The sequence below is a fragment of the Manis pentadactyla genome, chromosome 17 (genome assembly GCF_030020395.1).
Source record: "Manis pentadactyla isolate mManPen7 chromosome 17, mManPen7.hap1, whole genome shotgun sequence".
Classification (NCBI taxonomy): Eukaryota; Metazoa; Chordata; class Mammalia; order Pholidota; family Manidae; genus Manis; species Manis pentadactyla.
In genome coordinates this window covers 24,739,818-24,811,906 of record NC_080035.1, presented here as the reverse complement: position 1 = coordinate 24,811,906, position 72,089 = coordinate 24,739,818, and the positions used below count along the sequence as shown (strand labels likewise).

At 37.6% G+C, this 72,089-nt stretch overlaps 1 pseudogene; it reads right to left on the bottom strand.

Annotated features, from left to right (window-relative positions):
- Window positions 1-21,544: 21,544 nt before the first annotated feature.
- Window positions 21,545-52,249, bottom strand: LOC118916559 (Y-box-binding protein 1-like; annotated as a pseudogene).
- Between the last annotated feature and the right edge of the window lie 19,840 nt (window positions 52,250-72,089).

Sequence of the window (72,089 nt, the reverse complement as noted above, 5' to 3'; positions counted from 1 at the left end):
TCAACTCCTCTTGGATCTGGAGCCTACTAGCTTTCAGACTAGAACTACATTGTCAGTTCTTCCTGTTCCTCAGGCCTTTGGACTCTGATTGGAACTACACTATCAGCTTTGCTGGAGTTCAAGCTTGCTAACTGCAGAGATCTTGGGCTTCTCTGCCTCCATAATCACATGAACCAGTATCTTATTGTTTCTCTTACTCTGGAGAATCCTGACTAATACAGCAGTCTAAGGGAAAAATCTCATTAAAAACAAGAGGCTGAAATCCACCTTTTGAAAGTAAAAAACTTCTCTCCCCACCTTTTCCTTACACCATTTACTTTAGAGCCCTTGTAAGTTCTTTGTCTCTTTAAAATGTATGTAAATCTTTTTAAAAAGTAAATAAGCCTCTTGCTAGCTCAGTCAGTGCCCAGGACAGTCTTTCTCAAGGACCTGGGGACTCTCTCTTTGAAATGTAATCAAGGAAAATAGCTCTCTCATCTCAAAGTTTGTTGAATGGGAGGAACCTAACTTCCATGGGTATATCCCTTCAAGTTGTTATCTCCTGTCATAAAGATATGGGAAGTTTATTTTTCCCTTGGATAAAGCCAATTAACAAACACAGATGGCTCAAGTTACCAAATTAATCAATAATAAAGTACATGACAAATGATGTTGTCAAGTCCTGTTACTTGAGGACTAGTTATTGTTTATACTGAGAACATGAAGGTAATGGGGTATATCTGCCTGGGTATATAAAAGGGTGAGTCTCCAAATGGATTGCCTGTAATGTGCCTCACATTCTGGTTGAATGTTTATTCTATAATACATCATTTTCTTTATATTATACCTTTATGAAGGATTTGCCCAAGTTGCCAAGATGTTTTGCTTTTAATTATATTTCCCTAAGAGTAACACAGTTTCAGGACTAATGGAAAGGCACATCCAAATGGAATGAAATGACTTTGTTTGATCTGGATACATTTGATTATACTGCAGGTGACAGAAAAGGAAACAAGACTGAAATATTAGGAGAATGAGCATTTGAAGTATGATAAAACAAGAGACTGGGATATAGTTCAAAAGGATTATCAATCAGAAAGGAAGAATGAAACTGTTCTTGTTGAAAGATTGCTTTAATGGTACAGTTTTCTGAATCTTGCCTCTCTTGAAATGGGATACAGATTTTATAGCCTGCTGGGTCATTTAAAGACTGCTTTCTTTTGTATAATGACATTTCAAACAACAAAATCTATTAGGGAACATGTTTTAAGAAAAAGTCTGCAGAAAAACTGAAAACAGATTAGGTGAAGACGTTTAATAATAGATTAGTTCAATAACAAAACATTTTTGGGGAAAAATCTGGTGGCTAACACAGTGCTGTGAACATATTTCATGTTAAAATCTTTCACCTACAATCAAAATAAGCCTTGGCATCTCCATTCCAAGATAAAATGGTAAAGTATGAGTGCAGAAATGTATGTAGGAAATTTCAAATAACTGTGACATTAAGGCAACATATTTTCACAGTCGAAGTAAAAAAGACATCTAACAGAATAAGAGTAGATGAGGAGTAGTAAATAAAAGTTATACATATACTGAAGTTCCTCAAAATGACAACATGTCCAACTAAATTTTAGGGAATAAAAATATTGGTTAATCTGGTTAATTCCATTAAATCTCCCAACAACCTCAAAGAGTAAAATTTCTTATTTTTAAAAACTAGTAAACTGTATTTTCTTTCTATCTGCATAGGGAAGCAATACATATTTTCATATTTGAACTTGATCTTTATTAAGACATTATACCATTTTTGTGAAAGCAAAATATTTTAAGAGCTCAAGTTATTAGTCATCAATTAAGTAAATATGCATATGACCTAAATGATATATGTGAAAATTACCTATTTCTCAGTTAAACAATGAAAAGGAAAAGTAATGTTTCCTAGAACCATGAAAATGAAATTAAGTTCCCAGCGATGTCATATGTAAATCTAAGGGAATCAGCAATCTAGGCTTCAAATATTCACAAGCTAGACAACTGATATTTACATATTTTGCACAACTAAAGGAAGTACCGAACAGTTTGCAAATAATTGTGAGAATATAGCCTAGAGATGACGTAAAAACACAGAAAAAAAAGAGGATATCAGTATATTCAGTCTTCGAAAAAAGAAGAAAGACATTTGTTATCTTCAGTTTTGATTGGGATCTATATTTAGATCACCAGGAGGACCCCACTCACTCCGCACTGTGAAACATGCTAGATTTTTTCCAAGATACTTCCACCAAAATAGACCTTGAATTTACACACAATCAGAACAGCTTTAGCTGTGGGCTTGCCTAAGAGGAGAAAATGGTGATTCTTTTAACTGGTAATTTTAAGTTAGAATATAGAACGTGACAAGAAATTAGTGGTGATCTGAGTAGGAAAGAAGAGATTTTAGAGATTCTATAAAGTGTTCAGGTGCATAAAAAGCATTAAATATTTCCAAATCAGAGTGGGTGAATGAGTAGACCCAAATCATTACATATCATATATACATAGTGTAATATGGCATTCTCATAAAGAAAATGAAAAAAAATGTTGAATTTCCTTTGTTTTTTTCAGACCTGCTCTTTTTATTTCTAATTTATTACACTGTCAATTCTATGTTTTTCTCATAGCTTAATCCAAAATTTCCAAAACGGAATATTTATGTTGGTAGTGGTAGATTTTGTATTGCCTGTGTGCTAGTTGTTATTTTTGCCCTTTAATCAAGGCCTGAAAATCACACTTTTCTGAGTTAAACCCAAATTATTTTGTTACTTGGAGAGGTGCACTCTCTCTGAATACTCTTTAAACCACCTATTCAAAAAAGAAATATAACAAGATAGGATATTGTCCTCTTACCTTGCTTTGAGGACTGCTTTAGAGTCCAAGATTGAAGATAACATGAATTTATACTACTTAAATTAATGCTGAATTTAAATTACATATTATAGTATGCTGATTGGTAGCGAACACCTAAAATTGTGTTTCCTTGGTTGTGCTTTTCTCATGGACTTCAACATTTCTAACCAAACTTACTATTACAGAATGGAAGAAAACTGTGGATCTACTTATGCTGTGGACTGACCTGAGGTTTTTGTCAGCCTCCCAACAGCTGCCACCGTGCTTTCTTCAGACTGGGAGGTTCCCACTCCTTTCTCTCCTTGAAATAATCCTAATTCACACAGGTGTACAACGTCTGGCTGCCTGTGCACAGTTCCTGCCATATGCCAAGACCTCCCTGAAGACACTTACCTTTAGATGGGGTCAGCCACAAACCCAAATGTCTTACTGTGAAATGTCTCACACCCCGTTTTCCACCCAGAAGGACCAAACTCGAAGAGGCCAGAACGCGAGGTAAAGAGAGCCCCACCCCAGAAAGCGTACCTGAGAGCCCAGCGCGCTGAGGCGGCGAAACAGCTCTGTGGATTTTGCCCGCCTCCAGCAGCCGGCAGAGAATCTTTCAGCAGCTGTCTTCACATCCCACCTTGTTGCCCAAACTGGCCAATATCAAAGCCGAAACTCTACAGTAACGAGTTTTAAGTTCCTCAATCAGGGTGAAACAATCTGACAGGAGGAGCACAGCGCCCAGCCAGCAGTGGGGACGGCGCGAAGCATTCTGGGCGAGTTTTACGGAGCGCGGGAGCGGCCGGGGGGCCCGGACCGCCCTGTAGGCTCTCAGGTGCTATTTTCTAGGGTAAGGTAAACTAGCTAGAGCTGCCTTGGGTGATGGTGATTGCAGTAAATTAGGTTTCCTTGACAGGTTTCGCCTAATGCAGACTGACTTAGATTTAGATTCGAGAGGTCAGTCAGGCCACTAGGATGCGGCCTGTGTTCTGTCAGTCCTGACCAACAAATTAATTTCATCAAACCAGATACTGATTCTATTTTAAATTCCGCATAAATTAAAGTGAAGAGGAAACTATAAATTCATCAATGTACATCAAAATAATGGTTTTTAATCAGATTTTTTATTATCAGATTTTATCAGATTTTTTACAAGTATTTAATTTTGTATTCAGATATTTATTTGAGGTAGGGTTACAAAATATATATTTTTAACAGTCAAAAATATTACTAAGTAACAAATAAATTCTTTGTATTATTCTGTAACCCTTTCTCAAACTTTCAATTTACAATTTTTAGTACATTACTGAAGATTAAATGTTGGGGACTAAAAGAAACATATTTTTCTATCTCTGAACTAAAATCAATGCTGAAACCACACAGAAATAACATAGCAACTTGCTACTGAAAGATAAACCTATGAACTAATTTGAATAGTAGCATATAAAAGCTAAGACCTTATTCATGAATCCTCATTTTAAAACCCTAGCTTTACTCTGCCTACCAAACTAAAACTTATCATGATAAACTCTATATATTCCCAGCCAGTTTTCCACTTGCAAGATCCTTTTAAAGTCACTTTGTCTAGGTCCAAAGATTGCATAAGTGTTCTTTCCAGATTTCTCTTTCATGACAATGCTAAGGTTCTGTTGATGTGACATTCTCCCTTACTGCAGTAAGTCTATTGAACTTAAATTTGCTTAATCAATATGTATGTTTGTGATTTTAGGGAAGTAGACATTTGATAAGAACTTTTTGAAGTAAATTAAATGGCTTTATTTAAACTTAATCTCCCACAAAGTATAAATTCTCAAATATATATACATATATTTTAATATACACATATGTGTATGTGTGTGCATATATATAAACATATATTTTTAAAAAAACCCACCTGAAACCTCCTCAGTTTCTGAAGAAGTTCAACACTCAGAGAGAATGATAATGGGTGTTTTCCATTTCTATGAGTCCTAGAATGAAGTCCACACCATGTAGAGCTATAAAACTGATATAGATGCTGCCCTGCCACTGGATTTCAGCCCTGGGCAAGTTCACTATGAATTCAATGAGACCAAAAATGACAATAGAACGTTCTTGGGGTGAAAGGGTTATATCCAACTTTATTCCGTCAGGTCAATCACTAGAATCCTGTCCACTCAGAGCGAGTCTGCATGCAGCAAGCCCATCTCTGCCTCTGGGCCTCCCTACCCCTACAATCATCTCAGTGTCTCTGTCTTCAGCGCTGCCATACTCCACTCTCTTCTTTTCTGCAGCCTTGCAGCCCTGCAGCCATACCACCTTGTCATCCAGAGCACCGGGTGGAGCTCTTTATATAGAATCAATAGCAAGGTATTGCCCACACGTGTGTAGTCAGCTAGCCCACCAGGGCCAGGTGAGAATACTGGAAATAGGAATCTTCACTTTATCCACAAATGCTCTTATCTTACGGACTTGATGAACCAAAAGGAAATTTACAGCACATTAAAAATGTGGAAAGGAATCTCAAAAAGGACACTTAAGTAGGAGGAAGCACCAAATTCTGTGTATAATATCTTCCTAACTATCTGGCTAATCTTTGTATTATGAATATTCAGGATAGATAACAAATATCTCTAAGTCTCTAAACTGAACTGAAAATTCAGTTGCTTCCTACAACAGGGGACACAGAGTTTGCAGTTTGGGCAAGTAACCTGCCTGGTAAAACAATATCAAAAATGAATGTTTCTTTAGAGAAACAACACAATTCAGATTCTCTTCTATGTAGTTCATAATTCCAGATACAAAACAAAATTATTCTCCATAAGAAGAAGAAAAACATTACTCATAGTAAAAAGAAGTGACAATTAATGGAAATTGATCTTGAAATAACCCAAATTTTGGAATCAGCAAAGATTTTAAACCTATCATAACAATACTCAAGGACAGAACATATTGTTATAATAAATGAAACTGTAGGAATTTCCATGAATAGCAAGTACAAAAAAAGAAACAAAGAAAATACAGTGAGGAAACAAAGGGAAAAAATTAGAACAAAAGATCACTGGGAAAAATGATTTAAAATATGACTGAAATTTCATGACATATGGAACAATATCAAGTTCCATCATGCATGTAATTGGAGTTGCAGAAAGCAAGAGGGGGAATGTGGTAGAAAAAAAATTTTTAATAAATGAATAATGGCTGGAAATTACCCACAGTTGGTGAAAGATGCATTTATAGATTCAAGAATCCCAGTGAACTCTGAGCAGTATAAAGAAAATAACCTAGGCACATAGTCAAATAGCTGCAACTTTAAACTGAAGGCATAAAAATTTTTATTTCAAGAAGGACAATACTGTTTCAAATGACTTTGATTTCTCATTAGGAAAGATAGAAACCAGAGGACATTGAACGAATGTTTTAATGTGCTTGGCAGCAAAAAAAGGGGCCAACTCAGGAGTTCATTCTTAAATTTTCCCTCTGTAGTTCTCTCAGATATCTAGTGTTCCTTAAATCTCTGTCTTTCAAATAATTCCCCTGCCTCATAGGAAATGTAAAGTATATCTGGCATTTAATCTTGAACCAGCCATTTGTGATTTAAACACTTGAGTGAGATAAAACAGGTAGGCTTGGCATTATCTTTTAGTCATGAAGGTTGCAACTCACCACACATCAACAATCTTATCCACCTACAGTTATGCATTGGTTCCAGAAATCAAACAAAAAATGTATATGGCTTTTAAAAGCAAATCTTCAAAGATCTATTTTTGTTAAAGACTGACATAGAAAGGCATTCTGATAGTAATTAGGGATTTTCTTATCACTTTCTAGAACATTGTGAATATCAAGATAAAACAATGAAGTAGAAATAAATTACATTTTCTATTCAAAGTCACAAAAAGTTAACTAACACTAATAATGAAACCAAGCTCTCCAAAACATAATTTTCAAACTTGTTTACTAACAGTAATGTTCAGACAGTAAAAAAAGTGACTAATAAATATTTGCCATGAAAAATGCCTTAGTCTTTTGGTCTGATATGTGAGATGATTGATAAGTCAAAATATATGATTTTTTTCAAATTGAATTTAATTATGTCAAGAAATACAATATTAGGCAAAAAATACAGTTAAGCTGTTAGGACACATCTAATTTTATAAACAATGTTTATATGTTTCAATTCATATGAAGTGATATAAAAATTACTTATGTGACACCATTTATGCTTTATCAAAAAGAAGCCATTTATTTTCTTTAATGGTAAGAACACTTAATATGAGACCTACCCATTTAATTTTGAAGTGCATTATACCATATCTTTAACTATAGACACTATGTTGTCAGTAGATTTCTAGAACTTACCTAACTGAAACAATCCATTGAATAACAACTCCCCATATACCCTACTTCTCAGTCCAAGACAACCATTATTGTTCTCTGCTTCTATGAGATTGACTATTTTAGATAACCTAATGTAAATGGAATCATGTGGTATCTATCCTGTGAGTTACATTTCATTTAACATAATGTCCTTCAGGTCATCCCTGTTGTTGCAAATGGCAGAATTTCCTTTTTTTTTTAATTTAAGGCTGAATAATACTCTATTGTGTATACATACTATATATTCTTTATCCTTTTATCTGCTGATGGACTCTTGGGTTGTTTCCCTATCTTGGCTATTGCAAATAGTGCTGCAATGGGAGTGCAGATACCTCTTCAAGATCTTTATTTCAATTATTTTGGGTACCCAGAATTATGACTGCTGGATCATACAGTAATTCTATTGGTAATTTTTTTAGGAATCCCCATACTTTTTTCCTTAGTGCCTTTGCCATTTTGCAATCCCAGGAGCAGTCTACAAGGGTTCCAGTTCATCCACAACTTTTCCAACATTTACGTTTGCTTTAATAGCCATCCTAACAGATGTGGGTGAGCTCTTATTGTAGTTTTTTTTTTTCCCCACGCAAGAGACTTTATTATCTGAAGGAGAGAGTGGCTGCCCCAGAGGGGGGGTGGGGAGAGAAAGAGAGAGAGAGCAGCAGAGAGAGCAGTGGGACAGAAAGACAGAGACAAAGAGAGGGCAGCGAGAGAGAGACAGAGACACACAGAGAGAGAGAACAGCAGAGTGAGAGAGACAGAGAGAGAGAGAGCAGTGAGTGAGAGAGAGGCAGAGAGAGGCAGAGGGACAGACTCTCTTATTGTAGTTTTGATTTGAAGTTCCCTGATGATTGATGATGTTGAGCATCTTTTAATATATCTATTGTCCTTTTTAATGTCTTCTTTGAAGAAATGTCTATTCAAGACCTTTGCCCATTTTTAATCAAGTTATTTTATTTATTTTTGCTTTTGAGTTGTAGGAGTGTGAATAAAGTGAAGGTTTCTGTGGCCAGGATTCTCATCTGGCCCTGGTTGGCTAGCTCAGTACACACGTGTGGGCAATACATCATTATTAACTCTGTATAGAGAGCTTTGCCCAGTGCTCTGGGTGACACAATGGCACAGCTGCAAGGCTACAGGAGAGCAGAGGCAAGACTGTAGTGGTGGCAGCACTGAGGACAGAGACTGGGACAGCCATGCAGGTAGAGAGGCCCAGAGGCAGACACTAGCTTGCTACATGCAGACTCGCTCTGAGTGGACAGGATTCTAGTGATTGACCTGTCAACGTGGAAATAAAGTTGGGTATAACCCTTTCACCCCAAAAATGTTCTACTGTCATTTCTTTGGTCACACCAAATCCATAGTGAATTTGCCCGGGGCAGAAACCCATTGGAAGACAAGGAGTTTCTTCTATACTTTGGAAATTAATCACTTCTCAGATACATGATTTGTAAATATTCTCCTTCACCCCAGATTGTCTTTTTATTCTGCTGAGTGCTTCCTTTCTGTGCAAAAGTTTCTTAGTTTGAGATGGTCTCACTTTCCTTTGTGCTTTTGTTGACTGTGCTTTCAGTGTCATATACAAGAAATCACTGCCAAGACCAATGTCAAGAAGATTTTACCCTGTGTCTTCAAGTTTTATAGTTTCAGGTCTTACATTTAAGTGTTTAATCCATTTTAAGTTGATTTCTGTGTACCATGTGAGGTAAGGGTACAATTTTATTTTTTGCTCGTGGATATCATGTTTTATGCAACACTTTTTGTTAAAGAGATTATCCTTTCCCCATCATGTTTTATTACCCTGACTGTAGTGATGGTGTCACAGGTGTCTGTATATGTCCAAACTCATCAAATACATTAAACATGTATAATTCCTTGCATATCAATTCTGCCTCAATTGAGCTGTTAAAAAAGAAAAAAAAAGCCATTTTCTATTTTTTTAAATACACACATATTCTAAACACAATTATATATTTTTTAGTAGAGAAAACAAAAGTCAGTGTCAGAGTAGGGACTGGATACACATCACAGAAAATAAAAACCATAGGAAATTAGAGAAAGGATACTATCTTTGCAAAACTTTCTGCAAGTTTACTGTCAAATTTTACTTTCTGCTCTATAAATAGCAGCCATCTCCAAGTGCTACAGCCCTGTCACATCTCATAAACCTTGCTGAGTGAATTGAGTAGATGGGAAACCTCCAAGGAAACATCAGTTACTTCAGTAAGTGGGATCAGTGATTCTGGAGAGTTCACTCATAAGTACTTTTCCAAAGTCCCATTTTGTGTAGTTAGAAACCAGGATATGGAAGGTGCTATTAAATGAATTCCTGTCTCTATTTCAATACTTAAAGCTGCTCTGATATACTTCTCAATATAACTATAAACATAACAGATTCTTGGCTAAATTCCAGCCCAGAAAATCACAGGCAGCCTCTCTATATCCTCTCTGATCTTAAAAGTGGATACAAAATATTAAAGGCTGTTTTTCTTCATGCTTGCCAATAATTCAACCACGGCTCTGACACTGGGTTGAACAAGCAAGACAGTTTAACTACACAGTGACAGTGAGCTTACAAACAGTCTGCAGAATGAGAACAAACACAAGTTCTGATTCCAGACATCTAAATTAAAGTGTGAAAATGGAAATAAAACAATGCAGAGTTTATGATGATGCTTCTATAATTTATGCAGGTATAAAGTAAAAGGAAGCCAAAAGAAAATCAGCAATAATCACATGTTAGGCATTAACCCAAGAAAAGCACATATTAAATGAGCATATATTTAAATCTAGGCTCACAAACTCACCTGAGACAGTAGAAAAATAAGAAACCCAACAGTGTGAATTAGGCCAGGTAAAAGGTGGCGATTTGAACTGAAGAGTCTAACATATTACATCCAGGAGATGCATTCAGATTCATTTTATTTTTAACATTTTGCTGGCCAACCAAGCAGGCCTGCACCTGTGTCCAGCTCAGAAGCCACCAGCTTAAAACCATTACTTTAACTAAATCTTCTTAGTTAAACATTACCTTATTTTTCTTGTAATTTCTCACCTTCTTTGTATTCATGTTACCTACTATATGAGTGTTTTCCTCCTTTTGTAAATTGATCTAATAAGAGCAATTGTAACAGTTACTCTACATCAGCCACTAATTTAATCTCTACAATGAGGTCATGAAGTTGCTCATTTTCCCCTGTTCTCTATATAAGGAAAAATAAAGATCGAATCTAATTATTTGTCATAATCAATAAGTGTAGGGTTTGTATTGGCTCAAGACATAATGAAACTCTAATATATATATAATGACTACATATACCTTGTATGGATATCCTACTCCATATAAACTGAGATAATACAGCATATTTCATATATTCATTTTAGAAGTCAATTAAATGATGTGATATATTAATGTGAGTAGCACAGAGCATTTTATGTCTCATGGTGATACGTGGTAGTGGTTATTTCTGTACAAACCTAGTTCTGGAAAAAGATAACATGGCCTAGACATAAACCAACCCATGAAAAAATAAAGTAAATGATACATTTTCAACCGAGGAACTATTTCACAAGAACAGTATTTTTTAAATAATCCTGTTTTTCTGTCCTAAACAATGTGGCCAATCTATTATTATATTTATGCCATTTCAAAAAGCACTTTCAGGACTGAGGTCTGAATTTGTGTACTTATGGTTTTTGAATTCCTGCCTTGCAATTTATTAACTATGTACCTTGTGAAATTTCCTTAAGCTTTCCTTAATTGTAAAATAAGAATAATGAAAGTATATATCCCAGATAGTTTTTACTAGGAACTAGTTGGTGAATGTGTGCAGAAGTGCCTTATACTATGCCTGGCACATAATGAATTTTCCAGACTTTCAGCAGATTCCTCTTCCATCTCTCCCCTCCCTCTTCTTGCATCTTCCTTCTTCTTCTTCTTCTTCTTCTTCTTCTTCTTCTTCTTCTTCTTCTTCTTCTTCTTCTTCTTCTTCTTCTTCTTCTTCTTCTTCTTCTTCTTCTTCTTCTTCTTCTTCTTCTTCTTCTTCTTCTTCTTCTTCTTCTTCTTCTTCTTCTTCTTCTTCGTCTTCTTCTTCTTCTTCTTCTTCTTCTTCTTCTTCTTCTTCTTCTTCTTCTTCTTCTTCTTCTCTTCTTCTTCTTCTTCTTCTTCTCTTCTTCTTCTTCTTCTTCTTCTTCTTCTTCTTTCTTCTTCTTCTTCTTCTTCTTCTTCTTCTTCTTCTTCTTCTTCTTCTTCTTCTTCTTCTTCTTCTTCTTCTTCTTCTTCTTCTTCTTCTTCTTCTTCTTCTTCTTCTTCTTCTTCTTCTTCTTTCTTCTTCTTCTTCTTCTTCTTCTTCTTCTTCTTCTTCTTCTTCTTCTTCTTCTTCTTCTTCTTCTTCTTCTTCCTTCTTCTTCTTCTTCTTCTTCTTCTTCTTCTTCTTCTTCTTCTTCTTCTTCTTCCCCTTCCCCTTCCCCTTCCCCTTCCCCTTCCCCTTCCCCTTCCCCTTCCCCTTCCCCTTCCCCTTCCCCTTCCCCTTCCCCTTCCCCTTCCCCTTCTCCTTCTTTTTCTTTATTACTATTGATGCCATTACTCTAACAGAGACTGAGTATAATTACTGCTTGTATTATCATTACTATATTTGAGGAGATAAAGGATGTTACATTGCTGCCTGCCATCTGTCCTATAATATCCATGTACTTAATGTCTGTATAGAAAAATGATTTTTATTTTGCAGGTTGTGTGCTTTCTCTGCAATTTAATTAGTTTCAAAAATAAAAATTTTCTGTGCTCTATCATTAGAATAATGTTTGATACAAAGAAAATGTTTTGGTGGTGATGATCATGGTGTTAATGTTGATGATGGTCATGGTGATAGCAGTGGTGGAGATGATGGTGTGGTAGGATGGGGTTTCAGAGGTAGGGTCATGATATTTTTTTTTTTTACTAACTCCTAGATTTTGATTTGCAAAATGTTGATTCAAATGGAAATTTCTTTCATTGGTCCCAATAGTTCACTCCATTGCTTTAGAATTATCATATTATTAATAGTCACATTTACTATTATAATGATATTGTACCTCATTTGATAAAAGGAATGCTCCTTTCTAGACCTTCTAGATAATTGATTGCAGAAAATCAAAAGACTGTGCAAAATTACATAGATTGATTGCAATTGCAAATACATCATACTTTGATCTTAAATAATCTGTGGGAAATAGAGCATGACAACAGCAGGGGCATAGTAAAAAATTGTATCATGAATTCAAATGTTTTATTATATGCTAAAGGCAGTCTCTAGAACCTTATAATGTAAAATGGTAAGGTGATGTGTTTCGAAATAGGTTGGAGGAACACCCTCCTTCCAACTGAAATGTGTTTCCTATAAGGGATTAGAGAGATTCCAGAAGTCAGTATCTCTCAGCCTGATACTTCCTAATATTTTCTCTTGAAAATGTATCTTTTCTTCTTTTTTTTATTAGATAACTTCTTGTTTTTGTTATTTTTTTTTTTTATTGAAGGGTAGTTGACAACAGCATTGCATTACATTAGTTTCAGGTGTACAACACAGCGACTCAACATTTATATACATGATATTTCTAGGTACCAGGTATCACCATACCAAGTTGTTACAATATCTTGACTATATTCCTTATGCTATACATTACATCCCGGTTACTTATTTATTTTACAATTGGAAGTGTGTTTATATATATATATATATATATATATATATACATATATATATATATATATATATATAGTGAGGGCATCTCTCATATTTATTGATCAAATAGTTGTTAACCACAACAAATCTCTGTATAGGGGGGTCAATACTCAATGCACAATCATTAATCCACCCCAAGCCCAATTTTCGTCAGTCTCCAATCTTCTGATGCATAATGAACAAATTCTTACATGGAGTACAAATTCTTACATAGTGAATAAGTTACATGGTGAACAGTGCAAGGGCAGTCATCACAGAAGCTTTCGGTTTTGTTAATGCATTATGAACTATACACAGTCAGTTCAAATATGAATATTCATTTGATTTTTAAACCTGATTTATATGTGGATACCACATTTCTCTATTATTATTATTTTTAATAAAATGCTGAAGTGGTAGGTAGATACGAGATAAAGGTAGAGAACAGAGTTTAGTGTTGTAAGAGAGCAAATGTAGATGATCAGGTGTGTGCCTGTAGACTATGTGTTAATCCGAGCTAGACGAGGGCAATAAACATCCATGTATGCAGAAGATTTCTCTCAGAACATGAGGGGGGAGGTTCTAAGCCTCACCTCTGCTGCTCCCCATTTTCTCACCAGATGGCCCCCTGCGACTGTGCCTGTCTTAGGTTGTTCCTCCCTTGAGGAATCTTACCCGTCTCTGGCTAACCAGTCATCTTCCGGGGCCATACAGGGAAATGTTAAGTTGGTAAGTGAGAGAGAAGCCTTATCGTTTGAAAAGGTTAGCTTTTTACTTCTTTGCATATTTATGCCCTGTGGCTTCTATGCCCAGCATTTGTCTTGAGGTGTCTTTACCACTTGGAAGAATTATGATACTCGGTAAATTCGACATGTGGCACGAGTTCTATTTAAAGGTTGTGATTAGGTAGGAAGAAGAAAAGCTACAGAAGTAGCAGGCAGAAGAAAACCTGGGAAGATTGATTATTTCTTTGACATATCTTCTTGTAGAGTAACTTCAGCATGGATAGGTTTTAAACGACTAATTAAATTGTGCACACACATTAACATAATAGGAATATAGTTACCTAACCAAAGCATACCTGTAATTACCAGCCATCTCCAGTGAAACCAAGAAAACCAGTTAGGCACCTTAGGCATTTGTGAAAACTTATCTATGATATGGTGGATATTGTCCGACTGAACTTAGACAGTCTGAGAGAATTCAGATAAACTAGAACACCCCATTCCTGGGGACTGTTCATATCCCATATGTTCTTTTAACGATAAATAGTCTGTGGTTGTAAGATTTTGGAGTGCTACAATTTGCACTTCTCCTAATTCTTGGTTGAGTTCCAACAGTATAGATCCAGTCCAATTTTTGTTTTACTGCATGCACAGGCCAGCTTAGATATCTCCTTCATCATTCCCATGGCAAGTCCAGGAACTGGTGGGATGAGTGCATCTACACCTGTGACAGTGTGTGGATCTTTGTTGAAGTTTTTTTTTTTTTGATCATCTTCTGTCATGAGTCTTCCCGAGAGTGCTGATGTTGGAAGTTCTTTTTCATATCGTATCTTAGTTCATTTTCGGGATAGCCAAATTAGGCTTTGATCCTCTGTATAAACACAAACAGACCCTTTGCCTACACTTTTATATGTCCTTTATATCATTGTGTAGAACTCATTAGAGGTCACCACATAGGAACTGCATTTTTTTTTTAATCATTAATCTACACTTACATGACGAATACTTTGTTTACTAGGCTCTCCCCTATATCAGGTCCCCCCTATATACTCCTTTACAGTCACTGTCCATCAGCGTAGCAACTTGTTGTAGAATCACTACTTGTCTTCTCTGTGTTGTACAGCCCTCCCCTTTCTCCCACCCCGCTATGGATGCTAATCTTAATACCCCTCTTTTTCTGCCCCCCCTTATCCCTCCCTACCCACCCATCCTCCCCAGTCCCTTTCCCTTTGGTACCTGTTAGTCCATTCTTGAGTTCTGTGATTCTGCTGCTGTTTTGTTCCTTCAGTTTTTCCTTTGTTCTTATATTCCACAGATGAGTGAAATCATTTGGTATTTCTCTTTCTCTGCTTGGCTTGTTTCACTGAGCAAAATACCCTCCAGCTCCATCCATGTTGCTGAAAATGGTTGGATTTGCCCTTTTCTTATGGCTGAGTAGTATTCCATTGTGTATATGTACCACCTCTTCTTTATCCATTCATCTATCGATGGACATTTAGGTTGCTTCCAATTCTTGGCTATTGTAAATAGTGCTGCGAAAAACATAGGGGTGCACTGATCTTTCTCATACTTGATTGCTGCATTCTTAGGGTAAATTCCTAGGAGTGCAATTCCTGGGTCAAATGGTAAGTCTGTTCTGAGCATTTTGATGTACCTCCATACTGCTTTCCACAATGGTTGAACTAGTTTACATTCCCACCAGCAGTGTAGGAGGGTTCCCCTTTCTCCACAGCCTCGCCAACATTTGTTGTTGTTTGTCTTTTGGATGGCAGCCATCCTTACTGGTGTGAGGTGATACCTCATTGTCGTTTTAATTTGCATTTCTCTGATAATTAGCAATGTGGAGCATCTTTTCATGTGTCTGTTGGCCATCTGTATTTCTTTTTTGGAGAACCGTCTGTTCAGTTCCTTTGCCCATTTTTTAATTGGGTTATTTGTTTTTTGTTTGTTGAGGCGTGTGAGCTCTTTATATATTCTGGACGTCAAGCCTTTATCGGATGTGTCATTTTCAAAGATATTCTCCCATACTGTAGGGTTCCTTTTTGTTCTATTGATGGTGTCTTTTGCTGTACAGAAGCTTTTCAGCTTAATATAGTCCCACTTGTTCATTTTTGCTGTTGTTTTCCTTGCCCTGGGAGATATGTTCAAGAAGAGGTCACTCATGTTTATGTCTAAGAGGTTTGTGCCTATGTTTTCTTCCAAGAGTTTAATGGTTTCATGACTTACATTCAGGTCTTTGATCCATTTTGAGTTTACTTTTGTATATGGGGTTAGACGATGGTCCAGTTTCATTCTCCTACATGTAGCTGTCCAGTTTTGCCAGCACCATCTGTTGAAGAGACTGTCATTTCGCCATTGTATGTCCATGGCTCCTTTATCAAATATTAATTGACCATATATGTCTGAGTTAATGTCTGGATTCTCTAGTCTGTTCCATTGGTCTGTGGCTCTGTTCTTGTGCCAGTATCAAATTGTCTTGATTACTATGGCTTTATAATAGAGCTTGAAGTTGGGGAGTGAGATCCCCCCTTCTTTATTCTTCTTTCTCAGGATTGCTTTGGCTATTCGGGGTCTTTGGTGGTTCCATATGAATTTTTGAATTATTTGTTCCAGTTCATTGAAGAATGTTGCTGGTAGTTTCATAGGGATTGCATCAAATCTGTATATTGCTTTGGGCAGGATGGCCATTTTGACGATATTAATTCTTCCTAGCCATGAGCATGGGATGCGTTTCCATCTGTTAGTGTCCCCTTTAATTTCTTTTAAGAGTGACTTGTAGTTTTCAGAATATAAGTCTTTCACTTCTTTGGTTAGGTTTATTCCTAGGTATTTTATTTTTTTTGATGCAATTGTGAATGGAGTTGTTTTCCTGATTTCTCTTTCTGTTGGTTCATTGTTGTTATATAGGAAAGCCACAGATTTCTGTGTGTTGATTTTGTATCCTGCAACTTTGCTGTATTCCGATATCAGTTCTAGTAGTTCTGCGGTGGAGTCTTTAGGGTTTTTTATGTACAGTATCATCTCATCTGCAAATAGTGACAGTTTGACTTCTTCTTTGACAATCTGGATTCCTTGTATTTTTTTGTTTTGTCTAATTGCCGTGGCTAGGACCTCTAGTACAATGTTAAATAACAGTGGGGAGAGTGGGCATCCCTGTCTAGTTCCCGATCTCAGCGGAAATGCTTTCAGCTTCTCGCTATTCAATATAATGTTGGCTGTGGGTTTTTCATAGATGGCCTTTATTATGTTGAGGTACTTGCCCTCTATTCCCATTTTGCTGAGAGTTTTTATCATGAATGGATGTTGAACTTTGTCAAATGCTTTTTCAGCATCTATGGAGATGATCATGTGGATTTTGTCTTTCTTTTTGTTGATGTGGTGGATGATATTGATGGACTTTCGAATGTTGTGCCATCCTTGCATCCCTGGGATGAATCCCACTTGGTCATGGTGTACGATGGTTTTGATGTATTTTTGAATTCGGTTTGCTAAAATTTTGTTGAGTATTTTTGCGTCTACGTTCATCAGGGATATTGGTCTGTAGTTTTCTTTTTTGGTGGTGTCTTTGCCTGGTTTTGGTATTAGGGTGATGTTAGCTTCATAGAATGAGTTTGGGAGTATCCCCTCCTCTTCTATTTCTTGGAAAACTTTAATGAGAATGGGTATTATGTCTTCCCTGTATGTCTGATAAAATTCCGAGGTAAATCCATCTGGCCCGGGGGTTTTGTTCTTTGGTAGTTTTTTGATTACCGCTTCAATTTCGTTGCTGGTAATTGGTCTGTTTAGATTTTCTGTTTCTTTTTGGGTCAGTCTTGGAAGGTTGTATTTTTCTAGGAAGTTGTCCATTTCTCCCAGGTTTCCCAGCTTGTTAGCATATAGGTTTTCATAGTTGTCTCTAATAATTCTTTGTATTTCTGCGGGATCTGTTGTGATTTTTCCTTTCTCATTTCTGATACTGTTGATTTGTGTTGACTCTCTTTTCCTCTTAATAAGTCTGGCTAGAGGCTTATCTATTTTGTTTATTTTCTCAAAGAACCAGCTCTTGGTTTCATTGATTTTTGCTATTGTTTTATTCTTCTCAATTTTATTTATTTCTTCTCTGATCTTTATTATGTCCCTCCTTCTGCTGACCTTAGGCCTCATTTGTTCTTCTTTTTCCAATTTTGATAGTTGTGACATTAGACCGTTCATTTGGGATTGCTCTTCCTTTTTTAAATATGCTTGGAGTGCTATATACTTTCCTCTTAAGACTGCTTTTGCTGCGTCCCACAGAAGTTGGGGCTTAGTGTTGTTGTTGTCATTTGTTTCCATATATTGCTGGATCTCCATTTTGATTTGGTCATTGATCCATTGATTATTTAGGAGCGTGTTGTTTAGCCTCCATGTGTTAGTGAGCCTTTTTGCTTTCTTTGAACAGTTTATTTCTAGTTTAATGCCTTTGTGGTCTGAAAAGTTGGTTGGTAGGATTTCAATCTTTTGGAATTTACTGAGGCTCTTTTTGTGTCCTAGTATGTTGTCTATTCTGGAGAATGTTCCATGTGCACTTGAGAAGAACGTGTATCCTGTTGCTTTTGGATGTAGAGTTCTGTAGATGTCTATTAGGTCCATCTGTTCTAGTGTGTTGTTCAGTGTCTCTGTGTCCTTACTTATTTTCTGTCTGGTGGATCTGTACTTTGGAGTGAGTGGTGTGTTGAAGTCTCCTAGAATGAATGCATTGCATTCTATTTCCTCCTTTAGTTCTGTTAATATTTGTTTCAGGTATGTTGGTGCTCCTGTATTGGGTGCATATATATTTATAATGGTTATATCCTCTTGATGGACTGAGCCCTTTATCATTATGTAACGTCCTTCTTTGTCTTTTGTTACTTTCTTTATTTTGAAGTCCGTTTTGTCTGATACCAGAATTGCAACACCTGCTTTCTTCTCTCTGTTGTTTGCTTGAAATATCTTTTTCCATCCCTTGACTTGAAGTCTGTGCGTGTCTTTGGTTTTGAGGTGAGTCTCTTGTAAGCAGCATATGGATGGATCTTGCTTTTTTATCCATTCTATTACTCTGTGTCTTTTGATTGGTGCATTCAGTCCATTTACATTTAGGGTGATTATTGAAAGGTATGAATTTATTGCCATTGCAGGCTTTAAGTTTGTGGTTACCAAAGGTTTAGGGTTAACTTCTTTACTGTCTTACTTAACTTGCTTGTTGAGCTATTATAAACACAATCTGATGATTCTTTATTTCTCTCCCTTCTTATTCCTCCTCCTCCCTTCTTCATATGTTGGGTGTTTTGTTGTGTGCTCTTTTTAGGAGTGCTCCCATCTAGAGAAGTCCCTGTAGGATGCCCTGTAGAGGTGGTTTGTGGGAGGCAAATTCCCTCAACTTTTGCTTGTCTGGGAATTGTTTAATCCCTCCTTCATATTTAAATGATATTCGTGCTGGATACAGTAGTCTTGGTTCGAGGCCTTTCTGTTTCATTGCATTAAGTATATCATGCCATTCTCTTCTGGCCTGTAGGGTTTCTGTTGAGAAGTCTGATGATAGCCTGATGGGTTTTCCTTTGTAGGTAACCTTTTTTTTCTCTCTGGCTGCTTGTAATACTTTGTCCTTGTCTTTGATCTTTGCCATTTTAATTATTATGTGTCTTGGTATTGCCCTCCTTGGATCCCTTGTCATGGGAGTTCTGTGTACCTCTGTGGTCTGAGAGGCCATTTCTTCCCCTAGTTTGGGGAAATTTTCAGCAATTATTTCTTCAAAGACATTTTCTATCCCCTTTTCTCTCTCTACTTCTTCTGGAATGCCTATGATTCTTATGTTATTTCTTTTAGATTGATCACTCAGCTCTCTTAAAATTCTTTCATTCCTGGAGATCCTTTTATCTCTCTCTCTGCATCAGCTTCTCTGCGTTCCTGTTCTCTGTTTTCTAGTCCATTAATGGTCTCTTGCATCTCGTCCATTCTGTTTTGAAGTCCTTCCAGAGCTTGTTTTATTTCTGAATTCTGCTTCCTTAGTTCTTGCATATTTCTCTGCAAGTCCATCAGCATGGTTATGACTTTTGTTTTGAATTCTTTTTCAGGTAGACTGGCTAAATCTATCTCCCCAGATTCCTTCTCAGGGGAAGATGTAGCAGATGCTGAAGCTGTCTGGTTTAGTCTTGTCTGGATCATATTTTTTTGCCTTTTCATGTTGACAGGTGCTATTGACTGTCAGCTGGGAGGGCCAAAATTTTCACTTGCTACTGGCCTTTCTTTACTGGGGCAACTGCGACCCCTAGTGGCTTGTGTTGGGTAATTGCGTGTGGAGTGGGTCTTTGTGTCTTGCCTGGCCGGAAGGGAGAAATTTCCCTTTCTGTGGGCGGAATTTGTCTCAGGCTGCTTCTCTGCTTTCGCAGCACCCAGTGGGGTAATGGATGGGGGGGCTGCTTGACTGTTTGCCTCCGTGAGGGGTCTCAGAGCTGTTGCCCAGGGAGTTAGTGCACCCGGTTTTCCCTGTAATTTCCAGCTGCTGTACTGTGACCTGGGTTGTTTCCGTCAAGCTGTTAAGTCCCTGTCCCTTTAAGACTTTCAAAAAGCCCCCGCTTTTCTTTGTCACAGGGGCATCCGCTTCAGCACCCGCTCAGAGGTCTTACTCCCTGTTCCCCCAGTAGCCAGGGCCGCCTGGGCATGTACTGTGTCTGCGCTCTGGCCCGGATGGCTGGGGTTGGGTGATCGGCAGTCCTGGGCTCCGTCTCCCTCCCGCTCTGCCTGCTCTTCTCCCGCCGGGAGCTGGGGGGAGGGGCGCTCGGGTCCCGCAGGGCCGGGGCTTGTATCTCACCCCTTTCACCAGTCGCTGGGTTCTCGCTGGTGTAGCTGCAGTCTGGCCACTGTCCTGCGTCTTCTGGTCTCTCTTTTAGGGCTAGTTGTGTTTGTTGTATTTTCAAAAGTGTATATGTTTTTGGGAGGAGATTCCCACTGTCCTACTCACGCCGCCATTTTGGCTCCGCCTCTTTTTTTTTTGTTATTTTTATTACAGAATTTTCAACTGTCTAAGCTTTCAACCAATTCCTCTGTGGTTTTCTTTCTCTAGGTATCACTTACTACTTTTCAGATTTCTTCACTCTGTTTGAAAACACACCTGAATAGACATATCTTACCCGACCATACCTTTTTTACCAAGTTTTATGAGTACAGAACCTGTCACCACTTCATAACCCACCTGCCTTTATCTCTTTCTGAGACATTCTCTTTGTTGGAATTTCCTTAGATCTTTAACCCAGGGGACAATGTGTTCATTCAAGGAACTCCATCCACAAGCTGTCAAAGAGACCTTGAGTCATAGGGACCTTGTATCTTCCAGCACAGAATGAATCACTAGTCCTGTCACTTACCTTCATTATACTACAAACAGTTTTATATAAAGAGTCAGACTGTACCATCCTTTCAACTAGGTCATGATCATATTATTCATATTGTTCTTTCCTTAGCATAAAAATTCAGCTTCCTTTAAAATATATAGGTTTTTAAAAAAATTATGTAAGACCTTTATTATTAACAGGTGCTTACTGTTGGTTAACTTTTAAAAAAATTCAAGTTGTAAACTTTTATTACAAATTCAAAGCGAGGTTCTTAAAAATTTCAACTTGATCATATAGGAAACAATTTAAAAACCTTTAAAGACATATTGAGAAAAATCAGGCTTTTTTAATTTTTTCAAAAAAACACATTTGTTGTTACCAAAAAGAGACACTTCTAGGTAAAAATAATAAAAACCCCATGCTGCATAGACAATGCAGGTATTTCTGATTACCTGGGCAATGGGCAAAAAGCAAGCCCTTCAGCTCTTCAGTGCCAATCTTTTGTTCATTTCTTATTGCTGAATTTTCATTCATTTCTTCTTGTTGGATGACTAAACTGGATGATGGTAGAGATGTAAGCTGGCATTTACTCAGCCCTGCCCTGCTCAGCCTTGGGAGCGGATGAATTCTCAGATGGTGGACCAGCTACTTTCTCTGCTATCTTGTGATTTAGGGTTTTCTGAGCGTCTGTATTGGCAAAGTTGTGGCAGTACCGGCATTGAGGTGGCTGCTGACGTTGAGTCTCTTCCTGATTTTCCTTACCTTTTCACTGCCATCCTCTCTGGGCTGTCTTTGGCTGGGAGGATGCTGTGGAATTGTGGTCTGTAACCCCCATGCATATTCTGTCTCACTGGTCTACCTTGTTCTGCTTCACCTCATTGTCAGCACCCTCTATCACTACTCCATGCACAGGGAGGTTGGAATACTGTGGTCAACGCACACAGGGTCTCCACATGTAGCACGGTGGACACAGTCGCCTGCGGTAGGGTGGCAGTTAGTTAGGTGTGGCCCTCAGGAGCAGGTTCCAATCCTTCGTTTTTTTCCCCACTCTCACTATTGTGGTCATTCTGCAGATTATTGCGTGGAGGACCCCTGTGATGCGGACAGCTACTGTTAAGGGTTAGAGTCTGCAGTATTTACCACCTTGCACTGGAGCTCCGCCAGGGCCTGTAGGATTTGCTGCCTCCACACCCTTTTCTCCTTCAACAGCATCAAACTCCACAGTCTCTGCACCTTCCACACTGCAAAGGTACTTTCTAGTTATACTTTATGTCAGTCTGCTGTACAAATACATCTTCCTGTCTGTCATTCTGCTGATGAAACCATATCCATTTCTTACACTGAACCATTTTACTGTGCGCCAAACCTTTGTTGCTATGAACTTCTTTTCCCCAGTGGCAATCACAGCTGATATAAAGTCACCTGGCAGCTGCTCCCTGTGCCCTGCGTCCTGTGCCTGCCCCTGGTGCCAGGCTTGGTGTCAGCATCACTGAGGGTGGGGGCGGCAGACAACTGTTGAGTCTCAGCCTCCCTGCTCACGGTTGTGGTGATTGTGACCGGGGTCCGCTGCGCAGCTGCGACTCCTCCTGGGGTGTGATTGCAAGTAGGCCAGCATCAGTGGTGGGCTGCTCACGGTGTTCTGGGGTCCCCTCTGTGCTCCCGCTACCCATCCAACTAAAATACATAGTTTTGCTCACATAATGTAAACATAAAAATCCCATTTTATTGATTCCCTTCCTCAATACCTCCTTCAGGAAATTTGTTCTGAAACTCATCCAAATAAATTAACACAAAAAAAGATCAAGGCTTTGTAGAATAACTTTTATTTTCAAATAGTATGCTGAATCACATTTCTCCATATATTATTGTTCTCTGGGTGAGATGCATCCCTAGCATTGTTATTGTTCCTTGTAAAAACTTTGGCATGATTATATTAATAATTTAGAAGCAAAGGGGGAGAATTGTTTTTGTTCAAGCTCTGTGCCTTGATTAGGTTGTAGGCAAACCCCAAATCGCAGTTGGTTATGTTCTCTTAACCATACACATAATGTTTTCAAATTAATAAAAAGAAATATTCCTCTTAAATTTTCTTAAATATTTCCATTGTCTAGGGAACATTGTAACTCTACAGTACTTTTCCAAGTGACAAGTGTACCCGTATCTACAGAGTCAACCAAAGTTAGATATTTAGAAGCCATTCCTAGTATGTTTTGCTGTATGCTTCCTTTATGTTTCATGTGTGCATATTTTTAACCTCTTTACCTATACAACTAACTTGATTTCTGGATGTAAATTAATTTGTATCATTTGGAAAAAATCCTCAGGGATTATGCTAAACTGGAGAAGACTGTAGTTCCTTTAGCTTTTCAAACATTCCAGGTAGGTAAAAAGAAGAAAAAAAGTTGTATGAAAGCTGAAAAATATATCCTACCAAATTTGTTAGCAGGAAAAATAGAACGATAAAGGAGACAATTAAATAACTTTACTTAAATTCATGTTTGCCAATATTAGATTATTCAGATGGAGATAACAGCCATTTCAGCAAATGATGAAATGATGAAAATATTTCACTATGATGAAAACACATCCTTTTAAAGGATAAATTTAAATATATATACAATGCATTTTAATGCAATACTGTAAAGTATTAATGACTAAGCTACTTTATAGAGTAAAAGAAGGGACTATACCAGTAGCTTCAATTCACCCACCTGAGTGTCTGATGTTATTTGGGAATATTCAGGAGAAGACTGTCAAGAGCTAACATGATTTTCTCTACATAACAAGAATTTACTCCAGTTCAAGCAATTGGGGTGTCTTTTTCAGATCCCCTTTATGGATCTGGACATAAATCTGGAATTTCTGATCTTGATAAAACCCTTCTGGTATAACCTGTGCTTTGTTCAAATAGTTCATTATAGTCCAGATTCCAGACCATTGTGGAGTGACAGGTACTTTCAAAGAGTATCCTAGTTCAAGTGCATGTTAATTCTTCCAGATTTGCATTTTTCTTGAAGGTTCCAGACCTTGGAGAATTTTTAAAAATTTCCCATCAAGTCATCCATACATTTAAAAAAGGCTTTTTTCTTTTATCCCACATTGTAAATGTGCTCTACCAAAAGGAATTTATCATACTGCCTTATCCACATACTATTCCTTTCTTATTTTCTTCAGATAATCTGTATTTTATTTTTTCTGCTACATCCTGATCTTTGGTGTTTATACTATCTCATCTTGAATTTCTTGATGTCTTATAAATTTTTAACACCATAAACATATTTTGGATACCTCAGTTTAGCTAACACCTAATATAATATTGCATCAGATTTATAAACCAATATTTATATTTTCCAAACACTAGAAGATTATTAACCACTTTAGGTACCAAATCATAGCTTGTTTAAATTTGTTGCCTTGGGGATCCATACAATGTGTTAAATGTTTATTGAACTAAACTGAATTTACAGCAATATTTGTTTATTTGTTTTTCTTCCAAAGCTACATTCCAGATAACTAAAACAAAACACGAATCTCTTATGACTTCTTTTTAAAGAGTGAATTTTAAAAACTGTGTTCAGGGATATAATTAAGCAAGTAGACTGAAGAAAGAGACATTCTTACACAGTCTCTTTTATTATGGTATCTTCTGATATCTGCCTTTGAATATGAACTCCTAGGGAGCAAATTATTAATTTTTAAAATTTTTTTAAATTAAGGCATCATTGATATACACTCTTATGAAGGTTTCACATAAAAAACATTGTGGTTACTACATTCACCCATATTATCAAGTCCCCTCCATACTACATTGAAGTCACTCTCCATCAGGGTAGTAAGATGCCACAGACTCACTACTTGTCTTCTTTGTGCTACACTGTTTTACCCGTGACCCCCATACACACCATGTATACCAATAATAATACCCCTCATTCCCTTCTCCATCCCTCTCCAACCGCCCCCAGCCACCCTCCCCCACCACTCCCCTTTGGTCAGCATTAGTTTCTTCTTGGAGTCTGTGAGTCTGCTGCTGTTTTGTTCCTTCAGTTTTGTTACATTATTATACTCCATAAATGAGGGAAATCATTTGGTACTTATCTTTTTCTGCCTGGTTTATTTCATTGAGCATAATACCCTCTAGCTCCATCCATGTTGTTGCAAATGGTACAATTCATTTTCTTATGGCTGAATAGTATTCTATCGTGTATATGTACTACCTCTTCTTTATCCATTCATCTACTGATGGACACTTAGGTTGTTTCCATATCTTGGATATTGTAAATAGTGCTGCAATAAACGTAGGGGTGCATATGTCTTTTTGAATCTGAGTTCTTGCTTTCTTTGAGTAAATTCCTAGGAGTGGAATTCCTGAGTCAAATGGTATTTCTATTTTTAGTTTTTTGAGGAACATCTATATTGCTTACCACAATGGTTGAACTAATTTACACTCCCACCAGCAGTGTAGGAGGGTTCCCCTTTCTCCATATCTTCTCCAGCATTTGTTGTTCCTAGTCTTTTTAATGTTGGCCATCCTAACTGGTGTGAGGCGATATCTCATTGAGGTTTTAATTTTCATTTCCCTGATAATTAGCGATGAGGAGCATCTTTTCATGTGCCTGCTGGCCATCTGAATTTCTTCTTTGGGGAAGTGTCTGTTCAAATCCTTTGACCATTTTTAATAAGGTTATTTGCTTTTTGGATTTTGAGGCATGTGAATTATTTATATATTTTGGATGTTAACCCATTGTTGGGTATGTCATTTACAAATATATTCTCCCATACTGTAGGATGCCTTTTTGTTCTACTGATGGTGTCCTTTGCTGTACAGAATCTTTTTAGTTTAATGTATTCCCATTTGTTCATTTTTAATTTTGTTTCCCTTGTCCAAGAAGATGTGTTCAGGAAAATGTTGCTCATGTTTATATTCAAGATATTTTTGCCTATGATTTCTTCTAAGAGTTTTCATGACTTACATTCAGGTCTTTGATGCATTTTGAGTATACTTTTGTGTATGGGGATAGACAATAATCCAATTTAATTCTCTTATATGTAGCTGTCCAGTTTTGCCAACAACAGTTGTTGATGAGGCTGTCATTTCCCCTTCAATATATCATTGGCTCCTTTAGTGTATATTAATTGTCCATGTATGCTTGGGTTTACATCTAGGCTCTCTGTTCTGTTCCATTGATCTATGGGTCTGTTCTTGTGCCACCACCAAATTGTCTTGATTACTGTGCTTTGTAGTAGAGTTTGAAGTCAGGGATTGAAATATCCCAAACTTTAATCTTCTTTCTCAGGATTGCTTTGTCTGTTCGGGGTCTTCTGTGGTTCCATATGAATTGTAGAACAATTTGCTCTGGTTTGTTGAAGAATGCAGTTTGCATTTTGATATGGATTACATTGAATCTGTAGATTGCTTTAGGCAGGATGGCCATTTTAACAATATTAATTCTTCCTATACATGAGCACGGGACATGTTTCCATTTATTGGTATATTCTTTAATTTCTCTCATGAGTGCCTTGTAGTTTTCAGGATATAGGTCTTTGACTTCCTTGGCTAGGTTTATTCCTAGGTATTTTTTTTTTGATGCAATTGTGAATGGAATTGTTTTCCTGATTTCTCCTTTTGCTAGTTCATCATTAAAATATAGGAATACAACAGATTTCTGTGTTTTAATTTTGTATCTGGCAACTTTGCTGAATTCATTTACTGGTGCTAGTAGTCTAGAGGTGGATTCTTTAGAGTTTTTATGTACAACATCATGTCTTCTGCAGTGACAGTTTAACTTCTTCCTTACCAATCTGGATGCATTTTATTTCTTTGTATTGTCTGATTGCCATGGCTAGGACCTCCAGAACTATGTTGAATGAAAGTGGGAAGAGTGGACATCCTTCTCTAGTTCTCAATCTTAGAGGAAAAGCTTTCAGCTTTTCACTGTTGAGTATGATGTTGGCTGTGGGTTTGCCATATATGACCTTTATTATGTTGAGGTACTTGCCTTCTATACCCATTTTGTTGAGAGTTTTTATCATGAATGGATGTTGAATTTTGTCAAATACTTTTTAAGCATCTATGGAGATTTCATGTGTTTAATTTTGTGCTTTTTGTTGATGTGGTGTATGATGTTGATGGATTTTTGAATGTTGTACCATCCTTGCATCCCTGGAATAAATTGTACTTGATCATAATGGATGATCTTTTGATGTATTTTTTAATTTGATTTGGTAATATTTTGTTGAGTATTTTTGCATCTATGTTCATCAGGGATATTGGTCTGTATATATTGCTTGATCTCTTTTTTAATTTGGTCACTGACCCATTGATTATTTAGGAACATGTTGTTTAACCTCCATGTGTTTGTGGGTCTTTTTCTTTTCCTTGCACAATTGATTTCTAGTTTCATACATTTGTGATCTGGGGAGTTGGTTGTTACAATTTCAATCTTTTTTAATTTACTGAGGCTCTTTTTTTGTTGCCTAGTATGTTATCTATTCCAGAAAATGTTCCATGTACACTTGAGAAGAATGTATATCTTGTTGCTTTTGGGCTGAGTGTTTTGTAGATGTCTGTTGGTCACCCTGTTCTAACATGTTGTTCAGTGTCTCTGTCTCTTTACTTATTTTCTGTCTGGTTGATCTGTCCTTTGGAGTGAATGGTGTGTTGAAGTCTCCTAAAATCAGTACTTTCTATTTCCCCCTTTAATTCTGTTGATATTTATTTCATATATGTAAGTGCTCTTATGTTGGGTACATAGATATTTATAGTGGTTATATCCTCTTGTTGCACTGACCTCTTTATGATTATGTAATGTCCTTCTTTCCCTCTTGTTCCTTTCTTTGTTTTGAAGTCTATTTTGTCTGATACAAGTACTGCAACTCCTGATTTTTTCTCCCTATTAGTTTTGTGAAATATCTTTTCCCTCTGTTCACTTTTCGTCTGTGTATGTCTTTGGGTTTGAAGTGAGTCTTTTGTAGGCAGCATATTGTTGGGTCTTGTTTTCTTATCCACTCAGTAACTCTATGTCTTTTGATTTGTTCATTCAGTTAATTTACATTGAGGGTGATTATCGATAGGTATGTACTTATTTTCCTTGCCAGCTTTAGTTTTATGTTTACCAAACGTTCTAGGGTAAATTCCTTACTATCTAACAGTTTTAACTTATCTCATTTAGAATGCTATTGTAAACAAAATCTAAAGGTTCTTTCTTTTATTTTTCCTCTTTTTTCTTCTTCCTCCATTCTTTATATATTAGGTATCATATTCTGTACTCTTTGTCTATCCCTTGATTGACTTTGGGGGTAGTTGATTTGATTTTGCATCTGCTTAGGAGTTAATTGTTCTACTTTATTTACTGTGGTTTTCCTCAGTAATTAAAATGACAGCTGTTTAGCCATAGGAACACTTCCATCTATACCTGTCCCTCCAAAATACAATGTAGAGATAGTTTGTGAGAGGTAAATTCTCTCAGCTTTTGCTTATCTGGAAATTAATTCCTCCTTCAAATGTAAATTATAATCTTTCCAGGTAGAGTATTCTTCATTCAAAGCCCTTCTGTTTCATTGCATTAAATATATCATGCTAGTCCCTTCTGGCCTGTAAGTTTTCTATTGAGAAATTTGATGATTGCCTGATGGGTTTTCCTTTGTATATGATCTTTTTTCTCTTTAGCTGCTTTTAATACTCTGTCCTTATCCTTGATCTTTGCCATTTTAATTACTGTATGTCCTGGTGTTGTCTTACTTTGGTCCTTTGTTTTGGGAGATCTGTGCACCTCTGTTGCCTGAGCGACTATATCCTTCCCCAGATTGGGGAAGTTCTCAACCATTAACTCCTCAAAGACAGTTTTTCTCTCTTTTTCTCACTCTTCTTCTTCTGCTACCCCTATAATGCAAATACTGTTCCACTTAAATTAGTCACACAGTTATCTAAATATTCTTTCATTCTTAGAGATCCTTTTTCTCTCTGTGCCTGAGCTTCTTTGTATTCTTATTTTCTAATTTCTATTTCATTTATCATCTCCTCTACTTCGTCTGCTTTTAAATCCCTCCATTGTATGTCTCATTTCAGATACTGTATTCTCCAATGTTTATATCTCATTCCTGAATTCCTCCCTGAGTTCTTGAATATATTTCTGTAGCTCTGTGAGCATGTTCATGATTTTTATTTTGAAATCTCTTTCAGGAAGATTGATGAGTTGTTTCACTTGGCCCTCTTTCTGGTGTTTGTGTGATTTGGATTTGAATCAGGTTCCTTTGATGTTTCATATTTGTAGGTGGCCTTCTCTAGTGCCCAGAGGCTTTACTTCCTGAACCTGTTCAGCCCCTGAAATGATGGAAGGGGTCTCAGTCAAGCAGTGCTGTTGCCTTTCAGGAGGACAGAGCTATTTTCTGCTTCCCGGCTGCAGTGCCTGTTTCCACTGCCAGGGCCAGTATGCCAAGTACACAAGGAGGAGCTTCTGTGCTATGCACTTATAGTTGTAGGTGTGGCCACCTTCTGGCTGGCCTGGTGTGATGGCAGGGAAAGCAAGTTTGTGAGCTGGTGCTGGCCTGGAGGAAGGAGCAGCATGCTGCTTATAATGGTGGGGGCCCTGTAGCTGCATTGCCCTTCAGGGAGATGGAGCCTTTGAAGGTCCTGAAAATTCACAACTTGCTGGGCAGAGTGTACCCAGACAATTTTGTGCACATGTCCCCCTCCTGAGCAGCAAGCTCTGTGCAATTCTTGCCCCTTCAGCAGCCCTCTCGCTGTTAGGAAGTCTCTCAGATTGTCCATCTACCTTATGACCCAGAGTGACTGTTTGTGGATACGTGTTTTCCGCAAGTGGCTGGAATCTCAGTCTTTTCAAGTATTCCACTTGTTTTAGCTTTCCAAACCCACTAGTCTCCAGAGCACCATGCAATGTAGTTTTGTGTTCTCAAAGCAGATCTCCAGGGGTGGTTGTTCAGCAATCCTAGACCTTCACCCCCTTCCAGCTCCACTTCTCTTCTTTCCACCAGTTAAGATAGGATGAGGAAGGGCTTGGGTCCTTCTGGATCATGGCTTTGGTACTTTACCCTGTTCTTTGATGTCTGTTCTTTTCTCTAGGTGTATGCAGTCTGACATAGCCTTATCTCCTGTTGCTCTTTCAGGATTAGATGTATTTGTCATATTTTCATATTATATGTGGTTTTGGGAGGAGGTTTCTGTTTCACCTCTCATGCTGCCATCTTTAATTCCCCACAAATTATTAATTTTTGAGGTAGAATAGAAAACATTGGGATGTAAAGCTGGAATGTATGTAAGATATCTAATTTAACCCAGTCATTTTACAGTTTTACAAGTAGAAACAAAGTAGTTTGAATGCTATTCAGACATACTGTACTGGTATTCTGAACCTTATGTGTGCGTGTGTATATATATACATATACATGTATATTTATTTATTTTTTTTTAATTTACTGTGTTTCAGTGTCAATCACAGTTTTTTGTTAGTTATGTTGCATTCTGTTGTTTAAACAACCTGATTAATATGTGCTATCCAGTCCTATCAATATTCCTTTTAGTTGTCAACCTGTAGATATATTACAATAATATGCCATGAAATATTGGAGCATCTTCATTGTCTAGAGTACTTATCCTTACCCAGGAAAAGGTTACTATGACATTTTATTCTAACCAAAGTGGTTTTCACTTTTCCAGCTGATAATTATTATTTTGTTTTAATTCCTCACTTTTCACATTTAACACCTGTCCTGGTGTTTATTATATCCTTGGATGCTGCTTTATATTAATCAGGTTCTTTGAGCAAGATTCCTTTCATTTGCCTTGAACTTTATCTTACCCAGGGACATCTTTATTCAGTTAAAAACTCTCAATAGACTGTAAGGGAATATTGCCATGTTAGTCAAATTTAAATTCATAAATCTAAAGAGTAAAATGTTCAGATTCAACACTACCTTTTCCCAAATTTTGAATTTCTTTCTCTGATGAGGGTACAAATTTGGAATTCCTCTTCAATGATGTAATTTCCTTGATAGACTTATGTTTTCCTTCATAATTCATTTTCTGTAATTATTAGTTATCTATTATTTAAAACCAGAACACTAGTTTACTTAATAATAGCAATACTTCATAGTTACAGAGTAATTTTCTGGGTAAACTTCAGCTTCCTACTACTAGTATAATGATTTCTATCACTCATATTCCCAGTTTATAATATATTCACTGTCATACCAACAAAATATTGTTACATGTCTTTTAAAGAACCTAAATATCTATTCTTATTATCTAATATAATTATCCACATATTTTATACATTCCTATAAAGCAAAAAGTTGCATGTTAGAGAGAAATCGTAACTGTCCATTCAAATCAATATCACTAATAGAAAGATACATAGAAATTAGTATGTCTTCTTCCATTCTTACCAATGACATTCCTCTAAATATACATACATATATATATATATATATATATATATATATGAAATAATGGGATTAAGAAACAAAACTAAAACCTGTATAACTCTTGCAGTAATATTTCAAACCTTATATCCCAGGAAATGCAGACTTTGTAATCTCATGATACTGATTTTAGAGTCACGTCCATCCTATTAGAATATAAAGCACATCAGGTCACATGGCCATGCCCTGTAGGTTTTTTTCACTGAGGCTGCAATGACAAACATCATTCTCTTTTAAGAGTAGTTCAAATATGACAATCATTAACTTTGTTTATGTATTCAGCACATCTTATTGTGACAGGATTGATATATAATGGCGGGATTTACAATGCATTCACTAGGGACAAAGAACACAAATATGACGATTCCTTATTTATTTTAGTCTTTAGCAAAGATATGATATATATGTTCAATTCAAGAAATTTAGAAATCGAATAATCTGTCTCATATTTTTGTGTTGTTAGCAGTTGAGAATAATGAATTATTTCTTGAATATCATAAAGAAATCCAATAATATTATTGGTATTGTTTAATATTCATTAATAAAAAATAATCGAATCAGTTTTTAAAAAATCATTTTGGGTATAGTGTTTCTCATAAGGGATATGACTTTCTTTGAAGATTGAAAACTAGTTTGAGGAAAAAAATTAAAAAAGCACGAATATAAGGAAACAGAATGTAAATGACAGGGCAAAACTGTGTACAATTTGAGCACAGAAACATGAAAGTAAACAATATAAACAATAGAATCAGGCAAGTGTTTATAGAGAATGTGAACAAATTTTAGAAAAAATTATCAAAAACTTAAAGACAAAAACAACAAATGGCCTTACTATAGATTACAATAGCAAATGAAAGTAATGGAAAATGAAAGAAAAACAAGGACTGGTGAAACTGAGCTTGATGGATGATATTTAAAACAAAAGACTTTTACTTTTACTTTTTCCTACTGGGCTAACTGTCAACTTTGAATTTATCCTATATAGAAGGAATTTTTTAAAAAAGAAAACAAAGAAGGCCTAATATGTCAGATAATAAAAGCTAAAATTAATGATTGCAAATCACTTTTAACATTCATGTTCCCAATGATATTACTTTATTTATATGAAAGAGCTGTTTCTATATCCTATATTTGATTTGTGGTTCTTGCTATATACTCCATTGTTAAAGGTTCACATTCTAAACCTGAATATGCTTCAAAAATAAGGATTCACTAGTTTATATCTTAAAGGTAACAAAATCAGTTAATAAGAAACAGTAGAAATTCACATATACATTGAGTTGGTTAAACCACAGTCATTTTTGTCCTTTTTTATTTTTATCTCATAGGACAAAAGAATGGTAAATCAAATCCATGCCAACAAAAGCATTTAATTTCAGCAAGTAATTTAAAAAATTCCCTAGCTAGGATAAAATGCTTCTTTGGGGAAGTGACTTTTCAAACTACTAGAAGGAGTAGTACCGCAGAGAGGCTATAGAGATTTTGCTGCTAGTTGTAAAATAAACAGATCTTTACAGAATTGATATGTTTTGACTCACTACTGTGCTTATAATGAGATTGAATTCAACATCTTATGTACTAATTGTATTAAACTGTGTACATAAAAGTGATGGAATAAGGGCGATTGGGGGATTAGGCAAAACAATCAAATGTTTGAGAGAATGATACAAAATTAATATATGCTTGATTTTTTAACTCCTATAAGTGCATTTCTTTGACTCTCTGTGAAGAAAGTGAAGCATCAATAAGGATCTTTTAAATGAGAGTGGAGATAAAGTCAAACTGGAGTTATAAGTTATGATATACCTATCTTGATTTCTGTGTGGTTATATTTCCTTTTTTTCTTTTTTTACTTTTTTTGTTTGTTTAATTTTGTTATTTGGGGTTTTGGGTCACAGTTTTCTGCAAAAAAATACTTAATTAAAAATTATAAGCAAAACCCCCACTTAGAATTTGGGCTTAATAAAATAAAAGTCTCATTCTATAAAATGTAGTACCTGCAGAAAGATGACATACAATAATCAATCAGTGTCATTAATGGTCTCTAATAAAGAAAATATGAGTAGTCTACATTATTTGAGAACCCATTTTACAGAGAGATTTCATAACTCCTTTGTATTCAAATAAAATTTGCTAGGTAAAATTCTAGGATTACATAAAAAATGTTGTGTGATTTTTGGTGTCATAGGAAATACCCACTATTTAAATCCTTTGATATTTAATATAATTACAATAATAAACCAACTAAGAATACAAATCATATCTAAAGGGTTATATCTTTTAGTTTGTTACATTCCTAATAACTGTTTAAATAATTATTGATTAATATCCTAGTCCAGGGTAGAAAAACATAATGTTTGGGTACCAAGATGATCTCATTTTTCCTCTCAGGCTACCCATCCCTACAATGATTTTTCCTTTAGGTTAACATATTAAATGTCAGTTAAAAAGAAACTATCAATTACCCAAGTTTATGAAATACTTGTAGAATATTTTATGTTTAATGATATTTTAAGAAATCTATAAGCAAAAGGTAAAATTAGATGATACAAATGTATATGTGTATTAAAATTTGCTTCATTTCATTAGGCTAAAAGAGAAAGCATATAAGGTCAGAGAGAGTATTTTACAGAAAAGTCATAGGATGTATAATCTGAATATTAAAAATTATTCTTCTATAATAAAACATATTTTTGCATATAAGACTTTGAAAAATAATTCCTTAACATATTTATATATATTGTAGTTCCTTATATGCTCCTTTATAAATGAGAATGCTTATTCAGTTCTTTTACTTTTACCTTTCCTATTCTAAAGTATGTATTTTAATTCTTCATCTGTACTATATGTTACATATGAACAAAAATGTGACATGAATACAGAGTTCCCTTTTAATGACTTTTTAAACCCTTAATAACTCCCAAATAAATATGTAAAGTTTTTATATGGCTTTTTGTAATTGGAATTTTATTATTTGAATACTGTCTGAATTGAAAATGTAGCTGATTCACATTTCTAATCATTCTTTCATCAGTAAAAATGGTAAAAGATCATACATAACACAAAGAAATTAGTGTAGCTTTCCATTTTAATTAGTTACACCTATCTTATTAGGTATTAGCTCTGTATTTAAACCTTGATAACCTAGATTCAAAATTATTAAGATTAAGGTGTAATTAGCTATTCAAATCAATTATACCATTCAATTCTATTAATTCTGTTACTAAAATTTATCACATATTTAATCCTGATATTATTCATTATAACCCACAAATAACAGTCTAGTAAGTCTATAGATGCATTTTTGCCATCACATTTGCATCGATTACCTACTAATAATTGATTCATTATTCTATGAAAAATAACGGAAGTAAATTTAACTTAAACCTTATATATTAGATATTAACAGTTTCTTTAGTCTTTTCATTTGTTTGAAGAATTGTGTCTGGCTTGGTAGATGGCTTTGGTTAAACACTAATAACGGCATGCCATTTGGATTTTTTTTCTGTCACCATGAAGGACAGTAGTATTCTTGAAATAAAATATCTCAAAACAAGCATGCTTTTCAATAAAATATGTTAGCAGTATAAATCAAGGTAAGGGTAGGCAAAACACAAATTAATCATTGTTTGAATTGATTTTATTTCACAAAAGGCAAACATTTCAGAGTATTTTCATTATTTATTAAACCTTAGTTGGAAACTAGACTCAAAAAAAAAAACATTTAAAAGTAACTCTTACATGGATTTAAAATTTTTAAAACAAATCTCACGTTGAATCTATACTGCTAAAAAGAAGTGAGACTTCAGTTTCCTTTTCATTTCCGTAGTCCATTTTCTATTTCTCCCAGCTACTATTTCTAACCTTCTTCATCAAATCAAAAACTACTCTTCCTTATTCTCACTTTTACCTGCTGAGCTTTCCTTTTCTTTCTCTGAGAAAGTAGATCATAAAAAGAACTCCCACAGGCTCCTACCAAGACATCATTCCACCCACCCACATTTGGATGATATGTTCTGTCTTTCCACCTACTGCTCTGGATGAAATATATGTGTTTCTAATTAATAACTGTGTTCCTTTCCTTGTGAATAGATTCCCACCCTCAGAAACATCATTTCATCATTTGTCTTGTCTCTCCAAGATCAACTTATTTTCCCTCCCTACTATATCGTTCTCATCAGAAGCAATAAAATTGCATTTCCCCAAACTTAAAATAAGAGTCACGCTCTTTTTAATCTACCTCTCCTGCATCTACTCCACTTGTTTCTCCTTTATAATCCAACTTCTTTCTTGAAAATTACCTAGGCAAGGTCCTCGTCATTCTTTTGTCCAGATCTGCACATTTATATATGCAATGACCCATGTCTTCATTTTGATGAATTATCACAGCTGATCATTCTATTACTCTTCAAATAGCTATATGAATTGGCTTTGGGGACACTGTGCCCTTGAAATTCCTTTTCAGTCACTTTTGCTTTCTTCATGATCCAAAACTGAAAATATTATAGGGCTCCAAGACTTGTTCCTTGGATTATTTTCTTTCAATGCTCATATACTATGTATTTTTATTATTTTAAACATCATCTATATAGAATGTCTTCAAAATTTATATTTCCTGCGATTTATACTCCCTTGAACCAAACTATCCATTTTATTGTAGTAAAATTTGTGTATACAATTTGATAAGTTTTGTCTTATGTGTATATATATATTTATATATCCATAAACTATCTCCAAAATCAAGATAATGAATGTATCTATTACCACCTTCCATCAAAACCCTACTTCAACTTAAATCCCTTCTGAATTTTACCCCTCATTCCCAAACCCTGACACCTAAGTCACAACTTTTCTGCTTTTTGCCACTATAGCTTAGTTTATATTTTCTATAATTTGAGATACATGTAATTAAACAGTATATACTCTGCTTTAATTTGCTTCCTTCACTCAGCTTAATTATTTTGATATTTACATGTGTTGTTCATTCATGTATCAATAGTTCTTCATTTTTATTGCTTAGTAGCATTCCACTGCAAGGTAATATCACAACTGGTTTGTCCTGTTACTTGTTTATGGAATTTTTTCACTCTCTCAGTTTTGGGTTATTACAGATTATGCTCCCATGAGCATTTGTGTATAATTATTCTTATAAGCATAGATTAACATTTCTTTGGGGTAAATACCAAAGAGTAAGATGGCTGGATCACATGATTGGTACATGTTTGATTCTTGAATAACTGACAATTTGTTTCCCAAAATTGTGTAAATATTTACACATGTAGTGTGTAAGAATTATAATTCATCCACATCTTCAACAATAACTGGAATCATCAGTTTTTTAAAATTATAACCGTTTGAAAAGTAGTGGTATCCAATTTGGATCTAATTTGCATTTTGCTAATGCCTAATAATGTTGAGAATCTACTCATGTGCTCATTTGCATGTTATGCTTTTTCTGCTGAAGTGTCTGTTTCCATCTTTTGCCCACTTTTTAAAATTGAGATATTTGTTTCTTCCTTATGAGTTTTGAGAATGATTTTATATTCTTGATTGAAGTCTTCCTGATCCATGATTTGAAAATCTTTTCTCTCAATGTGTTGTTTTTCTTTTCATTCTTTTAACACTATGTTTTGAAATGTAGATATTTTTAAGTCAGACTTACAACTTTTGCTTTTATGGATAATGTTCTTCATGTCATACTTTAGAAATCTTTACCTAACCCAAAGTCCCAGAGATTCCACTATGACTTCTAGAAGTTTTATATCATTATGTTTTTCATTTAAATTTCTAATATATTTTTATTTTATTTCTGTATAAGTTGTAACATATGGATCAAAGTTGTTTTTTATGCAGATGGATATACAATTGTTTCAGCAACATCTTTTTGAAAAGAAAGTTCTTTCTGCTCAGTATTGCCATTATACCTTTATGAAATTTAGTTGTACACATATGCTAGGGTGTATTTCTGGACACTGTGAACTGTCCTATTGATCTACATGTTTGTCTTTATGCAACAACAATGATTGCTGTAACTTTAGAATAAGTCTTGTGTCAGGTAATGTTAGTCTTCCAAATTCATTCTTTTTCAAACTTGTTTTGGTCATATGAGTCTTTTGCATTTCCTTATTAATTTTAGAATCAGACTCTGAATTTTATAGAGAAAAAGAGTTTCTTGGGATTTTACTTGGGATTATGTTGAATCTATAAATCAATTTGGAATAATTGACATCCTAATATTGACTATTATGACCTGTGAACATGGTATGGTACATCACTTCATTTTTTTAGGTCTTATTAATTTCTATTAACTCAATTTTGATGGTTTTGGTATACAGATCTTTCACATCTTTTATCAAATTTAACCCCCAAAATTCATATTTTAACTGTATTAAAAACAGTTATTTTTTATTTCAAATTTTTGTTCACTTATTATAAATGCAATTGATTTTTGTACATTGATTTATCTTTTTGACTTTGCTAAACTCACTTGTTCTTAAAAGATCTTTATTGGTTTTGTTATTTGGTTGAATTTTCAGATTCCATTAAATTTTGTAATGGGCAATTGTGTAATCTAAAAATTAAGACAGTTTCATATCCTCTAAAATAAGTTCTACTTGGTCCTTTAGAATCTGTATTCATTTTATTTCTTGCCTTCTTCCAATGACTAGAACTTCCAAAACAATGTTGGATAAAACTTGTGAGAGTAGACATTATCTTTTTCTTGATCTTCTTCTATAGTATTCAGTCTTGTATCATTAAGTACACTATTAGCTATAGGATTTTCATAGATATCCTTTATCAAGTGAGAGATTTTTCTTTGCTATGTTGATGGTGTTTTGATCAAAAAATGAATGCTGAATTTGTTTAATGGGTGTTATTTTCCTGTTTGTTTGTTTTTTTGCATGCTACTAATTATTTTTAAATAACAGTGTTAATAATTTCATTTTGGGTGCTGTATATTATAATATTCCTATAAATGTTCTGAGCTTCTCCCTAAAGTTCTCTTCATTTTTCTCTAAAGTTAACTTGGAAAGTTTCATCTCTTTAGGTATCATTTGAAGATTTGAAGACATGGTAGATAAAACCTGATCAATGTTTATTCTAATTCTAAGTCATCACTGCTACTGAAACAAGGCCATTCTGAGTATTCTAAAGTGTACCAAGAAGTTTGACAGTCTGGCTGGTGGAAAAAGTTACTTTCCCTTGCAATGAGTGAACACTGGCTACAACCCACTGTAATATTTCTGGGTGGTTCTCTCCCAGGCCTTGATTACTTTGAGCATGTATGTCCACTAACCACTACTTTGCTGAGTATGAGGGGAACTTAAATAATCTCTGCAGAGCTCCCTCTGTGCAGTTCCCTCTTCTCTGGTACTCTGGCCCATGCACACTAGGCAACTTGGCTGGTTTCCCTAGACTATTATCTTCTTTTGCTCAAAGTATTGAATATGTGAGGAATCCTTATCTCTGTACTATGTTCTGAAAACTCTCTCAAGATGTTACACTGGAATGAGTAGAAAAGCCACCTTCTTCACCTCTTTGGGAAAGCTAACATTTGTTGCTTGATATTCAATGTTTTGATAACCCCTATTATATAATTCATTTGGACTTTTTTTATCATTTCAGGAGAGAGGTTAAGACCATCTCCTATTATGCCATTGTGGCCAGAAACAGAATTCATTTTTTAAAAATTTTATTTAGGTATCATTAATCTACAATTACATGAAGAACATTATGTTCACTAGGCTCTCCTCCTCACCAAGTCCCCCCCACATACCCGTTCACAGTCACTGTCCATCAAAATAGTAAGGTGCTGTAAAATCACTACTTGTCTTCTCTGTGTTGCACAGCCCTCCCCGTGCCCCCACACACTATACATGCTAATCGTAATGCCCCCTTTCTTTTTTCCCACCCTTATCCCACCCATCCCACCCGTCCTCCCCAGTCCCTTTCCCTCAGGTAACTGTTAATCCATTCTTGGGTTCTGTGCTTCTGCTACTGTTTTGTTCCTTCAGTTTTCTTTTGTTCTTATACTCCACTTATGAGTGAAATCATTTGGTGCTTGTCTTTCTCCGCCTGGCTTATTTCAAAGAGCATAATACCCTCTAGCTCCATCCATGTTGTTGCAAAAGGTAGGATCTGTTTTTTTCTTATAGCTGAGTAATATTCCATTGTGTATATGTACCACATCTTCTTTATTCATTCATCTACTGATGGACATTTAGGTTGCTTCCATATCTTGGCTATTGTAAATAGTGCAACGATAAACATAGGGGTGCATCTGTCTTTTTCAAACTGGAGTGCTGCATTCTTAGGGTAAATTCCTAGAAGTGGAATTCCTGGGTCAAATGATATTTCTATTTTGAGCATTTTGAGGAACCTTCATACTGCTTTCCACAATGGTTGAACTAATTTGTATTCCCACCAGCAGTGTAGGAGGGTTCCCCTTTCTCCACAACCTCGCCAACATTTGTTGTTGTCTGTCTTTTGGATGGTAGCCATCCTTACTGGTGTGAGATGATATCTCATTGTGGTTTTAATTTGCATTTCTCTGATGACAAGCGATGTGGAGCATCTTTTCATGTGTCTGTTGGCCATCTGTATTTCTTCTTTAGAGAACTGTCTATTCAGCTCCTCTGCTCATTTTTTAATTGGATTATTTGCTTTTTGTTTGTTGAGGTGTGTAGGCTTTTTATATATTTTGGATGTCAACCCTTTGTTGGATCTGTCATTTATGAATATATTCTCCCATACTGTAGGATACTTTTTGTTTTATTGATGGTGTCCTTTGCTGTACAAAAGCTTTTCAGCTTGATATAGTCCCATTTGTTCATTTTTGCTTTTGTTTCCCTTGCCCGGGGAGATATGTTCAAGAAGAGGTCACTCATGTTTATATCTAAGAGATTTTTGCCTATGTTTTTTTCTAAGAGTTTTATGGTTTCTTGACTTACATTCAAGTCTTTGATCCATTTCGAATTGACTTTTGTGTATGGGGTTAGACAGTGATGCAGTTTCATTCTCCTACATGTAGCTGTCCAGTTTTGCCAGCATCATCTGTTGAAGAGACTGTCATTTCCCCACTGTATGTCTATGGCCCCTTTATCAAATATTAGTTGACCATATATGTTTGGGTTAATGTTTGGAGTCTCTATTCTGTTCCATTGGTCTGTGGCTCTGTTCTTGTGCCAGTACCAAATTGTCTTGATTACTATGGCTTTGTAGTAGAGCTTGAAGTTTGGGAGTGAGATCCCACCCACTTTATTCTTCCTTCTCAGGATTGCTTTGGCTATTCGAGGTCTTTGGTGTTTCCATATGAATTTTTGAACTATTTATTCCAGTTCATTGAAGAATGCTGTTGGTAATTTGATAGGGATTGCATGGAATCTGTATATTGCTTTGGGCAGGATGGCCATTTTGACTATATTAATTCTTCCTAGCCAGGAGCATGGGATGAGTTTCCATTTGTTAGTGTCCTCTTTAATTTCTTGTAAGAGTGTCTTATAGTTTTCAGGGTATAGGTCTTTCACTTCCTTAGTTAGGTTTATTCCTAGGTATTTTATTCTTTTAGATACTATTGTGAATGAAATTGTTTTCCTGATTTCTCTTTCTATTAGTTCGTTGTTAGTGTATAGGAAAGCCACAGATTTATGTGTGTTAATTTTGTATTCTGCAACTTTGCTCAATTCCGATATTACTTTTAGTAGTTTTGGAGTGGAGTCTTTAAGGTTTTTTATGTACAATATCATGTCATCCACAAATAGTGACAGTTTGACTTCTTCTTTACCAATCTGGATTCCTTGTATTTCTTTGTTTTGTCTAATTGCCATGGCTAGGACCTCCAGAACTATGTTGAATAACACTGGGGAGAGTGGGCATCCTTGTCTTGTTCCCGATCTCAGAGGAAAAGCTTTCAGCTTCTCGCTGTTCAGTATGATGTTAGCTGTGGATTTATCATATATGACCTTTATTATGTTGAGGTACTTGCCCTGTATGCCCATTTTGTTGAGAGTGTTTATCATGAATGGATGTTGAACTTTGTCAAATGCTTTTTCAGCATCTATGGAGATGACCATATGGTTTTTGTCTTTCTTTTTGTTGATGTGGTGGATGATGTTGATGGATTTTCGAACGTTGTACCATCCTTGCATCCCTGGGATGAATCCCACTTGGTCATGGTGTATAATCCTTTTGATGTATTTTTTAATTCGGTTTGCTAATATTTTGTTGAGTATTTTTGCATCTACGTTCATCAGGGATATTGGTCTGTAGTTTTCTTTTTTGGTGGGGTCATTGCCTGGTTTTGGTATTAGGGTGACTTTGGTTTCATAGAATGAGTTTGGGAGTATTCCCTCCTCTTCTATTTTTTGGAAAACCTTAAGGAGAATGGTTATTATGTCTTCTCTGTATGTCTGATAAAATTCCGAGGTAAATCCATCTGGCCCGGGGGTTTTGTTCTTTGGTAGTTTTTTGATTACCGCTTCAATTTCGTTGCTGGTAATTGGCCTGTTTAGATTTTCTGTTTCTTTCTGGGTCAGTCTTGGAAGGTTGTATTTTTCTAAGAAGTTGTCCATATCTCCTAGGTTTCCCAGCTTGTTATTGTAGTTGTGATTTTTCCTTTCTTGTTTCTGATTCTGTTGATGTGTGTTGACTCCCTTTTCCTCTTAATAAGTCTGGCCAGAGGCTTATCTATTTTGTTTATTTTCTCGAAGGACCAGCTCTTGGTTTCATTGATTTTTGTTATTGTTTTATTCTTCTCAATTTTATTTATTTCTTCTCTGATCTTTATTATGTCCCTCCTTCTGCTGACTTTAGGCCTCATTTGTTCTTCTTTTACCAATTTCAGTAATTGTGACATTAGACCATTCATTTGGGATTGTTCTTCCTTCTTTAAATATGCTTGGATTGCTATATACTTTCCTCTTAAGACTGCTTTTGCTTTATCCCACAGTACTTGGGGCTTTGTATTGTTTTTGTCATTTGTTTCCATATATTGCTGGATCTCCATTTTAATTTGTTCATTGATCCATTGATTATTTAGGAGCATGTTGTTAAGCCTCCATGTGTGTGTGAGCCTTTTTGCTTTCTTTGTACAATTTATTTCTAGTTTTATGCCTTTGAGGTCTGAAAAGTTGGTTGGTAGGATTTCAGTCTTTTGGAATTTTCTGAGTCTGTTTTTGTGTCCTAGTATGTGGTCTATTCTGGAGAATGTTCCATGTGCACTTGAGAAGAATGTGTATCCTGTTGCTTTAGGATGTAGATTTCTATAGATGTGTATTAGATCCATCTGTTCTAGTGTGTTGTTCAGTGCCTCCATGTCCTTACTCATTTTCTACCCAATGGATCTATCCTTTGGGGTGAGTGGCGTGTTGAAGTCTCCAAAATGAATGCATTGCATTCTATTTCCTCTTTTAGTTCTGTTAGTATTTGTTTCACATATGCTGGTGCTCCTGTGTCTGGTGCATATATATTTAGAATGGTTATATCCTGTTGTTAGACTGAGCCCTTTATCATTATGAAATATCCTTCCTTATCTTTTGTTACTTTCTTTATTTTGAAGTCTGTTTTGTCTGATACTAGTATTGGAACACCTGCTTTTTTCTCCCTGTTGTTTGCATGAAAGATCTTTTTCCATCCTTTGACTTTAAGTCTGTGCATGTCTTTGGGTTTGAGCTGAGTCTCTTGTAAGCAGCATATGGATAGGTCCTGCTTTTTTATCCATTCTATTACTCTGTGTCTTTTGATTGGTGCATTCAGTCCATTTACATTTAGGGTGATTATTGAAAGGTATGTACTTATTGCCATTGCTGGCTTTAAGTTTGTGGTTACCAAAGGTTCAGGGTTAGCTTCTTTACTATCTTACTGTCTAACTTAACTCGCTTGTTGAGCTATTATAAACACGGTCTGATGATTCTTTATTTCTTTCCCTTCTTATTCCTCCTCCTCCCTTCTTCATATGTTGGTTGTTTTGTTCTGTGCTCTTTTTAGGAGTGCTGCATTCTAGAGCAGTCCCTGTAAGATGCCCTGTAGAGGTGGTTTGTGGGAGGCAAATTCCCTCAACTTTTGCTTGTCTGGGAATTGTTTAATCCCTCCTTCATATTTAAATGAAAATCGTGCTGGATACAGTAATGTTGGTTCGAGGCCCTTCTGTTTCATTGCTTTAAGTATCTAATGCCATTCTTTTCTGGCCTGTAAGGTTTCTGTTGAGAAGTCTGATGATAGCCTGATGGGTTTTCCTTTGCAGTTGACATTTTTTTTCTCTCTGGCTGCCATTAATCCTTTATCCTTGTCTTTGATCTTTGCCATTTTAATTATTATGTGTCTTGGTGTTGCTTTCCTTGGATCTCTTGTCTTGGGAGTTCTGTGTACCTCATTGGTCTGAGAGGCCATTTCCTTCCCTAGTTTGGGGAAGTTTTCAGCAATTATTTCTTCAAAGACACTTTCTATCCCTTTTGCTCTCTCTTCTTCTTCTGGTACCCCTATAATGCGGATATTGTTCCCTTTCGTTGGTCACTCAGTTCTCTTAAAATTCTTTCATTCCTGGAGATCCTTTTATCTCTCTCTGCATCAGCTTCTCTGCATTCCTGTTCTCTGTTTTCTAGTCCATTAATGGTCCCTTGCATCTTATCCATTCTGTTTTGAAGTCCTTCCAGAGCTTGTTTTATTTCTATATTCTCCCTCCTTAGTTCTTCCATATTTCTCTGCAAGTCCATCATCATGGTTATGACTTTTGTTTGAATTCTTTTTCAGGAAGACTGGTTAAATCTATCTCCCCAGGTTCCTTCTCAGGGGAAGATGTAGAAGATGTCGCAGCTGTCTGGGTTAGTTTTGTCTGGATCAAATTTTTTTGCCTTTTCATGTTGATAAGTGCAGTGGTATTCTATTGATGCATCTGTCAGCTTGGAGAGCCTAGACTTTCCAACTTGCTCCTGGCCTCTTTACTGGGACAACTGCGACCTCTAGTGGCTTGTGTTGGGCAATTGCGTGTAAACTGTGTCTCTGTATCTTGCCAGGCCGTTATGGAGGAAGTTCTCTTGCTGTGGGCATGACCAACCTCAGGCTGCTGCTCTGCTGTGGCGGGGCCTTGGAGGGGTAATGGACGGAGGGCTGTTTGGCATTTTACCTCCGTGAGGGCTCTCAGAGCTGTTGCCCTTGGGATTAGTGAGCCCGTAGTTCCCTGGAATTTCCAGCTGCTAGACTGTGACCCGGGATGCTTCCATGCAGTTGTGGGTCCCTGTCCCTTTAAGACTTTCAAAAATCACTCGCTTTTCTTTGTCCCAGATGCGCCTGCTGCGGGAACTGGCTCACAAGTCTTACTGTCCTGCTTCCCTAGTTTCTGGCACCCCACGCATGCACTGTGTGTCTGCGCTCTGGTGCGGATGGCTAGGGCTGGGTGTTCAGCAGTCCTGGGATCCCTCTCCTTCCCCGCTCCGACTCCTCTTCTCCCACCGGGAGCTGGGGTGAGGGGCCTTGGGTCCCGCTGGGCTGCGGCTTTTTTCTTACCCCTTTCGCCAGGTGCTGCGTTCTCGCAGGTGTGGATGTAGTCTGGCTGTTGTCCTGTGTCTTCTGGTCTCTCTTTTAGGGATAGTTGTATTTGTTGTATTTTCAAAAATATATATGTTTTTGGGAGGAGATTCCCACTGTCCTACTCACACTGCCATCTTGGCTCCCCAGAATTTCTGTATAGCAAATTTAATATATCCAAAAACAAACCCTAATATTTTCTCCTAAATCTTACCCTCTCTCATTTCTTTCCATTTGGTTAAAGTGAATCTATTTGCCCATAACTTGGAACAATAATAATTACATATTTCCTGACTTGTTTCTTTCCATTCCTTAAGTCCAATCCAACTACAAATCCAATTGGTACTACCTTCAATTTACCTAGGATCTGACTACTACTTACTGGCTCCCACTTATGTGTGGGCTAAACCGCTCCCCAACCACATTATTCTTCCCTAGATGTTACATTTGTTTCATTCAAGAATAATCTTATTAATATGTATTAAGTCATGATACTGATATGTTAATAACCACATAATGGGTTTCCTTTCACTCAGAATAAGCAAAATATGTAATGTAAAGAGTTACAAGACCCCAACAGATCTCTTTCCTCAAGTTTATGAAATAATTTCATGTAATTTTCCCTCTTGCTCACACAACTCCAGCTTCATTCAACTCTCTGTAAATCTTGATAACCACCTTCCTTCCTTAGGAACTTTCTGTTGACCATTTCTTCTAGTGAGGATCCTATTTCCAGAGATATGCAGATACCAATATTATTTGTTCCCTCACCTTGTCTTTGTCTTTATTTAAATACTTCCATTTCTGTGAGGTCTTCCTTGACTCACTTAATTTTTAAAATTACCTCCCAGCCCCTTTTAAAGGGCTTTAAAAATTAAAATTAAACAGGGATTTAAAATTAAAATTTAAAAAAGGTGTAAAAAATTTTTTCCATTGCCCTAACCACCAAGTAGAATGAGGTTCATTAAAAAATTTTGTTTCCTATTATATTCTATCTTCCTACACTATAATGTAAAGTTTGTGAGAAGAGAGATTTTTGTCCTTTCTGTGCACTGCTAAATCCTTAGCACTTAGAAGAAAATTTATCTCTTAATCTATTAAAACATCTATTTAAAACACCGTATGTGGATATTGAATGATCTAGGTTTTTTTCTGTCTTAATATTTTATAACTTCTACTAATTTAGAGGCTAACTTTATCCGCAGCTTGTATAATTTTATAGAAGATTATTTCTCCTTTTGTTTCATATCACTTCTAAGGATTTGCTGTATGTATAAATTGTCCTTTTGTTTTTTGTATTGTAAAATAGTTTTTAGTACAGAGTATTACATAAAGAGTAACATTATGGCTATCCAAATGTGCAATATCAGGATAGACATGTATAACTTAATATTTGTGTTTTTCAATTTATTATAGTTCTAATTTAATGCTATACTCATCTCAAAGAGAAAGTATGAACAGCGAGAAGCTGAAAGCATTTCCTCTGAGATCGGGAACTAGACAGGGATGCCCACTCTCTCCACTGTTATTTAACATAGTACTGGAGGTCCTAGCCACGGCAATCAGACAAAATAAAGAAATACAAGGAATCCAGATTGGTAAAGAAGAAGTTAAACTGTCACTATTTGCAGATGACATGATACTGTACATAAAAAACCCTAAAGACTCCACCCCAAAACTACTAGAACTGATATCGGAATACAGCAAAGTTGCAGGATACAAAATCAACACACAGAAATCTGTGGCTTTCCTATATACTAACAATGAACCAACAGAGAGAGAAATCAGGAAAACAACTCCATTCACAATTGCATCAAAAAAAATAAAATACCTAGGAATAAACCTAACCAAAGAAGTGAAAGACTTATACTCTGAAAACTACAAGTCACTCTTAAGAGAAATTAAAGGGGACACTAACAGATGGAAACTCATCCCATGCTCGTGGCTAGGAAGAATTAATATCGTTAAAATGGCCATCCTGCCCAAAGCAATATACAGATTTGATGCAATCCCTATGAAACTACCAGCAACATTCTTCAATGAACTGGATCAAATAATTCAAAAATTCATATGGAACCACCAAAGACCCCGAATAGCCAAAGCAATCCTGAGAAAGAAGAATAAAGTAGGGGGGATCTCACTCCCCAACTTCAAGCTCTATTATAAAGCCATAGTAATCAAGACAATTTGGTACTGGCACAAGAACAGAGCCACAGACCAATGGAACAGACTAGAGAATCCAGACATTAACTCAGACATATATGGTCAATTAATATTTGATAAAGGAGCCATGGACATACAATGGCGAAATGACAGTCTCTTCAACAGATGGTGCTGGCAAAACTGGACAGCTACATGTAGGAGAATGAAACTGGACCATCGTCTAACCCCATATACAAAAGTAAACTCAAAATGGATCAAAGACCTGAATGTAAGCCATGAAACCATTAAACTCCTGGAAGAAAACATAGGCGAAAACCTCTTAGACATAAACATGAGTGACCTCTTCTTGAACATATCTCCCCGGGCAAGGAAAACAACAGCAAAAATGAGTAAGTGGGACTATATTAAGCTGAAAAGCTTCTGTACAGCAAAAGACACCATCAATAGAACAAGAAGGATCCCTACAGTATGGGAGAATATATTTGAAAATGACACATCCGATAAAGGCTTGACGTCCAGAATATATAAGGAGCTCTCACGCCTCAACAAACAAAAAACAAATAACCCAATTAAAAAATGGGCAGAGGAACTGAACAGACAGTTCTCCAAAAAAGAAATACAGATGGCCAACAGACACATGTAAAGATGCTCCACATCTCTAATTATCAGAGAAATGCAAATTAAAACTACAATGAGGTATCACCTCACACCAGTAAGGATGGCTGCCATCCAAAAGACAAACAACAACAAATGTTGGCGAGGCTGTGGAGAAAGGGGAACCCTCCTACACTGCTGGTGGGAATGTAAGTTAGTTCAACCATTGTGGAAAGCAGTATGGAGGTACATCAAAATGCTCAAAACAGACTTACCATTTGACCCAGGAATTGCACTCCTAGGAATTTACCCTAAGAATGCAGCAATCAAGTTTGAGAAAGACAGATGCACCCCTATGTTTATTGCAGCACTATTTACAATAGCCAAGAATTGGAAGCAACCTAAATGTCCATCAATAGATGAATGGATAAAGAAGATGTGGTACATATACACAATGGAATACTACTCAGCTATAAGAAAAGGGCAAATCCAATCATTTGCAGCAACATGGATGGAGCTGGAGGGTATTATGCTCAGTGAAACAAGCCAAGCGGAGAAAGAGAAATACCAAATGATTTCACTTATCTGTGGAATATAAGAACAAAGGAACAAAACAGCAGCAGAATCACAGAACTCAAGAATGGACTAACAGGTACCAAAGGGAAAGGGACTGGGGAGGATGGGTGGGTAGGGAGGGATAAGGGGGGGAGAAGTAGGGGGGTATTAAGATTAACATGCATGGGGGGGTAGGAGAAAAGGGAGGGCTGTACAACACAGAGAAGGCAAGTAGTGATTCTACAACATTTTGCTATGCTGATGGACAGTGACTGTAAAGGGGTTTATAGGGGAGACCTGGTATAGGGGAGAGCCTAGTAAACATAATATTCGTCATGTAAGTGTAGATTAGTGATAGCAAAAAAAAAAAAAAAAAAAAAAGGGCAGTTCCTGTGTGGTAACCTCCAACGAGTTCTACACAAGGGTATAAAGGGCATATAAAAGTGTAGGCAAAGGGTCTGTTTGTGTTTATACAGAGGATCAAAGCCTAATTGGGCTACCCCGAAAATGAACTAAGATATGATATGAAAAAGAACTTCCAACATCTGCACCCTCTGGAAGACTCATGCCAGAAGATGATCATCAAAAAACCCCAACAAAGATCCACGCACTGCTACAGCTGTAGATGCACTCATCCCACCAGTACCTGGACCTGCCATGGGAATGAGGAAGGAGATATCTAAGCTGGCCTGTGCATACAGTAAAACAACAAAATTGGACTGGATCTATACTGTTGGAACTCAAACAAGAATTTGGAGAAGTGCAAATTGTAGCGCTCCAAAGTCTTACAACTACAAACTATTTATTGTTAAAAGAACATATGGCATGTGAACAGTCCCCAGGAATGGGTTGTTTTAATTTGTCTGATTTCTCTCAGACTGTTCAAGTTCATTTGGACAATATCCACCATATCATAGATAAGTTTTCACAAATGCCTAAGGTGCCTAACTGGTTTTCTTGGTTTCACTGCAGATGGCTGGTAATTACAGATATGCTTTGGTTATGTAACTATACTCCTATTATGTTAATGTGTGTGTGCAATTTAAGTAGTAGCTTAAAACCTATACATGCTGAAGTTACTCTACAAGAAGATATATCAAAGAAATAATCAATCTTCCCATGTTTTCCTCCGCCTGCTACTTCTATAGCTTTTCTTCTTCCTTCCTAATTACAACCCTTAAATAGAATTCGTGCCTCATATCAAATTTACCGAGTATCATAATTCTTCCAAGTGGTAAAGATACCTCAAGACAAATGCTGGGCATAGAAGCCACAGGGCATAAATATGCAAAGAAGTAAAAAGCTAACTTTTTCAAACAATAAGGCTTCTCTCTCACTTACCAACTTCACATTTCCCTGTATGGCCCCGGAAGATGACTGGTTAGCCAGAGACGGGTAAGATTCCTCAAGGGAGGAACAACCTAAGACAGGCACAGTCGCAGGGGGGCCATCAGGTGAGAAATTGGGGATCAACAGAGGTGAGGCTTAGAACCTCACCCCCCCGTTCTGAGAGAAATCTTCTGCATACGTGGATGTTTTATTGCCCTGGTCTAGCTTGGATTAACACATAGTCTACAGGCACACACCTGATCATCTACATGTGCTCTCTTACAACACTAAACTATGTTTTCTACCTTTATCTTGTATCTACCTACCACTTCAGCATTTTATTAAAAATAATAATAATAAAGAGAGAAATGTGGTATCCACATATAAATCAAGTATAAAAACCAAATCAGTATTCATATTTGAACTGACTGTTTATAGTTCATAATGTATGAGCAAAACCGAAAGTTTCTGTGATGACTGCCCTTGTACTGTTCACTATGTAACTTATTCATTATGTAAGAATTTGTTCTACATGTAAAAACTTGTTTGTTATGCCTCAGAAGATTGGAGACTGACAAAAATTAGGCTTGGGGTGGAATAATGATTGTGCATTGAGCATTGACTCCCCTATACAGAATTTTATTGTCGTTAACAACCATTTGATCAATAAATATGAGAGATGCCCTCACAAAAAAAAAAAAAAAAAAAAAAAAGGACAGACTTCCAATGGTAAAATAAATTAGTAACCGGGATGTAATGTATAGCATAAGGAATATAGTCAAGATATTGTAACAGCCTGGTAGGGTGATAGCTGGAACCTAGAATTATGTATATAAATGTTCTACCACTGTGTTGTACACTTGAAACTCATGTAATGTAATACTGTGTGTCAACTACCCTTCAATAAAAAATAATTATTAAAAAAAAAAAAAAAAAAAAAAAAAAGAGAAAGTAATTAGTTATCTTTTATGAGGTTTCTCTTGAAGGATTCTCTTTAGGATTCTGAGAGGTAACACCAGTACAAAACTGCCTACACTAGCAAAATAATGCTAATGCTACTCTTTATTTTCTTGTGTTATATAAGATTAGTGATATTCATCACATCAAGGCCAATAAACTTATTCATTTTGACCTTTATATATATCAAGGCTTTACTTTAAAACTTATAAAATGTTTTGAAACTATGTTCTGTATAGATTTAGAAGCTACGACCACGTGGATTGACTATGGAAATTGCAAAATAATGTGCACAGTGAAAAATAAGGTCAAGATCATGGCTAGCTTATAGAAAGTTTTATATTTTGATAAATAGTTAACTGTTTAAAATATACATATTTTATTTTTCAAAGTATGGAGGTTCCCCTTTATTTAAATTCACCCACTTAAGAAACAATAATACTCCCATGGTTCAAATAAACATTATTTTTAAACAAAATGTCCTTTAGTAAGTTTATTGTAAATGTTACATATATTGAAACATTTTTACCAAAGATAAGTGAAGTTGCTACAATCTCTAAAGAAAGTATGATGGTTAGTTGTCACCCAAGATGGGGTTTAAGAAAAACATCTTAGTGGATTCCTATATCCCACTTAAATATTTGTTCACCTTCCTGAAAATTATGGTTTTAGCAATTAGGTTAATAGTAGCTCTTTTGCCCCATAGCCTGTAGAGAAAAATAATATATTTTTACATTTTTTGGATTTGTTAGTCCATACTTGAAAGTTAACAATAAATGAAATCTAATCAATAATATCTGAAATCAATAATAGTGTTTACATATATTCTCACTATACCTATAAATTTCTTTTACCTCCACAAATTTGGATATATCCATAGGTAAATAGTGATTAAAATAACAACAATGTATGTTATGTCAATTAGATCACATATATAAATTTGTAAAATTGAACAGATTATTAATGGTAAAGGTATTTCCTTACCTTTTAAATTGGTACAGCATTGTTTACTTGACGATGGATAAACAAAATATATGTCTCAGGGAGGGCGGAAAAAGATCGTGTGAGAAGTGAGGCAGAAACCTCCTCTAAAATGAAATATAACACAAACATACAGCAAATACAGCTAATCCTGAAAGTGCAACCTGAAAACTGTGACAGACTACCTACATCTGGGGAAAACCTCACAGAAAAAGGTAAAGTAGCAAAGATGCCATCCAGTGGGATCCAGTCTCTCCCCTACCCCAGCTCACAGGCAGGAGAAAGAGATCTGGAGTGGGAAGGGGGTAAAAGCCCAGTAATACTAAACATCCACCCCCGGAGATCTTCTCTGGGAGAAAAAATAACCCTCATTACATAGTGCTCTGGAGATTAGAGGGGTTGGAAATCAAAGACAGGCAGAATTCTCAGAGAGACTGAGAAACCAGCCAATTGTGGAGAACAGGTATCCACAACAGGCTGCTCTAGGACAAAAGAAAGGTAGGCATTTTGAAAGACTTCCCAACAGTGAGAGGGGTGCTGATATAGCAAGGATTACACAGAGATTGCTGCTCAGAAGGAATGACAGGTGGACCATATTGTCCAGGCACACTCAGTCCATAAGGTCGGGACTTTCAGGAGATTCAGGCACTCCATTCCCTGACTAATACAGTGCTGAGGAACCTCACTGTGATATGCAGCCTGCCACCCCTTCCTCCTGGCAGGCACTAGTCTACTCACCTGCTGACCCTGCCATTGTGCCAGAGCAGCCTTGCATGTGGCAGCTACAGGGACATAATGCCAAGGCAACTCCCTGCAAGCTTGGCCCACTGACCCTGGTAGTGGAGGCAGGCACTGTACCCAGGAAGCAGGAAATAGTTCTTTCCTCCTGGCAGGTGCAGGTATCACTAGCCTGCAACCCCTGCCATTGCTCCAGGTGCTGAGCAGCTCCAGAGAGTAGAGCTTGTTGGCACTAGAGGGTGCCACCTAAACAAAGTTATTATTCCATAGTAATTATTAGAAATACGAAATGGCAAAAGAATCTGGTACAAACCAAAATCCTACAAACACCAAGGAGAGGGCTAACTGAAACTGAAGTCACCAATTTTCTTAATAAAAAGTCAAAATAAAAATCATAAACATGCTCATGGAGCTACAGAAAAGTATTCAAGATCTCAGGGAGGACTTCAAGAAGGAGATATAAATTTTGAAAAATACACTCTGAAATGAAATATACAATGGTGGGTTTTAAAAGCAGACTTGATGAAGTAGAGGAGATGGTAAATGAAATAGAAATTAGAGAACAGGAATACAAAGAGGCTGAGGTACAGAGAGAAAAAAGGATCTCTAGGAATGAAAGAATAATAAGAGAGCTGTGTGATAAATCCAAATGGAACAATATTTATATTATAGGGGTACCATAGAGGAAGAGAGAGAAAAAGGAATAGAAAGTGTCTTTGAGGAGGTAGTTGCTGAAAATTTCACCAATGTGGGGAAGGAGATAGTCTCTCAGGCCATGGAGATGCACAGATCTCCCAACACAAGGGACCCAAGGAAGACAGCACCAAGACATATAATAATTAAAATGGTAAAGGTCAAGGACAAGGACAGAATATTAAAAGCAGCCAGACAGAGAAAAAAAAATCATACAAAAGAAAACCCATCAGGCTATCATCAGACTTCTCAGCAGAAACCTTACAGGCCAGAAGTGAGTGGTGTGATATAGTTGATGCAATGAAACAGAAAGGCCTCAAACCAAGAATACTGTATCCAGCAAAATTAGCATTTAAATTTCAAGGAAGGATTAAACAATTACCAGATAAGCAAAAGCTGAGAGAATTTACCTCCCACAAGCCATCTTTACAGTGTATTTTAAAGGGACTTCTATAGATGGAAGTGCTTCTAAGGCTAAATAACTGTCACCAGAGAAAATTAAACCACAGGAAAAGAAGTAGGCTAAGTAATTACAAAGCAAATGTAAGTTTACACCAACTACAAACAAAGTCAGTCAAGGGATATACAAAGAGAACATAATATGACACAATATGTAAAGAGTGCAGGAGGAAGAAAAACAAGGGAGGAAAAAAGGAACCTTAACATTGTGTTTGAAATAGCATAATAAGCAAGTTAAGTTAGACAGATAGTAAAGAAGCTTCCCTTGAACTTTGCTAACCAAGAATCTAAAGCCTGCAATTTCAATCAGTGCATATCTATTGATAATCACTCTAAATATAAGTGAAATGAATGCACCAATCAAAAGGCATACAGGAGGGACTGGGATTAAAAGTGGCAGTGTGAGAGGAGAGACAGAGGCTTCCTCCTAAAACCATATACCATTAGAAAATTTAGTTGGTTCATCTAATCCTGAGAGAGCAACAGGAAAGAGGACTGCGCCAGACTGCATACCCCTGGAGAAAAGAGCAGACCTCACAGAACAGGGTAACATACCAAAGCTGTGCCAGGTGGGATCCAAGCTCCTCCCCCACCCCATCTCAGGGAGTGGAAGAATTGGGACTGCTAAATACCTAGCTCTGGAGATCTGCTCTGGGAGCACAAACCTACTTTTCATGGTGCTTTCATGATACTCGCGCGATTACGGGGTTGGAAAGCTAATACAGGCAGAATTCCTGGAGAGACTGAGATTCCCACCACTTGTGGAAAGCAGGGATCCATATCCAGCTGCTCGGGGACAAAAGCTTAAGGCTGTGTGCACGGCCCACTGGTTAAGGCAGTGGAGACAGGCATAGCAGCCGGGAAGCAGGAAATAGCTATTTCCTCCCCCAGGCACCAATACTGCTCCCCTGCGACCCCTGACATTGCTTCAGGGTTGGAGCAACTCCAAAGAGTAGAGTTTCTGGATACTAGAGGGCGCCACATACAAATATGAAATGCCCAAGTAACCTGGTCCAGAGTAAAATTAATATAACTCCAAAGAAAGATTTAAATGACATGGACCTTATGACTCTTCCTGAATGGGAGTTCAAAATAAAAATCATCAACATGCTAATGGAGGTATGGAAAAATATGCAGAAACTCAGGAATGAATTCTGGTAGGAAATCCAATCATTGAAGAGCACAATGGAGGGTATTAAAAGCAGGTTGGATACAGTGGAGGAGATGATAAATGAAATAGAAACTAGAGAAGAGGAATACAAAGAAGCTGAGGCACAGAGAGAAAAAAGGATCTCTAAGAATGAAAGAATATTGAGAGAACTGTGTGACCAATCCAAGCAGAACAATATTCGCATTATAGGGATACCAAAAGAAGAAGAGAGAGAAAGGAATAGAAAGGGTCTTTGAGGAGGTAGTTGCTGAAAACTTCCCTGATCTGGGGAAGGAGATAGTCTCTCAGGCCATGGAAGTGCAACATCTTCCAACACAAGGGACCCAAGGAAGACAACACCAAGACATATAATAATAAAATTGGCAAAGATTAAGGGCAAGGACAGACTATTAAAAAGAGCTAGTGACAGAAATAAGATCACATACAAAGGAAAACCCATCAGGCTAACATCAGACTTCTCAGCAGAAACCTTACAGGCCAGAAGATAGTGGCATGATGTATTTAATGCAATGAAGCAGAAATGCCTGGAACCAAGATTACTTTATCCAGCAAGATTATCATTTAAATTTGAAGGAGGGATTAAACAATTTCCAGATAAGCAAAAACTGAAAGAATTTAGCTCCCCCAAACCATTTCTACAGTCTATTTTGGAAGGACTGCCATAGATGGAAGTGTTCCTAAGGTTTAATAGCTGTCACCAGAGGTTAATAAAACCACAGTAAAGAAAGTAGAATAGCTACTTACTAAGTAAATGCAAAATTAAATTAACTATCCCCAAAGTCAATCAAGGGATAGACAAAGAAAACAGAGTATGATACCTAATACATAAAGAATGGAGGAGGAAGATAAAGGAGGAGAAAAAGAAAATAACCTTTAGATTGTGTTTGCAACAGCATATTAAGTGAGTTAAGATAGACTCTTAGATAGTAAGGAAATTAACCTTGAACCTTTGGTAACCATGAATCTAAAGCCTCAATTTGGCAGTAAGTACATACCTATCAATAATCACCCTCAATGTAAATGGACTGAATCCACCAATCAAAAGACATAGAGTCAGTGAATGGATAAAAGAACAAGACCCATTTATATGCTGCCTACAAGAGACTCACTTTAAACCCAAAGACATACACAGACTAAAAGTGAAGGGATGGAAAAAGTTATCCGTGCAACTAACAGAGAGAAAAAATCAGGAGTTGCAGTACTTGTATCAGACAAAATAGACTTCAAAACACAGAAAGTAACAAGACACAAAGAAGGACATTACATAATGATAAAGGAATCAATCCAACAAGAAGGTATAACCATTATAAATATATATGCTCCCTCCCAACACAGGAGCACCCACATATGTGAAACAAATACCAACAGAATTAAAAGGGGAAATAGAATGCAATGAATTCATTCTAGGATACTTCAACACTCCACTCACTCTGAAGGACAGATCAACCAGACAGAAGATAAGTAAGGAGATAGAGGCACTGAACAACACAATAGAACAGATGGACCTAAAACAGATCTACAGAACTCTACACACAAAAGCAACAGAGTACACATTGTTTTCAAGTGCACATGGAACATATTCAAGAATAGATCATATACTAGGCCACAAAAAGAGCCTCAGTAAATTAAAAAAGATTGAAATTGTACCAACCAGTTTCTCAGACCACAAAAGTATGAAACTAGAAATAAATTACACAAAGACAATGAAAAATCACACAAAAACATGGAGGTTTCACAACATGCTCCTAAATAACCAATGAATCAATGACCAAATAAAAACAGAGATCAAGCAATATATGGAGACAAATGACAAGAATAATTCAACACCACAAAATCTGTGGGATGCAGCCAAGGCCATGCTAAGTGGAATGTATATGGCAATACAGGCCTATCTCAGGAAAGAAGAACAATCCCATATAAGCAGTCTCAACTCACAATTAATGAAACTAGAAAAAAGAACAACAAATGAGGCCCAAAGTCAGTAGAAGGAGGGACATAATAAAGATTAGAGCAGAAATAAATAAAATTGAGAAGAATAAAATAATAGAAAGAATCAATGAAAGCAAGAACTGGTTCTTTGAGAAAATAAACAAAATAGATAAACCCCTAGTCAGACTTATCAAGAAAAAAAGAGAGTCTATACACATAAATAGAATCAGAAATGAGAATGGAAAAAACACTAAGGACACCACAGAAATACAAAGAACTATTAGAGAATACTATGAAAAATTATATCCTAACAAACTGGATAACCTAGAAGAAATGGACAACTTTCTAGAAAAATACAACCTTCCAAGCCTGACCAAGGAAGAAACACAAAATCTGAACAGACCAATTACCAGCAACGAAATTGAGGTGGTAATGAAAAACCTACCTAAGAAAAAAACCACTGGACCAGATGGCTTCACCACTGAATTTTATCAAACATTTAATGAATATCTAATACCCATTTTGCTTAAAGTTTTCAAAAAAATAGAAGTGGAGGGAATACCTCCAAAATCATTCTATGAGGCTAGCATCACTCTAATACAAAAACCAGGCAAAGAAACCACAAAAAAGAAAATTACAGACCAATATCACTGATGAACATAGACTCAAATATACTCAACATAATATTAGCAAACTGAATTCAAAAATACATCAAAAGGATCATCTATCATGGTCAAGTAAGATTTATGCCAGGGATGCAAGGATGGTACAACATTCTAAAATCCATCAAAATCATCCACCACATCAACAAAAAGAAGGACAAAAACTACATAATCATCCCCATGGATGCTGAAAAAGCATTTGACAAAATTTAACATCCTTTCATGATAAATACTCTCAACAAAATGGGTATAGAGGGCAAATAGCTGAAAATAATAAAGGCCATATATGACAAACCCACAGCCAACATTATACTTAACAGCGAGAAGCTGAAAGCTTTTCCTTTAAGATTGGGAACAAGACAAGGAGTCCCACCCTCCCCACTTCTATTCAACCTAGTACTGGAGGTCCTAGCCACGGCAATCAGGCAACACAAAGAAATAAAAGGTATCCAGATTGGTAAGGAAGAAGTTAAACTGTCCCTGTTTGCAGATGACATAATATTGTACATAAAAAACCCTAAAGAATCCACTCCAATACTACTAGATCTAATATCTGAATTCAGCAAAGTTGCAGGATACAAAATTAATACACAGAAATCTGTGGCATTCCTATACACAAACAATGAACTAGCAGAAAGAGAAACCATGAAAACAATTCCATTCACAATTGCATCTAAAAGAATAAAATACCTAGGAATAAACCTAACCAAGAAAGTGAAAGACCTATACTCTGAAAACTATAAGACACTCATGAGACAAATTATAGAAGATACCAATAAATGGAAACATATCCCATGCTCATGGACAGGAAGAATTAATATTGTCAAAATGGCCATCCTGCCTAAAGCAATCTATAGATTCAGTGCAATTCCTATCAAAATACTAACAGTATTCTTCAACAAACTAGAGAAAATCATACTAAAATTCATATGGAACCACAGAAGACCTCGAATAGCCAAAGCAATCATGAGAAGGAAGAATAAAGCAGGGGGAATTACACTCCCCAACTTCAAGCTCTACTACAAACCACAGTAATCAAGACAATTTGGTACTGGCACAAGAAGAGAGCCACAGACCAGTGGAACAGAATAGAGAGTCCAGATATTGACCGAAACACATATGGTCAATTAATATATGATAAAGGAGCCATGGACATACAATGGGGAAATGACAGCCTCTTCAACAGTTGGTGTTGGCAAAACTGGACAGCTACGTGCAAGAGAATGAAACTGGATTATTGTTTAAACCCATACACAAAAGTAAACTCAAAATGTATTAAAGACTTGAATGTAAGTCATGAAACCATAAAACTCTTAGAAGAACACATAGACAAACATCTACTGAATATAAGCATGAGCAACTTCTTCCTGAACGCATCGCCTTGAGAAAGGGAAACAAAAGCAAAAATGAACTCATGGGACTATTTCAAATTAAAATTTTTTGTATAGCAAAGGACATCATCAACAAAACAAAAAGCCATCCTACAGTATGGAGAATATATTTGTAAATGACATATCCAACAAAGGGTTAACATCCAAAATATATAAAGAACTTACACACCTCAACACCCAAAAAGCAAATAACCCAATTAACAAATGGACAGAGGATATGAAGAGACGGTTCTCCAAAGAAGAAATTCAGATGGCCAACAGACACATGAAAAGATGTTCCTCATCACTAATCATCAGGGAAATGCAAATTAAAACCACAATGAGATATCAACTCAACCAATAAGGATGGCCAGCATCGAAAAGACTAAGAATAACAAATGTTGGTGCGGATACAGAGAATGGGGAACCCTCCTACACTCCTGGTGGGAATGTAAGCTAGTTCGACCATTGTGGAAAGCAATATGGAGGTTCCTCAAAAAACTAAAAATAAAAATACTATTTGACCCTGGAATCCTACTCCTTGGAATATACCCAAAGTATACAACTTCTCAGATTCAAAAAGACATATGCACCTCTATGTTTATCACAGCAGTTTTTACAGTAGCCAAGAAATGGAAGCAACCTAAGTGTCTATCAGTGGATGAATGGATAAAGAAGAGGTGGTACATATATACAATGGAATACTATTCAGCCATAAGAAAGAAACAAATTCAACCATTTGCAACAACTTGGATGGAGCTGGGGGACATCATGCTCAGTGAAATAAGCCAGGCGGAGAAAGACAAATGCCAAATGATTTCCCTCATTTGTGGCATTTAACAATGAAGCAAAACTGAAGGAACAAAATGGCAGTAGACTCACAGACTCCAAGAATGAACTAGTGCTTACCAAAGGGGAGGGGTGTGGGAGGGCGGGTGGGAGGGAGGAAGAAGGGGACTGAGGGGTATTATGTTTAGTACACATGGTTTGGGGAATCATGGAGAGAACAGTGTACTACAGGGAAGAAACATAGTGGATCTCTGGCATCTTGCTGCACTGATGGACAGTGACTACATTGGGGTATGGGTGGGGATTTGATAATATGAGTAAATGTAGTAACCACACTGTTTTTTCATGTGAAACCTTCGTAAGAGTGTATATCAATCATACCTTAATAAAAAATAAAAACAAAAAACAAAAACAAAAGGCATACAGTTAAAGAATAGATAAAAAACAAGACCCTTCTATATGGTGCCTACAAAAGACTCACTCCAAACCCAAAGACATATATAAACTAAAAGTGAAGGGATGGAAAACGATATTTCATACAATTAATAGAAAACAGCAGGAATTGCAGTACTTGGATCAGAGAAAAAAGACTTCGAAACAATGAAAGTAACAAGAGACAAAGAAAGACATTACATAATGATAAAGCAATGTTTGCATTGCTCACATCCAGGAAATCTACATTCCCAGTTTCATGAAAATTAGCATTTCAGTATTTGGAAAGCTAATCAATATATCCCCAGTGCGTACAGAACTCTTCTCTACATCACTTTCTTGCTTCTTCATCTCCTTTCTCCAAAATTTCAAAACAAAGAGAAAGAACATCTCTGTACAAGTCAGTTTAAATAATTATAATCAATAGACTTACTCTATCATGTATTTTTATTATGAACCACATATTTTAAATTTTAAATGTCATTGATGAATTGATGGTTAAAAATTCTATTTTATTTTACATATTGCTCTTTTTTGTCTCTGACATTATGCTAGGCATAAAAATGTTTCAAAAGTAATAAAATATTAAGAACTAGAATTTAGAGATTACATTCCAATGGAAATGCCTTCATTTTATATGAGTCTTATATGAGCAGCCAAACACTGGGAGGGGAGAGATGAAATGTCCATATTCACATTTAGGCAGTGTTAGGGCAGGGAAAGGAACCTGTATTTTCTTATCAACAAATATTCATAAAGTACCTAGTCCTCTATTTGCCAATGTTCTAGACCACAATTACCATCTCTGGTAGTTGCTTATTCCAAATGCCACACCACTGTACTAGTAGTTTTCATGATTTAGATAGAAGGAAAGAACAGGATCAAGAAGGAAGAAGAGAGAGCATAATAATAATTAAAATGTCATCCTTCTCCTCATCCCTTTCATTCTGTTAGTTTCTCGGTATCTAGATGTTGAGATGAAAAGAAGTCATACTCCCAGTATCATTTTGCTTTATCACTTCATTTGTGCCATCCCACTTTAACTACTGCTGGTAATTTCCTTGATAAAGTAACAGCCTTCAATATAATAATTTAAACCCCAGGCATTGTGTTTAGGTTCCTTAGTATTTAAAGTAATTTTGTTTGGACACATAGCAGATACCAGAAGCTTAACATTCTGAGTGTTGCAAAGGGGAAAAGGGAAGGAATTGTCTCTTAAAAAGTATGAATGGATTTTTAATGATCATGCTAAATACTGTCACACATTTATCCCTTGAATTTTTACAATCCTCAAAAGAGAACTATGATTGTCAATGTTAAAGGAGGAATAAAACATTAAAGAGATAAGGCAGTAGTCTTTTGAAGATTACAGAGTTTATAGATTAGGTATGATCATAGTTCTTCATTGTTGATTTTTCTACAAACCTAACGCTATTTGTGTTATGCCATTAGGGATACTTGCTAATAAAAAGAATTAGGAAGGAATTTAAGCCTCTCCCATGGGGCAAAGAAGTCAGGGTTAAAAGAATTCCAGTTAATGAAGTAATAAGAAGTAGAAGTTTACGTATTATTTCATCTGGATTGTACATTAGTTTTATGTGCAAGGATGTGGTATAATGGCAATAAAGATTGGAGGAGAGTAAATCAACTTTGAAAAAAAAATAATATGAATCTTTTAAATGTTTTAAAATAATCTGTGTGTAAGATAAATTCTAGCCAAAATAAGCAGGTGAAGAGAGGCAACAAAGGGCTAGGTAGTTTATTTGAATGCAAATACTCGGGCAAGATTTCCCCAGTCTATAGAAATGGAGGCTGGGGAATTCGCATGTAAGTAGACAGGCAGTGAGTTTTTAAAGAAGGTAGGGGGAGGCAGAACTTAGATTTACAGCGGCTTGAGGATTGGCTAACCTAAGGCACATTTTTCAGGTTGAGAGGGGGCAACAGCTGGGGACTTTGGCACGTCATCAGTGTCCGATGTGCTTGCTCCTCCCATCAGTGCCCCCAGCCTTACATTTCAGCCTTTTGGTTATAATGGGTGCCAACTCGATCTGGCTACTTCCGGCTGAGGAGAGGTGATGTGTGTGGGGTTTTAAGGCTGGTTGATGGCCGGAGGCTCAGTCAGGAGGGGTGAGTACGTGTACAGCAACAGTTGATTGATTTTTATGTTTGTTATTTCTGCTATGCGCTGTTGAAGGAACTTAAAAACACATGGACCAATAAGGAGTATGAAACAGATTGCTGCAACAGGGCCTAGGAGAGGCACTAACCAGGCTATAATAGGGGATTGAAACCAGTTGTAGGGATTATTACCTGATATGCCAGTTCCCTGGAGTTCTTTGTTTAGTTCTTGCAGTTTGTGAACATTCTGCTCTACAAATCTCAACTCATTGATATATTAACAACACTGTTCTCAGAGGAATAGACAGGTTCCTCCCTTCTCTGCAGTAAGGAGGTTTAAAGCATGGTGGTTTGGAGGGTTACTAGGACCAACGAGGTGACTTGCCTCCGGAGGGATGCCAGAAAGGCTGCAGATGCTTGGACAGCTACCTCAAGCCATCATTCTAGTTTTTCTAGGGCCATAATACTGTAACCTAGGGCACCAGTGCTCACTCCCAAGGCTAGAATGGCGGAAGTGAGGGAGATCCCTGCCACTAAAGGCAGGACTGCTCTCTTGTGATGGGATTCTAAGGCCCAGGAGTTGGTGAACTCAGCTCCCCCGTACAGGGTCAGCCTAGGGACTAGGGTGGCTAGCAGGCAAGAAGCGTTTGCAAAGTTGGTTTCATATAGGGTCCCATTGCACTACAGGAAAGTGCCTGGTGGGGAGCAGAGAAAGGAAGACTGCTTATAGTGATGTCTTGAGGTTACATTTGTTTCAGGTGTTTTGAATAACGGTACTTCACCAATAAATTTGGGCTTGGAGGGAGGACTTGAGGGGCAGGGTAGGTTCTCTCTTGGTGGTATCTGAACTGCCACCACAGAGGTTTCTATAAGGGAAGTGCAGAGGAAGCATTGTGTCAAGGATGTATTGGGGAGGGTGTGTTGGAATAAGTCTAGCCCCTATTGCAGGAGACTTAACCAAGAAAAGGCAAGGGTCTTAGCCTTTTGTTGTATGTGAGTCTGTAGGTGGATTTCTTGGGTTTTAATGGCCTATTGTACTTCTTCGAGATGTTTGGGGGTACTTACCTCTAGGTAAGTCTGGCAGGGGTATGCTTGAAAATTATTTAAATAAACACCTCCTATAATGCCCTCATTCCAGCAATTATGTAAGGGGTCCTTGATGTTTAAATACCTCTTTGCCCAGGGTGCCCAGCGTTGAAAAGTAAGCATATGGCAGCTATTGCCCGAGTGACCTTCTACCATCCAATTCATGACACAGGAGGCCCAGGGGCACCCAAAATTTTATTTGTCCCACTGTGTTCTGCACTTTCCTGTTTGCTGAAAGGCGAAGCAGAGGGCCATGTGGGTAGGTGTCTCTCCATCAGGGCACCAAACTTGGTTAAGAGGGAGGGCAATTACAGGCTGACAATTGTCAACTTCACCAAAGGTTGTCCCAATCATCTCTTCTACCCGCCCATTTTTTATGGTGTATTGCTGGGTGACTTCAAATCGATACCTGACGGGAGAGGGTGAGGCTACTCCACTATGTAGAAGGAAGAGTAGGATGAGGAGCCCTTCGGAGTTGGATTCATAGAGGTCCAACTTTTTCTGCTTGCCAAACATCATTGGGAAGGGGGGCTCTTTTTAGTCAGGAAATATGGTACCATGCAGGGTGTCCTGATAGTTTGCCAGCAGTGGGGGTTGTGAGGATTACAGTGTATGGTCCTGTCCAGTGAGGCTGGAGCGATCGAGGCTGTAGTTCTTTTAGAAGTACCTCATCTCCTGGCTGAAGGAGATCCCCGTCCTCTGAGTTGTCGGACGACGTGGGCTGGGGTAGGAGCTGGTCTATGTGTTCTCTGAGAAGATGTCTCAACAGTGAAAAATAAGGAAGGTAGGAGGCTAAAGGAGGAGAGGCAGCAGGCAGGCTTGTGTTCAGTAAGAAGGCCCTGCCATACATCAGCTCAAATGCGCTTAGTCCAGCTGGTCCCCCGGGGGCAGCACGCAGCCGAGCGACAGCGATGGGGAGAAGATCGGGCCACGAGAGCTTTATCTCTAGAGATAGCTTAGTTAATTGGTCCTTTAGGAGACCATTAGCCCTTTCAACTTTACCTGATGATTGGAGGTGATAGGGTATATGGAGGTTCCAGGTGATGTTGAGAGCCTCAGCTGTTAGTTGAGTGACCCGAGAGATGAAAACAGGCCCGTTGTCTGACTGTAGCGAGGCAGGCAGGTCAAAACAGGGGATGATATGCACCACCAACATCTGTGTCACTACCTAGGCTGTTTCTTGGCTGGTGGGGAGGGCTTCAATCCACCCTGAAAAGGTATCAACCAGAACTAGTAAATACCAGAGCTTTTTATGCTTAGGCATGTGGGTGAAATCGACCTGCCAATCTTGTCCTGGGATCATTCCTCTCATCTGGCAGAGGGCCATCCGGGTTTTCAGAGCACCTTGAGATGAGATGCGATGACAAATAGTGCAGGTTTGGTGCACCTGATTTATGGCCTTGCGGAGACCGTAAGGGGCAAATATGGGGGAGAGAAATCGGTGCATGGCCTCCGACCCGACGTGTAGGAACTGATGAATTTTGGATATGGTATCTCTGTCTTGGGTTTGGGGGAGGGCAATTCATCCCCCAAGATATATCCATCCCTGATCTCCTAACACCCCACCTTGATGTAAGAGCAGTCGCCATTCATCATCAGGGTATTGGGGCAGTAGAGAGGAGGAAATAAACAGCACAGAGGGTGGGCTAGACCCGGATGTTAACTGTCAGGCCATGGCGTCTGCCAACGCATTACCTCTGGTTACTGGATCATTTCCAGTCTGATGTCCTTTACAATGCATGATGGCCACCTTCTTGTGGTCCTCTAAGGCCTATAGCAGGCAGCTGATAGCCCTGCTGTTGATGATTGGGGTTCCCTTGGTGGTAAGGAAGCCCCTTTCCTTCCAAATCGCAGCATGAGTGTGTGTAATTAGGAAGGCATATTTAGAGTCAGTGTAATTGTGGCCCTCTTCCTGGCTGCCAGCTGTAACACCCGGGTAAGTGCTACTAATTCGGCTTTCTGGGAGGTGGTCCCAGATGGGAGTAGGTTTGCTTCTATCACTTGCGACAGAGTCACTACTGCATAGGCTGCCCTTTGCACCCCAACACTCCCCTTCACCGAGCTTCTGTCTACAAAAAAGGTCAAGTCAGGATTTTTTAGGGGCATGTATTGTGGGCCCTCTCTAGGTTTTCTAAGAGTTTCTACAATCTCTACACAGGAATGAGTGGGCTGATCTGCCTGATCGCTGATGGGAAGCAAGGAGGCTAGGTTAAGGGGTAGAGAGACTTGTAGGGTTACCTGTGGATGTTCAGTAAATAGGAGGTGGAATTCTTGTACCCTTGAAGGACTCAAGGAGGCCAGGGATTTATGACTCAAAAGATCTTGTAAACAGTGTGGGGAATACACAGTAATGGGCTGTTGGAGTGTTAATTTCAGGGCTTCTCAGGCCAGACTTCCCACAGCTGCCAGGGCTCGGAGGCAAGGCTGCCACCCTCTGGCAATGGCATCCAACTGTTTGGAGAGAAAGGCAGTGGGACAGCACCCCAGCCCCACTGGCTGTACCAGCACTCCGGTGGCCACTCCTGCCCTCCCTGCTGTATATAGGGTAAAGGGCTTAGTTAAGTTGGGGAGCATCAATGGAAGGGATGAGAGCAACACATTCCATAACTGATTGAAAGCAGAAGCTACTTCGGTGGCTGAAGTTAGCGGCCCAGTAGGAGTCTCTGTAGCAGCCGCATAGAGTGGTCTGGCCAGAAGGGCAAAGTTAGGCACACAGTGTCTGAAAAATCCCACTAATCCTAGAAAGGATAGTATCTTGGCTCCTGAAGTAGGTGACAAGAGAGCTTTAATCGCAGCTGCTCAGTCTGCCATTAGGGCTCTAGTGGTGGAATTTAGAGTTAGCCCGAGGTATGTAACTTGGGGTACGGATAGCTATGCTTTGGCAGGGGATACTCTGTATCCCATGTCTGCCAGGAAATTAAGAAGAGATGTGGTGTCTAGAACTGAGGCTTCTTTTGAGGGGCTGCAAAGTAAAAGATCATCAACATATTGGAGGAGAGTACTCTCGCCCATTGAATGTTGCAAGAGATCTTCTGCCAGGGCCTGTCCAAAAAGATGGGGGCTACCTCTAAAACCTTGAGGTAGAACTGTCCAGGTCAATTGTCTAGATTGACAGGTGTCAGGGTCTTCCCACCTGAAGGCAAGTAGCGGCTGTGATTCTGCGTGGAGAGGTATAGTGAAAAAGGCATCTTTAAGGTCTAGTACAGTAAAATGAGGGGTACTGGATGGGACCTGAGACAGAACAGTATATGGGTTAGGCACTACTGGGTGTAAGGGAATAACAGCCTCATTAATTATTCGGAGGTTCTGAACTAGGCGATACACTCCAGAAGGCTTTTTCACCGGCAATATGGGAGTATTGCCTGGAGAGTTAGTCGGTACTAAAAGCCCTTGCAAGAGTAGATGATTAATAATAGGCTGTAGTCCCCTTCGGTGAGCCTGTGAAATAGGAAATTGAGGCCGAGAAGGAAAGCGGAATGGGTCTTTAAGGTGTATTAAAACTGGGGTGTGGTGGGTTGTCCCACACAACTGGATTGACAGCAGTCCAGGGAGTTGGGAGACTCAGGTTACCGTCATCTAACTCTCCTTCGCCAACCAAAGCAATGAGGGAGTTTCTGGCATCCTGAAAGCATTTAAAAGGTGGGAGGGAAATAGAGGCTCCTAACTTATAGAGCAAATCCCGTCCTAACAGAGGGGTAGGACAGGAAGGCATGACTAGAAAGGAATGAGTAAACAGGATGCATTGAGAAGTGCAGGCTACTGGGCACATCTCCAAAGGCTTGGAGGAGGTTCCATTGACCCCAACTACAGAGACCTTTGGCAGGGTATAAAGGCCCTTTAAAGGAGGGGAGAACAGAGTAGGTAGCCCCCATGTCCACCAAAAGGAGATGGGCTTACCCGCTACCCACAGCTTAGCCCTGGGCTCAGCGAGGGTGATCGGGGTGTCTGAGTCCAGGCGTCTTCAATTTTCAAGGATGCCCAATAGATCTGAAGGGTAGTCCTTCGAGGGCATCTGCCCCCCACAGGGCTCTGCTGCCGGGGGAGGACCACCCCCTAGTGGACAGTCTACTTTCCAATGACCTCGCTTACCAGAGCTGGGGCACAGTTTTGTTGGTTTGCGTGGGTTGGGGCACTTCCGTGCCCAGTGCCCTTCTTCACCACACTGAAAGCAAGAGCCCAGAGGTTCGAGTTGATCTTCAGGGACAACCTGACGATCTCCACGAGCCAGCCACAGAGCAGCTGTTATAGCATGAGTCTGTTCTGCCATTCAGGCAGCTGACCTCCTCTCGCTCTCGTCCTCTCGGGCATGAAAAACTTTAAATGCCATGTCTACCAGGTCTTCTAGAGGGGTCTGGGGACCATCCTCAGCCTTTTTAAGCTTGCACCTGATGTCGGGAGCTGACTGAGTTATAAAATGCATGGCCAGGAGAGAGGAACCTAATGCTGAGGCCGGGTCAATCTTAGTGATAGCTCCCAGAGTTTCAGGTGCTTGAGGAATTCTGAGAGTTATCATCAGGCTTCTGGGTAATTTCTCTAAGCTTATCATAATTGATAGATTTTTGGGCGGTTGAGTTCATACCTGCCAATAAGTAGTGAACCATGCGATCCTGGCATTCTTCACCCTCAGGAGAATTAGAATCCCATAGGGGCTCTTGTAGAGGAATAGCTCCTCTGCCCATAGGTTCCCGCTCCTCTGTGGCATGGGCCTCATTGGCACAGTGCTTTGCCGCTGACGTGACATGGTCATATTCCTCCAGGGTTAGAGTGGATTGGAGGACTACATGTACATCGTGCCAGGTGAGCTTGTAAGCTTGAGTAAGATATTTAAACTGTTTAGTGAACATTACAGGGTTGGAGGAAAAGGACTCCAATCGCTGTTCTCCTTGGGACAAGTCTTCAAGGGAAAAGAGAACATGAACCTGCACTACCCCTTCAGCCCCCGCTACCTCCCTCGGAGGAGCTATCACATGAGCCTGAGACCACTGTGACTTAGAGTGGGTTACAGGAAGGCTAGACCATTTGGGCACCAGAAACGGTGAGTAAGACGACGGTGGGTTTGAAGGAGGGGACAGAGGAGGTGACCTTGGTAGTGGGGGATACAACCTGGGAATAGGTGCAAAACTTGAAGGCAGGGGACTAGGATATAGGGGAGATTTATCTGAAGTGGAGTCGGCACCTGTGGAGCAAAACAGTGGCGTGACCAGAAGAGAAGGGGAACAAGGCAGAGGAGAGACTGGAAGAGAAGGAGAACAAGGTGGAGGAGAGACTGGAAGAGAAGGAGAACAAAGTGGAGGAGAGACTGGAAGAGAAGGAGAGCAAGATAGAGGAGAGACTGGAAGAGAAGGAGAACAAGGTGGAGGAGAGACTGGAAGAGAAGGAGAGCAAGATAGAGGAGAGACTGGAAGAGAAGGAGAACAAGATGGAGGACATGAACAATGAGGAAGGGAGCTGACCCCTGCAGTGGGCCTGGAGGAGCGGGAAGGGGTGTAGCTGAGATCCTCCACCGAGTCCGTCACAGAAGAGCCTCCCAGTAATAGGAGTGGTAGAGATTGGTGGTCCTTGGCAGAGGCCTGGGCTAACAAAACTTGGGAAGGAGCACACTCACCACATAGATCTGGACGGGTGCGCAAAGTCCAAAAGGCCTGCACATATGGGGTTTTACTCCACTTTCTGCTCCAGTGGCAATAATTAGTTAAGTCAGTGAGGAGGCCAAAATCAAAAGTTCCCTCAGGGGGCCAGCGAGATTGATTGTCCAAGGGATACTGAGGCCAGGCCTGAGAGCAAGGGAAGACTAACTTCTGTATGCGAACTTCCCAGGACAAATATAGAGTAGCTAAATGAGAAATGAGACAACGCAACAGGGTCTGGGCCTCTGCTTTTGAGGGCTGGTTCCCCATGTCTGTGCCACTTCCCAACTAATCCCACTGAGAGGAGCACCCAGCGTCCCAAGTGCACCAAGTCAGGGGAGATGGCCTGAGAGCCTGGGTGAGGTACATCTCCCGCACCGCAGGGCCAGGGGCGAGTATCCCGGATACTCGCAACATATGGGCTGAATACCCAAGACCTGGATGTAGCTATGATTTCTAATGGGCCAGATGAAACGGAGTTAGGAGGGGAAGCAGACCAGGGGAAACTGAGGGACTCACCAGAAAATAGTCCATGCAGCGGAGAGCAGGCTGAGGTCCCAGGTCAGGGAAGGAGGGGGCGGGGCCACCAGTGGCCGGTCAGGGCCTCGCGATCATACTCCTTCCCGGGTTTTGGCACCAAATGTAAGATAAATTCTAGCTGAAATAAGCAGGCAAGGAGAGGCAACAAAGGGCTAGGTAGTTTATTTGAACGCAAATACTCGGGCGAGATTTCCCCAGTCTATAGAAATGGAGGCTGGGGAATTCGCATGTAAGTAGACAGGCAGTGAGTTTTTAAAGAAGGTAGGGGGAGGCAGAGCTTAGATTTACAGTGGCGTGAGGATTGGCTAGCCCAAGGCATATTTTTCAGGTTGGGAGGGGGCAGCAGCCGGGGACTTTGGCACGTCATCAGTGTCTGATGTGCTTGCTCCTCCCATCAGTGCCCCCAGCCTTCCACTATGTATCCCGAAGTTAAGAGAATATAAAAAAATATTGGAAACAATGGAAGGTATAGGTAAGTCATAATTTTCATCAATGAGAACTCAGTCTGTGATTTAAATAAAATTTTAGATTTGTAAGTGCTGCTTAATTGCACTGCACATAGACGAGAATTTGAGGCAGATTAAAAAGAAATTAAAGAAGATCCAGATTGGACCAGCATACTATAGGAACCTAGAAACATTTCATAGCCAATTCTGGGTCAGAGTTTTAGCCTTACCCTAATAAGAAACAGTGAAAATTTAAAATAAGATATTGGCATCTGAGTACATGAGAATATGCATGTTTATACAAGAAAGTGACTCTGTCCGATGTAAGTTAAGATTTTTTTTTGAATAATCTTAAAGAAAGCCTGGAAAAATTGTCATTTTAAAGCTACAGGCAGTTTTTGCCTTCTCAGAAGTAAAGAATTGAACTTGCCTCTGTAGTAGGTTATCATTTTGTTAAGAAAAACAAACTTTCCAGAAAAGTAAAGCTGATGTTGAAGGTAAGAAATAAAAAAAAAGTAAATAAGCTGGTAAAGTCTAGAAGGTTTCAAAGATATATTTTATCCATGTTAACTAAAAAATGAACAATTAATTTCATAACTTGTTTAATTTATAATTTATATTTTAATTGTATTCTAGAATGGCATGTTTATGCAAAAAAACTCAATATTTCTTAGGATATATCTTGCATCAATTGACTACGAGCAGTACTTTTTCTAATATGCTCATTCCTCATTTAGTTAGACTTTATAATAGCACAAGGAAGTGGCAACATTTACAGAGCTTTTATGAAGCACAGTGCAACCCCTGACTACAACTCATCCTGGTTATAAGTACTTGTTTTTTGCACTAGTATTTCAAAATTCATCAAGGACCAAACTAAAACTAAGAGGCCAGTAATAGTAACAGAACCTTTCACATATCTGTTTTGGGTCACTTTGTACCTTTATTCCTAATACAAGAGTTAAAAACAATATGAGTCTAATTATAAGTAGTTTGACCTTGTGACTAAAGTTTTTATTAAATCTAAGTAGTGTACAATTTCCAATCTACAGAACTAATTTTGAATGTCAGACTAATGAGGATTTAATGAGGGAAAAAATCCTAAAAAATAGCTGACTATAAATAATATCATGTTTACTGTTTTGTAGTGTAATTACCACATTCAAAACATTCAAATTTCTCTTTATAACAGGAGATATACATAAAATGCTTTCTTATTTAGTGTTGATGTATAACCCTTCTATTACCTTTTATTTCTAGTTATTATCCACACTAAGTATATTAAAATCAGAAAAGCACATACAGTTAATGATGATGATCTTTAAAATCATTTTTAATAAGGGATGTAGATCAGAGAATAAGTAGTATAATGCCAGAGAATACTGCTTTGACATACAAATAACAATTTCATAGGGATCTAAACAGAAAGAATTGTGCATTTTTCATTTCTAGCCTTTCCATAACTCATCAGGCTTATATTACAGAAGCCTGGACACATTGAGTGGGTAATTCCTTCAGAGACCCTTCTCTGTGATGGATGCATGAATGTGAGGAAAAGACTGGAAGCATAGAATAGATAAGTACTGTTCCAATCTCAGGCCAATGAAGGGTAAAAGAAAAAATGAAGACAGTTCAATATTAGTGAACTTCCCTTTTTGAGAAGAGAATGTCCTCTTGAATATTTGTTTCAAAGTGAAAAAATGTCCAGGGTTGAATGAGCAGAATGCAGTCTTGCCAATTCTTGTTGGCAATTTGAAATTCAAATTAGCACTTGAAAATCTTTCTCAAAGTCCAGGAACATAAAAGGATAGAAGTAGTATTAACAGAGATGTACTACAAGGGGTCTTGCCTGGCAGTTTCCTTATTTATGGAATAGTGACCATGTTATATTCGCTATATTCAGTGTTTTAACACTAAAAAACTCTCCAACTTCTGTTGAATCTAAAATCATTTTCCTTTGGCCTAAAGTTATTCTATGAAGAATAACTAACAAACTCTATTAAGAAAAAGAACAAATTGATGATGATTTATGATACCTGTTATATAAATCTTAGTATATACCCTTCATTTGATACATCAAAAGGTTACTTGTCTATTAGAGCAGAAGTTCTTAATTTTTATTTTGTTTATTTATTTTTTTTTGCTACAGATCCCTTTTGCATTCTGATGAAGGCATAGAATATTTCTGCAAATAGCATCTTTAAATAAACCAAATATGACACAGAGGGTTACAAAGGAAATTAGTATAAAAAATTTAGTTACCAACTTATTTACAAACAATTTTTGACATTGTATATGTTTGTTAATACATTTAAGATATTTCAGAGAACCTGAGTACCATAATTTGGAAGCAGTGATTAACAGTAGTGATATTTTTAACAAAACTGCAATATTATTAGATGTTATGAAAATGTGTCTGATTTTTATTGTTTACATATTCAAAAATACAACTAATACAATTATGGCTTTTGTTTTCATTCATAATTGAAGGTAATGCAATATCTCAATGAGAAGTAAAGAAAGATTCAAAGCTT